The 65,171-nt window shown below is 32.4% G+C and overlaps 2 protein-coding genes across 5 annotated transcripts; one reads left to right on the plus strand and one right to left on the minus strand.

The window, feature by feature from the left end:
- The first annotated feature begins 17,380 nt into the window (after positions 1–17,380).
- Positions 17,381–21,585, plus strand: LOC111369533 (probable 1-deoxy-D-xylulose-5-phosphate synthase 2, chloroplastic). Of its 2 annotated transcripts, none has more exons than XM_022991092.1 (10): positions 17,381–17,552; positions 17,822–17,986; positions 18,140–18,304; positions 18,761–18,911; positions 19,125–19,396; positions 19,474–19,750; positions 19,841–20,148; positions 20,302–20,583; positions 20,696–20,980; positions 21,288–21,585. In XM_022991092.1, exons 1-10 carry the CDS (start codon positions 17,463–17,465, stop codon positions 21,432–21,434), a joined length of 2,142 nt encoding a protein of 713 aa, XP_022846860.1. In that variant the 5' UTR covers positions 17,381–17,462; the 3' UTR covers positions 21,435–21,585. The 2 variants fall into 2 exon arrangements, with proteins under 2 accessions (XP_022846860.1, XP_022846861.1); XM_022991093.1 differs by having other exon boundaries at positions 17,382–17,552; positions 19,477–19,750.
- Positions 21,586–23,067: 1,482 nt separating this feature from the next.
- On the minus strand, positions 23,068–36,365 carry LOC111369534 (RNA-binding KH domain-containing protein RCF3-like). Of its 3 annotated transcripts, none has more exons than XR_002698169.1 (11): positions 35,547–36,365; positions 32,046–32,471; positions 31,670–31,945; positions 30,633–30,764; positions 30,292–30,374; positions 28,144–28,333; positions 27,770–28,045; positions 26,637–26,891; positions 26,447–26,529; positions 24,537–24,641; positions 23,068–23,427 (listed from the first exon to the last, which is right to left on the minus strand). XR_002698169.1 is itself a non-coding variant. In XM_022991094.1 (11 exons), the coding sequence occupies exons 1-11, from the start codon at positions 36,210–36,212 to the stop codon at positions 23,299–23,301; spliced, it is 2,625 nt and encodes an 874-aa protein (XP_022846862.1). In that variant the 5' UTR covers positions 36,213–36,364; the 3' UTR covers positions 23,068–23,298. The 3 variants fall into 3 exon arrangements, 2 of the variants coding, with proteins under 2 accessions (XP_022846862.1, XP_022846864.1); XM_022991094.1 differs by having other exon boundaries at positions 24,537–24,645; positions 35,547–36,364; XM_022991096.1 differs by having other exon boundaries at positions 24,537–24,645; positions 32,046–32,478; positions 35,547–35,679.
- Positions 36,366–65,171: the final 28,806 nt, after the last annotated feature.

A 65,171-nucleotide genomic window follows, 5' to 3' on the forward strand; every position in this document is an offset into this window, starting at 1 on the left:
AGAAAACTCTATTTTTGCTAAAATAAGAAGAAAACTTTCTATTAGATCCTTCAAGAATTTATGGGAAAAAGATTTAGAAATTTATATTGATATCAAAATATTGGAATTTTATTTCTATCAGGATTGATACAAGACTTCTATTTGGTACAAAGGGATTTCCAAAAAAACTGATTTTTCAAACTGAGAATGGGTTATTGCTTACAACTCAAGAATTCAAGATAAGATGAGATGATTTTCTTCTATGGTAATCTCTCTATCTATACAAGTTTATGAGACTCTATTATATCATTGATTACATCAGCAGAGGCACTCTTGCCTCTCTATTTTCCTCTTTGGGCCTACATCTTCACGTGTTAGTTCATCTTTTCTATCCAAAGAGCATTTTTTTTTCTATTATTGCTTTTTATCTTCAATGTCTTCACATGTAGTATTATTGTCCTTTATACACCTTTATCAAAAGGTGCTTTGTCTTATTCTTTCATTTCTTCACATGCAGTTGGGGCACTCCTTTAGTTGGCAGGATTCTTGTATAGTGGTAGGATATTCTGAAAATTGATGTATATCAAATCTTGTAATATAGTCTTTTAAAATTTTTGATTTTGCATATACTCCATTGGATACCAACATCCAATTTTCATATTGGCACAGGTACGAGAATTTTTTATCAAACAAATTTTTGACAATGTTGTAGATGGTTTTAATTTCAAGTGCTCTTTTATGTCTGATCCATGATTTTGTCACTATTGAGACTTTTCTATTATTCTTTGTAACATCAATTTGAAAATCGACTGCAATATATTCAATTGAGATTATGTGTTCAACTGGATAGTAAATAACTCCATCATATTCTGGACTGATTGAATAGAATTTTAAAAATATCTTCCTTCTCATGACAAATTTGGATACTTCCTTAATGAATATGTCATCAAACTTTGAAATTTCAATAAAATCTTTTCTGGATAAATCAAATCCATGATTCCATAGTTTGTCATGATTTTTATAAATGAAGGGCCGCCTCCTTCTATGGCTGTTATTCTAGGGTAAATATTATTTCTTGGAGAAATGAAATATGAATCACTTATTTTTATTTCATAAGCGATTTTGACTATTTCGACATATTTTTCTTCGTTTGGATCTAAAGAGATTTTATCTTCTTGGTCTATGATGCTGATTGTTTTGGTATCTCTTTTATTTCCATGTATCATAACTTTTTTGGTTGATGATACAGAAATGGAATCTCCTTTATTATCAGTTGATATGTTATCACGTCTGGGTCCACTGCTGCTTCCAGTTGTCTCTGTTTGGTATTGATTTGAAAAACTCATTTCTGAGCTCTTTGGTATATCTGTTTCAAACAGTATATTTTTTAGTTGTGCCGTAATAGCATCAACTTGATTTTTGAGTTCTATAACATATTTATGATGCTCAGTAGTGATATTTAACAATATTTTCATATTTGAGTTGAACATCTCTGAGATTTGGGTTGCTCCAAAACTTATATCTTCAGATTCTTTTTTAAGAAAATTTTTCCTTCTTGTATATGTATAATAGATTGGTATAACTCCATAGCCTTGACTTTATCTATCAGCAAATTCTATGTTTCTGCTGAGAAAATCTGCAAGAAAATTATTAATCCTTTAATATGGACTATCAAAATTATAAAATGCTAAATAAACTTACCATATATGAAACCTTTTGTATTGTGGTTCTGAGGGTAACTTATTCCTGACTAATCCTGCAACTTGAGAATTATCAGTTTTAACAATAAATTTCTTGAATAATAAAAACAATGAGAACTTTTTTATTCCTTTACTAATTGCTAGTAATTCTTTTTCATGAATAGTATAATTTATTTCTGCTTGGTTAAAGGTTCCACTTGAGTATCTACAAATTTCATTGAGATCTATTTTTAATATTGCTGCTCAATATTTATCTGAAGTATCAGTATTAACAATCAAATTATCTTTTTTATCTGGTAATCTTATTTTTGGTAAATTTTTGTATTCTTCTTTTAATGATTTAACTATTTCTGTATGTTCTTCATTCCATTCCTTAATATTTGTTTTTCTAATTAAAACTTGGATTTTATGTCTTTTTTTTAGAAAGATTTTCAATAAATCCTCTGTATAATTTAAATATCCTAAACAAAATTTTGAATTTGTTCCTTGAATTCTAATTTATCTGGAAAACTTTATATCTTTTTGGATATATGAATCTGTAATTTTATCCCTCTTTTATCTATTAATAATCCAAGAAAGTCTATCTCTTGTTTTTCAATTATAAATTTCTTTTTAGATAGTACAATTCCTTCCTTTTTGCATTCATTAATAAATTAGATTAAATGATTTCTATGCTCTTCTTTACTATTAGAACATATTAGTATATCATCAATATAAACTATTAGAAATTCATTAAACTTTTTAAATATATTATCCATCTTTCTTTAATATATTTGTGGTGTATTTTTCAAACCAAATGACATAACTAACAATTCATATTTTTCTTGATGTGTGCTAAATGCAGTATATTGTATACTATCTTCTTCCATTTTTACTTGCAAAAATCCTGATTTACAATCAAATTTAGAATAATATTATTTTCCTCTTACAAGATTTATTAGTACTTCTTTATTTGGTAGAAAGTAACCATCAAATTTAGTATATTTGTTTAATTCTTTATAATTTATAACCATTCTAGCTTTCCTCTAAATTGTTCAGAGTGTTTTATAACCATAAAGGTTGGACTACTATGGGGTGCATTACTAGGTCTAATAAGTTTTAGCTCTAATAATTCTTTTATCTGGTCTTTAAATTCTTGTGTATCTTCTATTGTATACATCATTGATCTTACTCTTATAATAACATTTTCTGTTAATTCTATTTTAGCTTTTAAATGATGTGGTTTCCAAAATAATAATGAATTTTCTCCATAAACCTTTTCTAATTATTTAATGATTTTTTCTCTATTTATTTCGATTCCTGTTTTTAGAACATTTTATATAATATTCTTTTATTTTTTTATTTCATTATTAAGAATTGATTTTTTCTCCCATTTATCACCACGCTGGGTTGGCTGAACTCTATAAGGTTTAAATTCTCTAGGAATTTTTAATAAGTGTCCACAAGGTGTTTGTAGCATTATCATATAATTATTTTGTTTATATTATTGAAATTGTTATATAAAATCATTTCCTAATAATATATCACATTCTAATTTATCATATTTATAAATTTTATTTATTTTTACTTGTTTACTTTCAAGAATTATATTAACTTTATCAGCACTATTAATTATTTGAGTACTTTCTCCTGTAACACCAGGTATTTTTATAGTACTATTATTATTCCATGATTTTATTAAAAAACTTTTCAATATTGTTATATCACTCTTGTATCTATTAAAGCATAAGTTGTTATATTTGTTTCTACAATAGTAATTTGTATATACACAGCTAATGAGAAACTTATCTGATTATTCATCTAATTCTTTTTACATAATCCTTCTCTTTTTATACTATAATCTTCTAATCCGTTTAGAAAACTCATTCTCAAAAGTATATGAGGGTTTATATCCATACTTCTATTTATGTAACATGGTACTAAAAGATTTATTTCTCTTATTTTTATTGGTATCTTAACTTCTAAATCTGTTATATGTACTTGTCCATCAAAATTTACATACTTATATGGTTCAATTTTATGAGTTATTAGTCCTTTGTTTCTAATCGAAGTTATATGACATTCACTAACTCATGTATTTATTAATATATTTGATCCATTTATATTTTCTCTTCCATTATAATATTCTCCTTCTATTTTTATGTTTCCAGCATTCCTATACAGTTTTACTTCTTTTATTTTGTTGATTTCTTCTAACTGATTTTTATTATGTATTTAAAATTTTTTTGATCTTTTAATTAATTTTCCATCCTTAAGTGTTATGTTATTAGAACATTCTTCTTCATTTAATTCTGTTATTTCAGGTTTATTTTTTGCTATACTAAATTTATATTCTTTTGGAATTAAACTTATTTGTTTATTTGATTCTATTATTTTACTAATATCTTTACATTCTTTATAAATTTCAATATATGGTTTATTAGAACAAATATTCTCATAATTAGAATTGGTAAATGTGTATAAAACTCTATATTCTATAGTTATAATTTGATTACCTGGTTGCATAATATCATCTCTATGAAATTTGAAATGTAGTCCTAAAACTTCATTAAAATTTCTATCTTTTAATGATATACAATATTTTGGATAATATGTAAACATAATTTTTTGATATTCTAAATTTCCTTTTATTGTTTCTAAATGACTATCTTTTAAATTTATTATTCTTCCATCATGTAAAGTTATAGTTAAGGGTGAATATATCCTTTCTGTAAATAGTGATTTAAACATTATTTGTATTCTTGCTAAATAAACATATTGAATTTTTTCACTTTATTTTTTACTAATCTTTGTTAGTTCATCAACTGTATTTTTTGTTAAAAGATTTAATTTATGTTGTCCATAAATTGTTCTTACATCTATGGTTTTTTCTATTTTGTAATATTCATTTATTGTTAATCTTTCTCTTTTCCAAATTCTATTAAAGACTTCCAATTTTCTTATTTTTAAGTCTAACAATAATTTTTGTAATTTTCTAAACTTGTTATTATCAAAAGTGACTTTTAACCCATATCCTTCTATTCCTTCATATTCTTGTATATTTATATTATTACTTTCTATTTCTTCAATCTCTTTATTCAAATCCTTATTCATCATTTTCTATTTTTCTTATATATACTTCTTGGTCATAGTATTCTTCAATATCTGATATTTCACTTAGGGTGTGTTTGATTACATTTATTTTCCATGGAAAATATCAATTTTCCACCCAAATTTCTACTTGAAGTGTTTGATTGCTATTTTTTTCCATGGAAAATATTTTCCAACTTTTGAAAATATGTATAATTTTCCTTGTTTTTAAGGAAAATATTTTCCTTGGGTAGAGGTGGTTTTTATTTTCCACAAAAGATGGAAAATATTTTCTTTTCTAGGTTATATTTTCCATACCAATCAAACACACTCTTAATTCATCTTTTATTTCTAAATATTCTTTTTATAATACTCTAACTTTCTTTTTATCACAATCAGGGCTTATATGGCATATTTCTCCATAATTCCAACATTTACATTGACTTTTATTTTTATTCTTTTGTTGATTATATGAGTTATTTTTTCTTTTGTAATACATTCTTCTAGGTTTTATATATTTTTTTATTAAAATTTCTAAATTTTTTAAACTTTTTATTCTTATATTTTCTTTTATTAATTCTTTTTTCAGGATTACATCCCCATTGCACAGGAGTTTCCATATTTTCACAACATATTTTAGTTAATTTTTCTGATTTTTTCATTAATTGTCTTTGTTGACATATATATGCAAGTCTTTCGAATAAAAATTTTATTCTTGAACCTAAAGTTTTAGGTATTCCAGTATTACCTCTAACATATTTTTCAAATCTCTATTTTAAAATATATTCCCCATGAACCTGGTAACTTATTACAATACATGTCTTGGTATACTTCTTGATTTTCATTACTATAAAATTGAACATAATAGTAATTTTTAAATTCACAAATATATTCTTTAATTTTACACATATACATATTGTTAAGTTTATTAATTTTATTCTAGCATTATCTTTTTCTCTTATTGATTCATCATCATCATTTCTTATCCAATTTTCTCCTAGAAATTCATCTTAAATAAATTTCACTAATTTTTCTATAACTTATCTATCTAATTTGATTATTTCTGTTTGTACATTTCTTTTTATTAATGTTTTTGTATCATTGCTTATTCCTTCCCACCAATTTCTAACATCTCCTTCAAAGGATGCTATTAAGAAATCTATTCTTCTTTTAGTATTTTTCCATGTGTCATCTTTGTTATATAAAAAGAATAATATCATCGAATCTGCCCAAGTTAATAAGGCTTTTTAGTATCTATTTTACAATTTAAATCTAGTTTTGTTCCTCCATGATTAATTGGTTTATCATAATTATCATTTAATTCAAACCTATCTTTATATTTATTTCCTTTAGGTGGTTGTCTATCTCTTACTTTATTATAGAATTGTCTCTATGGTTTATTATATATAGGTGCATAGTTTTCATCTGTGTCATGTAATTCTTGTTTAGAGGTTCCTACTGGATTATGTACTCCTCCAGTATTCATTAAAACTTGGTATTCACTTATATCAGTTAAGTTTAATTGATCAAAATTTTCTATTAGTAAATCTAATTCTTCACTCATCTTTTTTTTTCTACTTTTAATTTTCTTAATAATTTTTCTCTAGATTCTTCTTCACCTTCTAGTATTTTTGGTAATATATTCTTTCTAAATTCATCATCCATACTTCCTGTTTCTATTACTATATTTTCTTTTCTATATATTTCTTTCCTATTCGAGTCATTTCTTTCTCTATAAGTTTTTTATTTATTTTCTTATCTTTATTCTTATTATTTTCTTTTAATTCTCTAATCTCAATTTTTAATATATTTATATCATTTCTTGTTTCTTTTACTTCATTTCTAAAATCTTGTACATCATTTATTAACATTTTTATTAATAATTTAAATTCTTCAATATATTCACTTATTGACATCTTAATTTTTTCTTATTTCTAACTCATAAGTTAATTTGCATATTTTATCTTCTTTTTTATCTATTATTTTTCCAAATCTTCTTTCAGCTGTATCTGGATCTACTAATTCTTCTTTTACTATAGTAAAATATTTGCTCTCAAGTCTTAGTCTTTCACATTTTAATTTTGTTAATTGTCTATTAATTGGTATTCTCATTCCTTTTGATATTAACATTATATTTCTTATTTCTTCTTGTATTTTATCCATTTTTAAAAGTAATTTATTCAATTTTTGATGTGTATTATCAATTGTACTTATATTTTTCTTTATAATATAAATTATTTTCTTCATCTTCATATATATTAATACTTTTTTCATGTATATAAATATCTTTTATTTTTTCTATTATTAATTTTTCTAATATTTGTTCCTTTATTTCTTTAGGAAGTTCTTTAATTATTGTCAAATTCATTATTTTTAATTTATTATGAATATGTTTTAAAAATATATAACTACATTTTTCTTCTTCTAAACACCAATAATTATTTATTTTTCTTATTTTAATTTTCATGATCTCTATGGCTCTGATACCATTATAGGGGGCTACTTAGAGCTAACAAAAATCAATTAAATCAAATAAAAATATTAATCAAATAAATCAAATCAAATTTCAACCAATATTTAATTTTAAAAACTAAAATAGAAAATTTCTATATTATGATGCCTTGTTATGTAATATCCAAATGGAGGGTATTTTTGGTATATAAATTGCCTAAGGGTCATTTTGAAAAAGTAACCTTTTGAAAATGTTATTTCCTATATTTCCCTCTTCTGAGGGAATGTGTAACATTCTCAGTAAGGACAAAGTCAGGTTTGAAAACTCAGATATTTATGTAAGAAAATGACTCAATATGGTCCATATGTTCTAACATATGTAATAGAACATGAATCACAAAGTGATAAAGAGGTCATGTTTAGTCCAAATCATAAGAAAATTAACACTGAATTTAAGTAATTTTTAAACAATATATAACACATGGAAATTGACCTATCTATCAACCCGAGCAAAATTAAGTAGGTGCCAAATGTAATGCCCTATTCGATTTAGCTAAAGAAGTTGATAAAAATTAACATTTAATTTTAATAATACATTTTATGAAACTCATAACTTTTATCAACTTTCGAATCACACGTTTCAATATATATATATATATATATATATTTTTTTTTTTTTAAACAATATATAACACATGGAAATTGACCTATCTATCAACCCGAGCAAAATTAAGTAGGTGCCAAATGTAATGCCCTATTCGATTTAGCTAAAGAAGTTGATAAAAATTAACATTTAATTTTAATAATACATTTTATGAAACTCATAACTTTTATCAACTTTCGAATCACACGTTTCAATATATATATATATATATATATATATATATATATATATTTTTTTTAAATAGTACAAACTTCCAATAATTCATATTCTAGTTGGGGATTTTAACATTTGTATACAATTGATTATATATATGTTCTCGTGGGATTTTCATGCACTTGTAATATGCAAATGCATGTCCTATGCAGTGCTCAAATGTGCCTCACATTGCCCCCACACATAATTAAACATGCTGCGTGCACCACGCTTCACATTAAAATATGAAAAGAGTTCTTGCAACTTTTTGCTTGCCCAACCCTACTTTCTAATTTTTCAAAATATTATTGGGTCTTCGATAATTTTAGAATCACGTTAGGATATTATTTGATTTTTCGAGAAATTGTTATTTTGGGTAGGTAGGGGAAGTACTATAAAATTTGAGTAATACTATTTCTAAGTATTGTTGATGAAAAACAATCTATGTGACAGTGGAGACTATATAACATTCTCCAATATATTAAAATTGAAGAATGTGATAGCGAGCTTACGTCATATGGACTATTGTTCATCAATAATGCTTACAAATATTATTCATAAAGTTTTATCAACATATTTAAATCTTGATATATTTCTGTTAAATTTTAAATGGTTATTGAAGTAATATTCTCACAGTAGTGGTCGCTCAACTTTTTATCAATTACACTAACTGTCACTCGGTTAGAAATATTAAACTAAAATTCTACACGTCTTTGTTCAACTTCAACGTGTACACAAACATCATTAACTAGAACACAACGTGAAACAAAAGATAAAATATGTCGCACCTTCAAAAATTCGTCAGCAAAAACGTGAAGTTTACACTATTCTTTTGAACAAGAAGTCCAATTCTTTTGTCTTTTTGATTCGAGTTCATAATAACTGGCAGGTTTCATTAATGAAAAGAGAAGTGATTTTTTCCATTCTACTAGCATTGTTGTTTGGAATCGATTCTTTATCAGTTACACGCCCTTTCTTTAAACCTTGTCAATGATTGAATTTAAAGGTGAAGAAATTTCCTTGGATCATGATTACATGCATGGCGAGTGGAGTCATCGCCGATATAACAATTGATCGATCAGGAAAGCATTGGACAAGCATGAAACTATCTGTGAAGCCTAAACGTCGATCACGAGTAAGATACCTTTTTTAATCCAATCAATACTTCTTAAAATCAAACAAACGTGGAGAAACTGTTTAACGAGTACACTTTTACCAGTAATCAACATGATATTGTCTGATATGACGTACTAGTTATCGTTGTTTCTGTCCACGTTGGAATTTAACAATGATATGTAAGATTTGAGGATAAAAAATTTAGTTGAGTGACTATTGGTATAACGATTAAAAACTTTAGAGACTATGACAAGAATAATTACTTCAATAACCATTTTGAAATTTTTAGTAAACTTGATCGATCTTTGCTGAGCAGAACCTAACTTGTTGGAGCCTCGTAGGAAGGTTAATTTTAATTGTTTACATTTCCGTCCTTATCTTAGCTCTTGATTTAGGTAACATCCAGCAGAGGGGACATTTTCTTGATATTCAAACAATGAAAAGGAAAGGAAAAAAAATTATCAATGCCAAACTTTGTTCCAAAATTTGGGTAGGTTGAAGGTACAAGGTTCTTTTGTTCGCACCCTTTGGAGAAAAGATATTAATAGAGTGGTGCGTTCGTGTCCAACACGAGATTTTGGCCAAGCTTAAAATTAAAAGCATATTTTTGGTTTGCCATGCTATGGAGAAAAGATATTTTAAGAGTTGTGCATCCGTGTTCGACATGAGTCTTTAGCCAAGCTTAATTTTAAAAGTACAATTTTTTTTGGCCACCCTTCGGAGAAAATATATTACTAGAGTGGTACCATTATTTTGTATAAGATAGCAATAGATGCTAAGATGCACGAACATGGATATGCGACACAAATACGATACAATACTCACACTTCTTCAACACTCACAAACCACGTGTACGATACTTTCCATATCCTATTTTTATATATTTTTGAATTTTTCTATGTGGGATGGATACTTTTGGAACACTCAGATAATTGTTCGACATGCCATTTGCCATATTGTATATTAAAAGTATAAAATTAAATAAAAAATATAATAGATAAATGTAAATTTTGAAATAATACTCTTTTGAAAAATCACGTTTCGATATCAGCATTTCCGTATCATGTCGTATTTCAATAATGTATCCATGTCCGTGAATCTACACATCTATAGTCATCGTTTACAAGAGATGGAAAAATAAAAAAGTAAAAAAAATCCATTAATGACTTTTATTTTCAACTTTAGTTTACATAAAACTTATTTATTTAGTACATATTTACTTATAGATAAGCTTAATTAATATATATTTTAAACTTTGTCCAACATGCACCGAGTCCTTTGTCGCCTTATTAGCAGTTTCCTACATTTGACAGACTATTATATATATGGAGCGACTAATCATAGTATAAACAGTTAATTCTTTTAAATAAAGTATATACCTATCTAAAATTTATTGAGTGACTAATCATAATACAAACAATTAAATATTATTTTAAAATATTACATACATATGCTGCCAAAAAATTATATACAACTATAATGCAAACCTAATCGAAGGTATTTTTAATTTTGCTTAAAAGTAACATTTCTAATTTTTTATTTTTTATTTTTTATTTTTTTTAAATAAAGGTTAAACACGCACATTGAAAAGGTGAATGTATTAGTTGGCTAATAGGAATATCTATATCAAAGTTAGAAAAAATCACGTGTTTTAATTATTAGGCTCGTAATTGTGTGAGTGTGGTGATCTATTTTTTGCATTCGAGAGAAGAGAAATAAGTTCAATAAGGTATAAATCATCGTAGAGTCCGAGAGGGGATGTTGATATATCTTTATGCTCTGCGTGAATCGTTAAGTGCTCACAAAATTACATGCATTCTTGTTTATTTGTACCCGTCATAGAGATATGGGCTGATGGTAGGGTTGGCAATGGGCCGAGCCGAGCCAGCTGGGCCCTTAATGCCATGAGCTCGGCTCGTGCTCGTGGCAAGCCGAGCGCGGGCTCGGCTTGTTGAAATTGGGCGAGCTCAGCTCGGCCCACGAGCTCTTGGGTCGAGCCGAGCTTCGGCTCGTGGGTTCGTCTTTTATTTATTTATTAAAAGAATAGAGTTTTAAAAATAAAAAGTGTTAAAAAATACAAATAATTTAACGAAAACAAGTTTTTATTTTTCTTATTTATATCATATTGTAATTTGTAATACTTTTTATAAAGTATAAAATATTTATATAATGAAAATGAATTATTTTTTGAAATACATTTACAAAAAATATATTTTTTTGATTTCTTTTTAAAGTTAATAAAGAATAGAGTTTTAACAATAAAAAGTGTTAAAAAGAATAGAGTTTTAAAAATAAAAAGTGTTAAAAAATACAAATAATTTAACGAAAACAAGTTTTTATTTATATCATATTGTAATTTGTAATACTTTTTATAAACTATAAAATATTTATATAATGAAAACGAATTATTTTTTGAAATACATTTACAAAAACTATATTTTTTTGATTTCTTTTTAAAGTTAATAAAACGTAAACCCTCCTCCTTTATTCGGGTTTGGGACCGGCTACGTCAATTTTAAGTAGGCGGAGTTAAAAATTGTACACGAACAACTTGTTGTAACGTGTACAATTTTTTAAAGAAAATTAAATTTAACGATTAAAAAATAAAAAAAAACTTGATTAATATAATTAAATCAAATATCACTTACCTGACGACATGCAATTTCAGCGTATTTATCTTGTAGTCGAAAATGAGCGTCCTGCCAATCCTTCTCACACATTAACGCTTTCAAAACATCTTCTTTCAGTCAGCTCCTGACATTGGTCAAAACCCTTTTACCTGCACTAAAAGCAGACTCCGAAGCAATAGTGCAAACCGGAGGTGTCAATAGATCTTTCGCAATTGCAAAAACAATTAGCCAACGTCTTTCATACTTTCGCCAGAATTCAATTACTTCTTCTGAAGTTTTTTTAATTGTTCTGTCTGTTGGCATATTATGATTGAAATAATCAATTAATTCGGCAGGCATCGCATTTTGAGTTTCGGCCGATGTTTGATGAGATGCAGATGTAGACGACATGGCACTAGATGGACACATTGCAGTTGCATCATATCTAAATGTATTAATGCCCTGAAATAAATTCATTATTTCTGCAGCATCTTCTTCAATTTCAGCAAAAGGAGTAGGTGCAGCAGAGGGTACGCGACTAACATTCGCACCCATTCTTTCCTCATATAAATCATACATTCCACATAATATTTGCTCTAAATTCTTATAGGTGATAGGTGTATCAAGAATTAAAGCTTTATTGATTTGATCAATTACGTATTTAGTTCTCGAAATATTATATCGGGGTCCATTGCGCGTGTTAAAGGAAATAATATTGGCAGTTCTTCCCAATATTTTTTAAACTTTAATTCCATAGCAATTAAAATTTCACTAAAAGTAGGATCAATTTTATATTTATTGAATGTTCTTGCAATTATATAAAGGCGTTCAAACACCATATAGCTTGTGGGATAATAAACGTCGAATAAAATTTTTGTGGTCTCATAAAAAAATGTCAAAAATCGTTTAACTTTCAAAGCTAAAATCCAATCGAATTTATTTAACATACCATCGTCATCACTTCTAACATGTCTATTGTTACAAAAGTCAGTTATTAAATTTTCGAAACCTTCACATGATTTTAATAGCAAGTATGTAGAGTTACATCTATGACCTACGTCGCTAACAAATGTTTTAGCAGCCATCACCCCTAGTTCAACACAAAAATCTTCAAATGCTTGTTTTCTACTAAGAGATATCATAATATATATTAATGCATTCCTAATCCTTTGTAGTTTATCCTTTATATGTTTTAAACCATCTTACAAAATTAAATTCAAGATATATGACACACACAACAAATATAAAACAAATACCCCCCAAAATCAGGTTGAAGTGTCCTACACAATTTATCGACGACTACCTTATTAACACTAGCATTATCAAAAGTAAAAGATCGAATTTTACTCTTACAATGATATTCTCTAACAATACTGATAATAGCATTATATATATTATTAGCATTGTGAGGAAATTTAATAATTTTAAAAGCAATAATTTTCTTATGCATGCACCAAAGTGGGTCTATATAGTGTACAGTTGCAACTATATTTACTCTTTTATTAACCCTTTTCCATATATCAGAAGTTAAGGATATAACACCCCCATATTGTTGTAAATCCATAATTAATTGTTGTTTTTAATTATTGAAATAATTTATTGTATCGGCACGAAGAGTGTTTCGACTTACCCCATCGTACCTCGGTTGTAGATATTCTTTCACGAACGGGTCGAAGTATTGGTTGTCTGCAATAGCCAGAGGCAACTCAGTGGCGGCAACAAATTTCACCATTCCGGTTCGAGTCTCGTCCTCCGAATGTACTCACGTGGATAGGGGTGAAGTTGTAGAACCGACGTTTGGACTACCAAATTGTAATTGTGTTTGACCAGCTGGAAGAAGTCCATCTCTGGCTGCACATGATTTGTAGTGGCAGTTGAGATGAGTGGTACCAATTCCTTTTTGCCATGCCAATCTTTGTTGGCAATATTTACATACTGTTTTAAATTCTGCAAGGCCATCAACGACTTTTCCTGTTGAAATCAACTTAAAGTGATCCCAACATTTTGCTTGTTTTTTGACCTTTCGCTTTCTCCTCGCATCTGGGATATTTAATTGCTGATCTTCATCTTCATGTTCCGTTTCGGGAATGTTAATATCATCCAAATCAATTGGAGTGTGGCTTCCCTGACCGTGAATGTGAACATCTTCAGGTATCGATATGTCATTTAGATCGACAAATTCATTTGGAAATTGGTTTTGCGGCGTCCTAGGCGATTCTCCATAATGTAGCAATGGCTCACATCCTATATCGAATAAGCTCTCAACAAATGAACGTTGATCCATTTCTGTGATTATTTATGATGAAATCTTGACTAGATGAATATAAATGTAGTGAGATTGTGAGAATTGAGAATTTGATGAATTGAAATTGTAACTAATAAACTGTAAAAATTGAATTGATATTGTATATTTTGCAGCACAAGAGAGTAAAAACTCGATAATTGATATAATAAAAGAGAGTTGAGAGGGTTGTAATCTTGAAAGAACAATTGATATGAAAAAAATCTTTGGAGGAATGAGGTATTTATAGTAAAAAAAGGGGGGAATAAAAATAAATTAATTAAAATTCAGTGACCATTTGGTCACTGAATTCGGTTACCAAAACGGTCACTGAACTTTTATTCAGTGACCAAAATGCTCACTTTTGGTTCGTGGCTTGTCTAAATGGCGAGCCGAGCCCCGACGAGGCCCTCTCGGCTCGTGCTCGGGCTCGTGATTTCACGAGCCCGAGCCGCCCACGAGCCGAGCCGACTCGGCCCAATTGACATCCCTAGCTGATGGTATATGAGAGTAGGTTCAACTTTGCTCGAGAGAGACTGTTGAATAGATTTAGGAACATTGATTCTTCATAATTTCAACGTGTTGTCAAATTATAGAACTATGGTTGAATTGAGCATTGCCGAGGGATTCGTGATCCTAATGCGTTATACATTCATTGAATTCATCAATTTGCATTCCAAACATTCAATTTGCATTTTTAGTTCATCTAAAGCGTCAGATTGCATTTTAATTCATTCAAGTCGTACACATTTGTATACCTAGTATAGGTTAGGGTTTAGTTAAGTTAAAAAATCACTTTTGACAATCTTGTTTCGGTTAAGGCCAAGATAAATAAAATTAGGCTACTTAATTTCTGGGGGACGATATTCAAAACTCTAAATTCTATTTTATTACTTGTTACGAGCCATACACTTGCGATGATTTAAATCAAAATATTATTTTCGTGAACAATTATCCAGAAAAATTCAATTTAAATTCATCAATCTAAGAATATGTGTCCATTCATTCATTCATTTATTTTTATTATTTTTATTATTTTTACAAATGGTATACCGAACTTCTTAAATGTTGTAAAGACTACTACTTCAATCGAGTTTGATCTTGTATAAGTAGTAGAAAGCGCTCTATATTCGAGGTGTAATACTATAAACTCAACTCTAAATCTCTTGAATTCTTTACGTTTATCATGATATTATTAACTTCACGTCTTTTAAATTCTTTTAGTTTGTATTACCATTGTTTGAAAAAATGAAGTAACATTTTAAGATCAATTGAGCTACTTTGACAACAAATGCTAAATTCTGCATGTGAACCAATTCGAGAAACAACCTAGCTAAAAAAAGCCTTAGCTTGTGCAGTTGTGCCTCATCCTCACAAAAGATTGCTAACCTCAAGCGATCAAATTCTTGCCCGGAAGCGGAGGGATAAAGTCCATACCCTCTGTAAAAATTTATGAAATTTCTTTTCTATGTATCAGTCTAATGACTTCAATCCAGCATAAAATATATATTTTTTTTGTTCTCCGTGGTTCCGCCCCTACTCATGCTACGATGATGGTCAAGCTCATTCCGTCGAATGGCAAGGAACTCTAAACCACTCAATTTAGCCGAAGAAATAGAATGTCGACCTAGAGACTTGTGATTTTAAGACATGTTAATATCAGTTATTGTCAATTAAATCGTTGATAGTTCTAAACATTCTTGGTAAATATAAGGCAACTAGGAATCTTGGATAAGCAAATATGATTACATACAAGTTTAAACTTGGTTGAATTCTCTTCGAATACTATTTATCTTCGTATCAGAGTTTTTTCGATTGTCGCACCCTCCATTGTTAAAGGTTGAACCCCCACCTTGAAGGTCTCTACCGTCTCTGGATCATCATGAGGGAGGTAAATCGCGAGATGTGTTCCAGCAGGCCAAGAAACAAGAGCTTGTCCGTACACTGATACCCACAAATAGTCCAATTTCATATCTTAGGAATCGAACCCTTACACTGCAGCAACCAGTAAGACTGAGATTACCTCACTCATGTCTTTTGCACCACTGGGCTATACCCCGAGGGGCGTCGCACCCTCCATTGTTGGACGGTAACTAGGCAAACCAACCTTAAATTTTTGTGGATTTCCAGTTGTAAATCACGTGGAGTTGGCTTAGAAGTTAACACACAATTTTAAAACTCAACAATTATATCAACAAGTATTCGAATAACCTCTTAAAAACATCATTTTTTATTACCTTATTGACTTCAAAGAATACAACTAAAATCAGATTATGGAACTAACAGATAACATTATACTAAGATTAGAAATTAAAAACTACGAGAATTCCTCTATAATGGTGAATCTAGAGCATGGTTTACTCAATCTTAACTAAAATATCATTATTAATTAATACATTAAATGGGTACATCTTACTTAATTTCATTAAGCAACTTCGTACTCTACTTGGCGAATTGCAATAGTTGACGTGCAGCCAAAAATACATGGTTGTCCCTCATCCAGTTATTAGTATCACAAGCACATGGACATCTATAGTGCATGGACATTTCTATTAAGGAATTATGTCCGTGTTTGAGTCGACGCATATCATACCTTGTCGAACACTCCAACACGTCACATGTCGTGTTCTATTTTTTATACGGTTTTAAAATTTTTACCTTCATGGAGATCTTAGAGATATTCGAGCAATTGTACAAAATGACGTGTTTACATTTTAATGGTAGAATTCGAAGTTCAGTAAAACAAGCATTTGTATTCTAAAATATATTTAAACGAGCTACCATCTTGCCAGTGCATACTAATGTTGGAATGTCATATCAAATAAGAATGAAAATATTAACTAACATATAAGAGTTTAACTTATTCCTTTTAACAAGAGTGATCTTTCAAGATGGTTATTTTTAAATACACATCTTGGTGTCTTATTCTTTAGAAACAAAACATGCATTGTCGTGTCCTTGTTCGTGTATCTCGGAGACCCTGTCATCCACACAACATAAATTTATTCTACTTCGGAAAATTACTGAATATAAATATAAAACAATTTAAATAAATATATTTTCCTACTCCGTAACATTGAGATATTCAATCAAAATTGTCTCCGAGTTATAAAGGAAGAAAAAATTACTTGCACGTGATAAGACGTGTTGAAATCAATTATCCGCTCAGTTAAACTCGAGCTGACGATAGTTGACACGGTATAATAGAGCAAAATGGAGCAGCAACCCGATTTTGTCGGCTACAGAATACCGACAATCTCGTGGGAAATGTGTATTATTTTTTTTGTTATAAATCATAAGAACTGCTTCTCCATTGCTCAAATTATAATTTTTCTTCATATTGCCAACCACTTTCTACGAGAGCCATTCTCTCTGCACTCAGTTAATTCATCTGATAAAAAATGGCTGCTCCAGGGCTTGCCATTAGAGTGAATTATCCCACACTTCAATATTTGACAGCCCAAAAGTTCAACTATGGTGGAAGAAAACTGGTAATTGCTTTTCTTAATATTCTTGTGTTTGATTGTTTAGTTTAGTTCATAGCTGGTCTCAAACCCGAGTAAAGGACGAGGGTGGCGCATAGAATAAACTTTTGTCGAATTTTATGGCATGAAGTCGACCATAAATTTATTGTAGAGTGTTCCGTATATATGCTTTATGATGGTTCTGAGTACTAAGATTTGAAGCTTTTATATGTTGTATATTTATTTCATCATTATTCGATGTGAATTATCCTTTAACACCGTGGATATTGTTCCAGTTCTTTGTGAAAGCATCTGCTGGTAGTACAGAAGCTGAGGAAGCAAATATCATAGTAAGGAAAGAAAAATATGGTTGGCAGCCAGATTTCTCAGGCGGAATGCGGCCGACACCAATACTTGATACAATTAACTATCCAGTTCATATGAAGAATCTTTCTGTAAAGGTATTATCTAATGCATTATTAGAGATTTTCATTTGTGACACTTTTATCTCGTCTGAAGAAAGAGTCTTTCTCTTCACTTTATTTGACCTTGGTAACTTCGGACCTCAAGATTTGCCTTTGGACTAAAAGTTTTTTGGTTCCTTTCGCTGCCAGGAACTCGAAAAATTAGCTGCTGAACTTAGAGCAGAGATTGTACATACTGTATCGAAAACAGGAGGACATCTAAGTTCAAGCTTAGGAGTTGTGGAATTGACTGTGGCTCTGCACCAAGTTTTCAGTGCTCCTGAAGACAAAATTATCTGGGATGTTGGCCATCAGGTAAATATATTTCATTTTTACTGCTAAACACGACTAATATGATAGCTTTCAATCATCTTTTCTATAAGCTTGAGTTGTAAGAAACGGACAAACTTATTTAAATTATGTCTTCAATGCGTCTCTCACATGTATTTCATAAATTTAGGCTTGATAGTACACAATTTTCATAAATGAGTGACAGCAAGATCTGAATTCTCAACCTCTCCCTGCTCTAATACTATGTTGTGCAATCCAATCTAAAAGTTTGTTATTGAGAAGAGAAATTATTATTATTATTATTTATTTATTATTATTATTATTATTAATTATGTCTTCAAAAAGTAGAATCAGTGTGACAACATTCGGTTTTGCTATATGTTTAATTTTTTATTTTTTTTTTCATTTTTTTTTTTTTTACCAAGATGTCAATTTCTGGGGTAACTCAAAAAAAGTGACTGATATACAACAAAATTGCAGGCTTATGGGCATAAAATTCTCACTGGAAGGAGGTCTAAAATGCACACAATTAGGAAGACTTCTGGGCTTGCAGGCTTCCCCAAAAGAGAGGAGAGTGTCTATGATGCTTTTGGTGCAGGCCATAGTTCAACAAGCATCTCTGCTGGACTCGGTGAATTTTCATTGATACTTCACAATTCGAAATTCTGCTACTTTTGTTACTGGCATGTCTGGTAGAACTCGACAGTATTAAAGAAAAAAAGAAGTTAAAAGTATTTCCATTGTACTGTCCAGTACTATATCAAATGTGCGTTAAATGTAAATTCCATGGCTCAAATAAGGTGAATTGTGGAGAGAATTAATTATTTAAATTTTACATTGGTAGGCATGGCCGTGGCGAGAGATTTGTTGGGGAAGGACAACAGTGTCGTTTCTGTTATTGGAGACGGAGCGATGACTGCAGGACAAGCATACGAGGCGTTGAACAACGCAGGATTTCTTGACACTAACCTTATTGTTGTACTGAATGACAACAGGCAAGTTTCGTTGCCCACAGCTACACTTGATGGCCCGGCCACACCTGTTGGCGCCCTCAGTCGAGCTTTAAGCAAGCTCCAAGCGAGTCCTAAGTTTAGACAACTTCGAGAAGCTGCAAAAGTAAATCAATCTTCATTAATAGTTACTCTATCAAAACTGTTGAATTTGAGAGATATAACGGAAATTTCATGTCTTAGCAGGGCATTACAAAGCAAATCGGACCACAGGCACATGAAGTTGCAGCAAAATTCGATGAGTATGCAAGGGGGATGATAAGCTCTTCTGGTTCTACTTTCTTTGAGGAGCTCGGATTATATTACATCGGTCCAGTGGATGGGCATAACATCGATGATCTTGTTACCATATTCCAAAAAGTAAAGACAATGCCAGCACCAGGGCCAGTTCTAATTCATATTATAACCGAGAAAGGAAAAGGCTATCCCCCGGCCGAGGCAGCAGCTGATAGAATGCACGGTGAGATTATAATGAATCGTGAAACAAATAATACTACTAGGTTTGGTTTTGAAGAATACTAAATGCATTCTTGTGTCCACGTTTTTCCAGGAGTCGTTAAGTTTGATCCTAAGACAGGAAAGCAGATGAAGGCGAAAACCCCTACACTTATGTATACTCAATACTTCGCTGAGTCATTGATAAAAGAAGCTGAAGCAGATAATAGGATTGTGGCCATTCATGCAGCAATGGGTGGTGGAACTGGTCTAAATTATTTCCAGAAGAGGTTCCCCGAACGCTGTTTTGATGTAGGTATTGCTGAACAGCATGCTGTTACGTTTGCAGCCGGTTTAGCCACCGAGGGTCTTAAGCCATTCTGTGCCATTTATTCGTCCTTTCTACAACGAGGTTATGACCAGGTGAGAAATAGCTGTTGAACCACCTCATCTAAAGGCTTTGATTGTCAGTCCCCCTCATATGGAGGGCAGATTCATTAGGCCTGACACCTCCACAATTTTCATAAGTTGTTGATTTTCACAATGAAAATTTAAAAAATTACGATGTGCATGTAGGTGGTGCATGATGTCGATCTTCAAAAGTTACCTGTCCGGTTTGCAATGGATCGAGCTGGTTTAGTCGGTGCAGATGGACCTACCCATTGTGGGGCATTTGACGTGGCATACATGGCTTGTTTGCCCAACATGATAGTCATGGCTCCATCGGACGAAGCAGAACTTATGCACATGGTTGCAACAGCAGCAGCCATAGACGACAGGCCAAGCTGCTTCAGATTTCCACGTGGTAATGGCGTAGGAGCAGTGCTTCCTCCTGATTACAAAGGAACTCCACTTGAGGTGAGCACTAGGATTTCCTACCATGGAAATAATATTAGGCAATCAAGAAGATATCACAATCTCATTGAGAATGTGTAAATATTTCCATATCTTAAAATCGAGCATTCAACAGATTGGGAAGGGAAGGATACTAAGAGAAGGCAATAGAGTTGCAATTCTTGGATTTGGTTCTGTAGTCCAGCAATGTCTAGGAGCCGCGGAAATGCTAAAATCCCATAACATATTGCCAACAATAGCCGATGCAAGATTCTGCAAACCATTGGATGCTGATCTAATCAGAAGACTAGCCAAAGAGCACGAAATCTTAATCACTGTTGAAGAAGGTTCAATTGGAGGTTTTGGATCCCATATCTCACATTTCCTAACTCTACATGGCATTTTGGATGGACCCCTTAAGGTAAATAAAATTTCTTCTGCTTGTGCAATTTATTTTTGGGTTAACCATAATTTGCTGGAGAGGATTCACATGTTCATTTAATTAACTTCAACATGCTCTCATCTAAAAGTTTAAGCTATTATATATGGAGGATTCTAACATATTCATTTAAACACCGTCTTTAACATGTCCTTCACATGTAGATGAGGTCCTTCACCAGATCGTCTCATCTAAAAGTTTAAACTGTTAGAGAGGAGTCGAGTTTCACTTATTCATATAAACATAATCTTCAACAATGTTGTAATGGTTTATTTGTGAATAAGTGCAGTTGAGATCAATGGTACTTCCTGATAGATACATTGATCAGGGTGCACCTCAAGATCAGATTGAAGAAGCAGGTCTCTCTTCAAGACATATTTGTGCTACAGTTTTATCACTTCTGGGAACGCCCAAAGAGGTTGTAAATTTCGTATAAATATAGTAAACTTGTGTGTTAGTAGTATGGTAGCTAGAGAGACCTAAATAAGATGATGGGTTTTCTTTATTACGGTTTAGAAGTATAAGATACAAGTGTGTAGTCACTCTAAAAAGTATTCTCTGTTTCCATGAACTATTTATTTAACTTCTGAAAATCTAAATCTAACCAAAGAAATTACTTTTTAGAAATACGAAATATTAATAGTTATCTTTGCATTTTCATAAAAATGAAGTTCTACCTCTGCCTTTTCTAAGAGCTTCTTAAGGAAGCTACATTGAACTAGATTCCTCTAATATTTCTTTTAATCTAATAATGTACTTTCAAAAAATTATTTGAATAGACCCAAGAACAAGTCTCTATATGTAAAAAGGCACATAGCTTGAGATGGCAATCCCCTTTTTCCATACATCCACTAAAGCCCATTAGAGGACAAATTGCACTGTAGGTATAAGGTATCCTATCAATGGCAATTGTAGCAAATTGGTTAAAACATTTTCATTTTGGACAATTTTTTTCACTCTCTCCAATGAACGGTTTCCTGCATCGACATTTAAACGAGCCCAAGCAAGAGTAGTTGCGACCATCTTTTGAAGAAAACAACATGCATGTCCTATCTTGACATTTCAAGAGTCAGTTACAACCATCTTTCGAAGAAAACAACATGCATGTAAACAATAACTTTTAGTAGTAAGAGAGGATAGATAGCAAGAAGGTACCTCGCATGATCAACCTAGGTCTTAGTTCAACATGTACTGAATGATAATAGAAACTAAAAATATGAAAAATGATTAAATATGAGTAATGGTGTCTAATCGTAAAAATGTTTTATCACTATAGTTAAATATCTTAATTATCACTAGTTTTTTTCGAATATTTCTCAAATGTCACTAAACTTTCTTAAATATTTTTCGGTTGCCACTAAACTTTAAAAGTTCATTGAATTGCCACTGAACTTCCAAAATGTTACCTTGTTCGCTACTCTTATCATTCGCCGTTTAAAAGTGAAAGATTAAAAGATATAGTAGACGGAATGACAAATGGTAGAACTTTTAGTAAGTTCATCAAATCAACTAACTTTCAAAACGACAAGTAAAGAAGTGATGAATGAAATAAAATTTCTAGAGTTTAATCAATGACAAGTCAAAGAACTTTGAAAATCAATTTCAACCGAAAAACATTTGAGAAAGTTCAATGACAATTGAAATATTTAATTCCTTGCATATGATTTTGAAGCTATAATAAGTTGCAAGTCGAGAATTATGCCCCCCCCCCCCCCCCCCCAAAAAAAAAAATAATAATAATAATAATAATTTATTTTTTTATCAAATTCATTTTTTCACACATTCTCTTAATAAAATAATTTTACATATAAATTCAAAAAATTTATATTCTTTTTAACCAAATACATGTTTGACATCTCAACACGTCGTCTCGTGCTAATGGGTAAACCCCATTTCAAATGTCATGTTACTTGGGTTGTACTCTTGTCAGCTTATTCGCATTGATTAACAAGAACTTACATGCCAAAGCGTCAATTTTAGTGTAAAGACAGCTGTGGAGACAGCAAATCCGAACTCCTAGTTGCTCATGACTTCATTGAATAAAGTGGTGTTGAATAAATCGCACAGCATATTTGCAATCGAGAACCATTACCGATTGAATTTAACAAGCGTCACAAAGTATATACATCATTTTATACTAATCTAAAACCTCAAGATAGTAACTTCACTGTGTTCATAGAAGCTGCGTATACTTACAGGCGCAAAACATAACACTTGACACAGGAAAATGCCCTTTTAGCAGGGCTATTTACCACAAGGAAAATGGCATTTTCAAGGATGATTATAGAGCCAGTAACTAACTACAATGAAATAAAGGCTTGAAGCAGGCTCTGGGCAATCTGGATTTGCTCGGTTGATCCAGACATGATTACCTTCCCTATATCATCTCCAGCACGTGGATCTAGTAGTCTAATAGTTGCACCCGAGATCTGATAAGAGCACATCCAACAACAAAATGACATCAAAACAACAGTTGTCTGAATTATAGAATGCAAACTGTAAGTTTAACAATTCAATGGGTGTTGAAATTTATGGAGATGTCACAACGCCACTTAAGAAATAAACGAGACAGATGACTTGATACTAAAGTACAACAAAAGGAAAGGAAGGGTTGACAAATTTTCTGGCCAGGTCAAGAATAACTCATACTGAGAAGCATGTTTGCCTAAGCTTAAAAGTACTTACAAGTTACTTTTAAGCTTTTACTTTAATTCCAAACGTGTCTGGATAAGTTACTTATTACTTACTTCTAAGCAAAAAATGTTTAGTTTTAAAATCACTCTTACCTTATTGTTAAAACAAGTAACTTATTTTTGAATTTGACCAATAGAAGAATTTTTTATTTTAAAACTTATTTACAAATAAACCTTCTAACCTTAGTCAAGCATGCTCAAAGTCTGGTCTGAATCCCCCAATGCTTCCCAGTAACAAATGTATAGGGGAACTTGATTTTGCTTATTAGATCTTCTCTTCAAGACTCAACTCATGTGGCTATTTCTCTAATTCTTCCAATGGCTTGCTTTTGAACCATAGTTTACCAATTTCTGATCAGTTTTTATTATATACTTCGAGCTTTAATCCTCTGTACTCTTCCAATCATTAGAGAGTTCCCATTGAAAACAATCACCAAAGCAATTACGGAAATACTGAAACTAAGGCTAATTCTAGAGGTACAAAGCTTATACTATATGGATGCTCATTCCTATCTCACAAATATATGAGCCGGGTATAAAAATCAATACCATTTAAGCTGCATAAAACTATCAGAAACTTAATCACCCGAGTTTTGACTTGAACAAGCAGAATGTGTTACTTCAAAAGAAATTTAAAACTGTTCCCCATGTACATACATCTATCAATTGCCATTCCACATTTAAATCCCATTCTAAAACCATTTTTAGTTTCTTTTTACTTATTAAAAAAAAAAAAAAAAAAGAGCAAAACATAACACAAAGAGTCAGACTGGTGACTTCAAGGTTAATAAATCGGCAGGACCATATAATCAAGGAAATAGGTTTGAAGTTTTAAGAATGTATACCTCTTTTAGACGTATAAGATTGCTGCTATTGTCACCATAGACAAAGCGAAAAACATCATGTGGAATCAAAACCTCCACAGTTCTATATGGTATTGCATCTGCAACCTTACTGCATAAGCCATTGAATTTGTAAAAATATAGAAATAAACATCTTAAAATATCACTTTATTCAAGAAAGAGCCAAGACCAGTTTCACAGTATAATACAAGAAGTTGGTGAAAGATGAAAAAATTTCAACCTCTTTCAACAAATCTTCGCATTAACTAAAGAATAATTTACTCAATTTCGTCTACAATTCAAGTGATCATATTAAACATATAGCTAGATATTTGAGTACATCATCACCTATGTTGCTTGGACTTGAGTGCACGTGTCTAGTCATACGAGTACATATCTAGGAATTGGATTCATTTTCTTTCTTTCTTTTTTCTTCTTTTTTTTTTTTTTTTTTGGCTAAATTCTAGAATATGCCGCTATGACAAAAAAGGATCCAAAATTTACAATTGGATACATGGTTACACGAACATAAAGTTTATATACTAATAGTTTGAAATGCATTCAGTGGACCAAGTTTTCTTAAAATAGTAATTCATGCTTTAGAAATCACAATTTAAGCTTTGGAAACCACAATTGATTTTCTTAAAAGAGTAATGCTATGTAGCATGACTAGTGCAATCTAGGTGGCATTAATTGTTAGGTGCTAAATCCTTGTCCAGGTGGCATTAATTGATAGGTCATATGGAATCTAGAAGAGTAATTCATGCTTTAGAAATCACAATTATAAGCTTTGGAAACCACAATTGATTTTCTTAAAAGAGTAATGCTATGTAGCATGACTAGTGCAATCTAGGGGCATTAATTGTTAGATTCCATATGACCTATCAATTAATGCCACCTGGACAAGGATTTAGCACCTACATAGTATTAATCTTCGTAAAAATAGCCATTCAAGCTTTAAAAGTTGTGAAGCTTCAAAAACAGAAATTAAGGCTTTAGAAATTGCAACTGATGCTTTGAAAATTGCTATTTTTGCTTTAAATTAAAACTTGTGGGTTCAGGTTAAAGGGCTTCCTTTCCAGCAACCGCTATCTTCCTTCAACTCTAGCTTCTACTAATGGTACCTTTGTCATACCCTCTAAAAATTAGAAGAACCTGAGCTGAATACCATAGCTGTACTCGTGTCGACATAGTAATTCTTCCATTTTAGAGAGTTTGAGCATCACATATCCTAACTGAAAATAATATCCAGTTCAGTTGATCTCTAATGCTCAAACTCTCCAAAATGGATGAAGTATCACTACCGACATGAAAAGGAAATGGGTAACGGATCCAGACTGGATCCTTCGAATCTGAAGAGGCTATGGCAAAGGGCGGTTACCTTTGGTGGAAGTTGAAGTTGAAGTTGCACTAAGAGAAAAGGTTATTTATTGGAAAAGAAACCCTAATTGCAAGATTGCAACTTTCAACTTAAAGCATTAGAAGTGATTTAAAGCCCCAACTTCTACTTTCAAGAAAATCTATTGCTATTTTCAAAACTTCAATTGTTGTTTTGAATGAAACACAATCCCACAATTTGTAAATCATTAGAAGTGATTTGAAGCATCAATTGCTTTTTTTTTTTAAAAAAAAACGTAGCTCATTAAATGCATTTAAAACTATTGTATACAAATTTCTGATAAATTTTATTTTTGAAAGACATATCCACCTACATGTGTCCAAATTTTGGAATCCTTCGTTGTCATACATATCCAAGAATCTAGAAGGAGAAAAAAAAAGAAACGAATCTAAGCCTTATATATGTACCCATATCCAATGCCCAGACCTGAGCCCCAAGCAACATAGTTGATTTCTCCCACTGAAAAAACAATCAAACTGGAAACCATTCGATATCCATCTGGCATTATAGTTACCTTTTATTCTTAAGCCCAGAAGAAAAAGTTTTCAAGTTTCCAGCGTCATCTTCAGGTCTTGTGACATTTCTTCTGGTTTTAACCTGTTATCATAGGACCACGTGAAAAATGATATTCTCAAATAGAGACTTTGATGTGTAAAGAATGAAGAAGATTGAGAATTATAAAACTAAAACAGAGAGATCTATACGTTTTTTTGTCGTGAACCTGTTGACAGAGGATGGCTTGACTTGTGTAGTTGATTAACAGAAGACAGTCTTGACAGTTGTTCCAGTTGAGAAGAGAAGTCCATTACCCTTCCATTAGAACTGCTGCATGCCATAGCTGGATCCGACGAGTGTGTGTGTTCAGATACATTGAAACCCATTCTGGGAAAGTAGTTCTCCCTAACTCTGCCAGTAACTTGAAACAGGGCGTTTTTAACATTTTCATACTCGCCGATAATCTGTAGAAGGAAAAAACCATTGTGAACTCAAAGTAGTAGTCAACCAAGGTCATAGTATTTAGAAATAGAAACAAAACCAAAAGAAGTCTATTGGACTCTTATTACCACCTAAAATCTAAATGACATCATATCATGCCAACTCTCAATCTGGCTTGCTACCACTTCCCTATGGATCAACAGTCAATGTTTTGTTATCGTATATTTTAAGAACAACAACTAAGATTTACAATCAATTAAAGGTAACTTCTTTTTCCTCTTAGAACAACTCATAGTAACTAATGTTGCAAAATGATTCGAAGGTCAAACAGGGTACACAAACTGGAACAGAGAAAACATCTAGTGCTTCAAGAATTATCAGACGAATAGAAACTTTTTCTAAAAAAAAATGGCCAGATATCAGTCAACCAATAACCCAAAGGAAGAACGCATGGATGGATTGATCTTTCCTCAAATGATCTTTCAGTGGGTAGAGATGGTCATGGTCAATAGTTCAAAGCTTTTAAATTTCATCTTATAAAATTTGGCTTACTAAAAGTCTAAAGAAGTGGGAGCTGCAGCCTGCAACAAGCTATGTTTGATACTCTGCTCTACTTAACCAAAATAGTTCCAAGAGGCAGACTACCATGATGGATTTCAAAAAGGCTTGGTCAATTATAAGAGCACAGAGGAAAACAGAATAAGAAAAAATTAGAGGCATATATGAAGTCAGTTACTTCTCTAGTTTTCACAAACTAACAACGCGCATGTCTATGAACAATATCCATCCATAGCTCTGTATAAAGCAAATGATTTCCTAATTTTTAAGTGTGCTACAAAAACACGACATACAATGATTTCAATAGTAAAAAGAAAAAAAGAAAAACCACTGATGCACAGACCTGAACCACTTTATCATCTTCAATAGTACAATTTGGGATAAGAGCTGATCCTAATATTTGTATTTCAACACCACAAGCAGTACTAATATCTGAAGCAACTCTTCCGCCTTCATCTACCAAGCATCCCGTTTGATTTCTTTCAACCAAAATTCTTGCAGTCACATTCTCACCCTTACCAATGCCAGGTATTAAGCCATGGACAAGGGCAACTTGTACAGATCTGGTAAAAACATGTATAACAGCATTCTGTGCAGGAGAGTATAACGGATTTGGGTCCTGCAAATATCACGAAAATAACTTTAGATGAAACAAGAAATTTTGAGAGATTGATCGCAGTACAAAATATATAGCAGAAATTCAGTATAATGGAAAACCTCCAGTGAAGAGATAGTGGCAACACGCTCACTCAATCCAGATGCAAGAGATGAAAACTTTATACAAGCCCCAGTTTCTTTTTCCAGAGATTTAACCAAATTTGCACCCTTGCCAATCACACCCCCAGCTGAAGTATTAGAACATAAGAATCTAAACACCACATTCTTTAGGGTACCGTCTTCATCCAGCCTGAGCTTCAGAATACAAGTTGGTGAAAAATTAAAAATGCAAAAATAAAAAATCAACCTCTTTCATCAAATCTTCGCATTTAACTAAATAATAATTTACTCAAATTTGTCTACCACTCCAGCTATCACATTAAACATATAGCAAGGATGAACATATTTGAGTACATCATCACCTATGTTGCTTGGACTTGAGTGCACGTGTCTAGTCACACAAATACATATCTAGGGGTCAGAATTTTTTTATTTTATTTTTTTGGGCTAAGTTCTAGGATATGCCAATGTGACAAAAAAGGATCCAAAATTTAGAATCAGATAAGTAGTTTTACAAACATAAAATTTATAGACTAAACCCCCGTTTGAGCCACATTATTGTAAAAATGAGAATGAAAAATATAGTCGTTATGGGCCCCACGCAAGAGATAAAAAGTCAAATATGGTGACTTGATGTGATGATAACAATCATATTTTTCATTTTAATGAATAAATAATGAGGCTCAAACAGGCCTAATATTTTAAATGCATTCAATGGACCATGTTTTCTTAAAATAGCAATGCTTCACAAATCACAATTTAAGCTTTGGAAATCACAATTGATTTTCTTAAAAGAGTTACGCTATGTAGCATTACCGGTGAAACCTAGGTGGCATTAATCGTTAGGTTCCATATAGGAATATGGGTCCCATTTAAGATGACCTATCAATTAATGCCACCTTGATGGGTATTTTGCACCTACATAGTATTAATCTTCTTAAAAATAGCCATTCACACTTTAAAAGTTGTGGAGCTTCAAAAACAAAAATTAAAGCTTCAGAAGTCGCAATTTATCTTTGAAAAATGCTATTTTTGCTTTAAGTTAGAAGTTGTGGGGTCAAGTATTAGGGCTTCCTTTCCAATAACCGTCATCTTCTTTCAACTTTAGCTTCCACCAATGGTGCTTTGTCATACCCTCTTCATATTTGAAGAATTTGAGCTGAATACCATAGTTGTACTCTATGTCGACATAGTAATTCTTCCATATTGGAGAGTTCGAGCATCGCAGATCGTCACTAAAAAAATATCAAGTTTAGCTGATCTATAATGCTAGATATCTCCAAAATTGATGAAGTGCCAGTATCGACATGAAAAGGAAATGGTAGTGGATCTAGTTTAGATCCTTGAATTTGAAGAGGATACTACAAAAGGTAGTCACCATTGGTGGAGGTGGAAGTTGAAGTTGCACGAAGAGAAAGGTCACTGAAAAGGAAACCCTAATTGCAATACCTAGCCTACAACTTTCAACTTAGAAGAATTAAAGTGATTTAAAGCATCAATTTCTACTGTTCAGAAAATCTGTTGCGATTTTCAAAGCTTCAATTGTTGTTTTGAATGAAACTTGACCCCACAATTTGTAAAGCATTAAAAGTGATTTAAAAATTGCCATTTTTAAGAAAACCAATTTCAATTTCCAAAGCAAAAAATTGAGATTTTTGAAGCATCAATTATTGTTTTTAACGAAAACCTAACTCATTAAATGCATTTAAAACTATTGTATATAAATTTCTAATATATTTTGTGTTCATAAGACGTATCTATCTACTCGTGTCCAAATTTTGGATCCCTTATTGCCACACATATCCTAGAATTTAGAATGAAAAACAAAAGGTTTTGCATCTTTTATATGTACCCGTATCAGATGCCTACATTTGAGCCCAAGCAATATAGTAGTTGATTTCTTCGACTGAATAAACAATCACACTGGAAATCATTTAGGGTCTGTTTGTGCCCCTTTAATTTCAAAAAATGTATTATGAAATAGTGATTGATGTTGAAATACGTAGTTAAAAAAGAAGAAAAAGTTTTTTGATTTATATGTAATATTATTTTAATGAAAAATGTATGGTTGAAAATGAGTACTGTAAAAAAAAAATGTGGTAGAATGGTTGACAAATAAAGGCTTAATACTCAACAGGCATTATTTACCTTTCATTCTTAAGCCCAGAAGAAAAAGTTTTCAAGCTTTTAGCATCATCTTCAGATCTTGTGAAATTTCTCCTGGTTTTAGCCTGTTATCATAGGACCACATGAAAAATGAAATTATCAAATAGAAAATTTGATGTGCGAAGAATGAGAAGATTGAAAATTATAAGGCTAAAACTGAAAGATCTTTGCATTATTTGTTGTAAACCTGTTAACAGAGGATGACTTGACTCGTGTACCAATCTAAGGTAATCTACTAGACTTGTGTACAATCTAAGGTAATCTAATTGATTAACAGAAGAGAGTCTTGTTAATTGTTTCGGATGAGAAGAGGAGTGTATTACCCTTCCATTAGAACTGCTGCATGCTGTAGCTGAATCTGACGAGTGAAAACCCATTCTCGGAAAGTAGTTCTCCCTAAGTCTGCCAGTAACTTGAAGCAGGGCACTTTTAACATTTTCATACTCGCCGATAATCTGTAGAAGGAGCCATTGAGAACTCAAAGTAGGGGTCAACCAAGGTTTATTGGGGTCCTATTACCACCTAAAAATCTAAATGACATCATATCATGCCACTCGCAATATGGATTGCTACCACTTCCCCCTATGAAGCAACAGCCGATGTTTTGTTATCGTATATTTAAAGAACAATAATGAATGAAGAAAACTTAATACAAACACTAAGATATATAATTCAATTAAAAGTACCTTCTTTTTTTGTTAGAACAATTTATAGTAACTAATGTTGAAAAATGATGCGAAGGTCAAAAAGGGTACACAAACTGGAACAGAGGAAACATTTACTGCTTCTAGAATTATAAGACAAATAGAAACTTTTTGTAAACAAAAATGGCCAGATATCAGTCAATCAATAACCTAGAGGAAGAACGCATGGATGGATTGATGTTTGCTTAAATGAGATTCAGTAAGCAGAGATGGTCATGGTCAATATTTCAAAGCTTTTTTTTTATCTTATAAAATTTGGCTTACTGAAAGTCTAAAACAGAAGTGGGAGTTACAGCTGGCGAGAAGCTATATTTGATGCTCTGCTATACTTTGATCAAATTAGTTCCAAGAAGCAGATTATCATGATGGATTTCAAAATGGCCGGGTGAATTGTATGAGCACAAAGGAAAACAAAATGATCAAGAAAAATGAACAATAATACGACCCAGAAATAGCAGCATTAGAGGGATATATGAAGTCAATTCCTTCTCTAGTTTTTACAAACTAACATTGTGCATGTCTATGAACAATGTCCATCGGCAGCTCTGTCTAGAACAAATTATTTCCTAATTTTTAAGTTTGCTACCAAAACTCAGGAGATATAATGATTTGTATCATGAAAAAAAAAAAAATGAAAAAAGCAACTGATGCCCAACCTGAACCACTTTATCATCTTCAACAGTACAATTTGGGATAAGACCTGCTCCCAATAATTGTATTTCAACACCAGATGCAGTACTAATATCTGAAGCAACTCTTCCACTTTCATCTGCCAAGCATCCCATTTGATTTCTTGCAACCAAAATTCTTGCAGTCACATTTTCACCTTTACCCATGCCAGGTGTTAAGCCATAGTCAAGGGCAACCTGTACAGATCTGGTAAAAACACGTATAATAGCAATCTGTGCAGGAGAGTGTAACGGATTTGGGTTCTGCAAATATCACAAAAATTAACTTAGAAGAAACGAGAAATTTTGAGAGACATTGATGACAGTAGAAAATATATAGCAGAAATTCAGTATAATGGAAAACCTCCAGTGAAGAGATAGTGGCAACACGCTCACTCAATCCAGATGCAAGAGATGAAAACTTTATACAAGCCCCAGTTTCTTTTTCCAGAGATTTAACCAAATTTGCACCCTTGCCAATCACACCCCCAGCTGAAGCATTGGAACATAAAAGTCTAAACACCACATTCTTTAGGGTACTGTCTTCATCCATGCTAAGCTTTCTGTCAATATCTTCCGACAAAGAATGGACAACGGGATGATAATCAACAGCATTTCCAGAAAATGTCGGTGAGTTTGAATTACTGTTAAGAATACTATATTTGAGTATGTCATGTGAAACTCCACGGGAAGACATCTGCCCAGGAGTTCGTTCCCCTAGTTTGCAATCTTGAAGACAACAGGAGATAGCAAGTAATGCTTTCTTTACAGAAGCAACCCCACCCCTTATCTGCATGCTATTAACCAATCCTTAGTAGCCAAAGAAACAGAAAACCAAATGTTGAGTGTGCACAAATATGCATGTCCATATATATATATATATATGAAAACGAAGTAAAAATACTCCACATATTTCTATGGAAGTTAGAACATATAAGCGCCAGTGTAGACAAGCTTTTGAGCTCCATCTTGCCACTTCGGAAGCCTTGCCCTTTTATACAATGTTTGATTATGGTCCAATAATTTTGAATCATTAGTTGGCAGCTTTATCGATCATAATGGTCAAGGTCCATTTACAAACCAAGTACTTAATGGATCTAAAGCTGTCCTATTCTGTTACGAGCTCTCTAGATTTAGAAGCTCTGTTACTGTCACTTTCTTTTGAAAAGAGCAATTTACAGAAATCACAAAGGCTATTATAAAGACACCCTTGCTTATTACAACAGAAACATCCCTAGACGTTTATTTTTCATAACTGATTCCCCCTATTCTTAAATATAAATATATACTTCCTCTTTTTCCTTGTGCCTTAAACTAAATTTAAACATTTTAGTATATACTTATACTATATATTTCTTTCTTTCTTTTTTTTTCCTTATTTTACCTATTTTAATTGTATAAGATATTGCTTCTAATTAACTAAATTGTATTTATACATTTCTATAACAATGTTTTTAAAAAGGATAATTATTATAATTTATTTATCAAAAATTTAAATAATTTTGAAACTACGATTATTAATAACTTGTTTGTTTGATTGGAATCATATTTTTAGATACTAGCAGTTAAATGCTATGAAGTATTGAACCTTATTCTATTGTTCAGTTACAGTTTAAAAATTTTATTGCTTTATACTCATAATACTTATACAAGGTTAGGTTTAGAAAATAAAATATTATTATCCAATTCATTAAATTTTTTATAATAAAAGTGTCATATTTGACTGGGGGGACACTTCAAACTATTTTTTTTTTACTATATTAAAAATCATTAAAAGGAAAGTCATCAATTTCATATAGAGACGAGCGCAAAATGTGAAAAGTGTATTTATTTTATTTATAAAGGAAGTTTTCTAGTAGGGTTGCCTAATTCCATGTTATTCCTTTCTTGTATAAATTGATAATACACTCTCAGTGTATTATCTTTGATTAATAAAATTATTGATTACTTATCAAAAAAATAAATAAATTTAATTTATAAAGGAAGTTTCCATAATTTTTATAAGGTAGGGGAAGTCTCTATAACACTCAATAACTTCAAAGGAAGTTTTTGTTATTTGCTCTTTGAAAATTTACAGCATAAATTTAAATTCATATTCCAAATCACTGGAGTTGGTATTTGGAAAATACTAACCGGAAGTATAATAAACATTTATCATGTAATTCATGAATTAATGTTACATTTGTCTCTAATCTTCTCCAAAACCAAAATCAAAACAAAAACCAAATTCCAAAAGTTGAAAAATATGAGAAACTTGCATCTCTACACCCTCTGAATGGATTTAAAATTTCTGCAAGGAAAAAGATGGAAAAAAAACAATTTCATCTGCTCTATTTTCTTCCTGTTTTTCACATACAGACATTACTCATGATCATGTGATTCTCTACTTACAGTTAATAGGAGCTATCAATATGAGTAGACATTGTTTTGGATGTCACTAAATAAATGGCATACTACTTGGAGAGCATCTGGGTAGTTCAAAGCAGCAAGGCGCCAAAAACTTCGGTAATGTTTCACAGGCATGGATATCTTAACATAACATGGCCACTAGAGCATTGGAGAAGCCTTAGTATTAGAAGTTCAACTTATGGCATCACAAATTTCAATACACTCCATCCGTTTGTCCAGTGTTTTATTCTTCAATATCTCTAGCACTCAAACACTGTTATTTTATTTTGCAATTTTTTATACTTGTACTTCTAGAAATTTTTGCTTTACCTTGATTTTTCTGATATAGAGTTTGTATCTTTTTGTGATATGAGTTTTGATTATCATATTTAGTTGTTCAGTAAAGATTAAAGCTAGATAAGTTCTACTGTGCACACAGACAATGAAACTTATGTTGGTGTATTTCTAGGATATCTGTGCATGTGGTCCTATCCTTGTATGTATACTGATACCATCTTAGTTCCAAAAATCAACATCTTCTTGAATATGCCATCTTAGTTCAAAAAATCAACATCTTGGCATATAATATTACGCTTTGTTGTCACATCAGCTACTCAGTTCTTTTATATATCTCACTATAATTCTATTTGTATAAAAATTTACCACCTTCATGGACATTTTATATGAAACTAAACTTAATATTAATTTTAGGCATCACTTCCGATAAACATATTATCCCAAAATAGATGCTTAAATTATCTAATATTATAGAATAATTGCAGAAGAATTATCCATCCTTCATTCTTTTTCTAGTTCTACATTCAACTAAGTAACATGGTTTCATACTAGTCTTCAGTCTTTTAGAAGGCATCATGCCCGTGAGCATGCCTCATCATATGACACACAATTCCAGGAAAATATAGGTTACAACAAGGCCACTAAATGTTGGTAGGAGATGCATAGAACACCTGATGCTAAGACCATATTCCCAATAAACTTGGGAGTCAACTTTAGAACATAGAATTAACTTCGCAATGACAAATATTTACAATGCTCTATACCATATATTAAGAAAACGTGTACTACAATGCATAATGTTTCCATATTCAACAAAAAGACAACCCTGACAAGTCAAATCAACAATGCCGACAACAAAAATTGTTCAATAATTAAATTTTCAATGTTAGGATAATATAATGTTGTAAATGGCGCATGATTTATCTACAATGTATTTGTCATGTATGATATATTTATCGGACTTGTCACATGAGCATCTCACAGTTTTTCCCTTGTACAAGTTAGAGAGGCGGCCGAATTGAGTGTGATTTTCCACTTTCCATTTCTTTCAAAATGCAGAACTAGTCATTTCCCTTTCTTCTTGCGAAAAATAAACCCATAATACAAGTTTATTTATTGCATTATATAACATACTAAATCGGTAAATAATAAAATTAATAAAACTACAAAAAAAAAACACCTGAATCACTGCCTCTTGGGGTTCTGCACAAGCTGGAATGTGCTCTTTCAAAACCGCTATCTTCGCCCCTGAGTTATTCTGGATCCCATTCACAATCTTCCCTCCCTTCCCCAAAACTGCCCCTATTTGACCCGCGGCAGCCAATAATCGACACCCTATCAACCCTTTACTGTTACTATTAATGTCATCATTTTCATTTTCATTTTCAACATCCCCTTGAACCTCCAAAACCCTCTCAAAAACCCTTATCAAACCCTCCTGTGCTTTTGACCCCTCCACCATTTCCTTGTCTTCATTTCCACCGTTCTTTAAACTACCTATAATCGATATCTTCTTCTTGACTGTGGCATCACCCAAAATGTTAATCACGCGCTCGTGGCAGTTGGGGAGGCCCTTCTCGATCCGGATTTTCACCCCACAAAGTGCCTCGAGTCGCTTAATGACAGTGCCAGAACTCCCAATGACACCTCCAGCGGTGTGGAAGCGGCAGAGCAGGCGGAATGACACCTGCCCCGGCGGGAGAGGAACCGGTGAATCCGAATCCTGCTTCGCGCCACCGCGCCTCGAGGTGCTGCAGTGATGAAAATCCTGGTTGTTTAACTGGTGGGATGTTTCAGGTTTGATGATTTTGTGAGGAAGCAAAGACAAAAGAGGGCTTTCCTCCATTTCTATGGAAGTTCAAAACTCTCTTCCAAGCGCAGCTTTTTCTCTGTATTATGAGCTTCTACACAGCGGCCGAGGTGAGAGAAACCACTAGGGAGATGAATGATGAATGGATTGGTGAGGTGTCATACTAGATGCGCTTTTATGGATTGATTCAATTTTCTAGGATGGCACTTTACTTTGTAGTTAAGTTAGTACGATGTTTGTGTCGGCTTATTAATAAGTTACATATATATATATATATATATATATATATATATATATATATATATATATGTTAGAAAAATTGAGCTTCTACACAGCGGCCGAGGTGAGAGAAACCACTAGGGAGATGAATGATGAATGGATTGGTGAGGTGTCATACTAGATGCGCTTTTATGGATTGATTCAATTTTCTAGGATGGCACTTTACTTTGTAGTTAAGTTAGTACGATGTTTGTGTCGGCTTATTAATAAGTTATATATATATATATATATGATCGCTATCACATACGTTGCACGAATTTTGTATTTATCGTATTTTTATTAGTGTATAAATTTTAATTTTTTGAAAAGTTTTTGAAGGAATATCTAAAAATATTTCCATGATATAAGAAAATAATTATAAATTATTTTTACAATTACATAACAGTATATTATCTAGAAAAAATATGCTTGTATATTTCATATTTGAATAAAAAATATACAAACTATTTTACTTGTATTCTTTGATAGTGTGTGATATGATTGAATTGAATTTGAATATTATATTTCTAAATTTTGTATAATTCAATATTGTAAAATTGAAAAAAACTCTTTACACAGTGCGGAGAGAGTTGAATCAAGTGCGAAATAAAAATAAAAACTAAAAAAAGGTGCGGAGAGAAAAAAAAAAACTTTCCACACAGTGCGGAGAGAGTTGAACCATTGCGAAGTAAAAAAAACTCTCCGCACAGTACGGAGAGTAAAAAAAATCTCTGCATTGTGCGGAGAGAATTAATCTCTTCGCACAGTGCGGAGAGTTGGTCCACACCATGGCAAAACTCTCCGCACAGTGCATAGAGAGTTGAACTATGTGCGAAGTAAAAAAAAAGTGTAGAGAGAAAAAAATCTCCGCACGGTGCGGAGAGAGTTGAACTATATTTGGAGAGTTGGCAAACTCTTCGCACAGTGTGGAGTAAAAAAAAATCTTTGCACAGTGTGGAGAGATGACAAGCCAGCTCTCCACACAGTACAGAGAGAAAAAAAATCTCCGCATAATGTGGAGAGTTGTTTTCAAATTCCTTAATTACAAGTCAAATTTCAAGATTATAAATTTTTCGTATATACAACGAAACAGAGTCGAAAAACATGGCTCAAAATCAAGTATGTCTTCTTTAAATTCCAGTCATAGCTCAATTTTCGAGCATGCAAATCATATTTATGGTATTGGAAAGGAGTTTTCTCGTAATTCATACAATAAAACAATATGTGAGTTGTGCAAAGAAGGGGATATTAATAGTACCATGGCATTGTTTTCACAAATGAAGGCTCTAGGTTACCATCCAAATTCAATATTTTATACTTACTTGATAATAGCTCTTGGACATTAGAAATAGATACAATTTTCAATCAAATTATACTTTCGATTTGTAGCACAAGAATTAAAGTGTTCAATGCATTGCACAAAAGTTATTTGAGAAAATGCCTCTTGAAATTTGCAGATAAAGTCCCGAAAGTTTTTATTTTTCTCTTCACACTGTGCGAGAAATAGTTTGTCATCTCTTCGCACTTTGCGGAGTCTTTTTTTTGTTCATGTGCAGACATTTTTTTGTCTCATGAAATTTATATATACTAAAATTATTATTATTATTTTAATGTTGTTGACATGATGCGTGAATGGAAGAATATTTATCAATCATCATGAACGAAATTCTTCACAAGATGCAAAAAATAAAAATGCATAATAAATCTTCTTATTAGCTAATAAAATTACAATAATTTTTTTTTATAAATAACATAAAAAATCATTTTTTATTTTCAACAAAAAAAAACACATTTAAAAATTAGTAAATTCATAACCACTTTTTTTTTTTTTAATTCCCGGAGATACAATTATAAAAAAGGAAACAATATTGAATTACAACATTTAATGCTTAAGAAATTTAATATTAAATAAATTTTATATATTTATAACAAATTATAAATTCATATATGCAGCTTACCGTATTTGCAGGCAGCTTACCGTATATGCTGTCTACCGTATTTGCAGCTATCGTATTTGCAACCTATTTACTGTATTTGCACCTTACCGTATATACTGCCTACCATATTTGCAACTTACCGTATTGCAGCCTATCGTATTTGCAACTTACCATATACGTTGTCTACCGTATTTGCAACTTACCGTATATGCTGCTTACCGTATTTGTAGTTTACTATATTTTTATATACCGATTTTCGCACTTACAAATACCGAGAATGCAGAACACTGTATATTCACTTACTAAATCGAATTTCAAAAAAAAAATTCCAAATTTTTATTTTTTCAACATAAGAATAAAATAAATATTAAATATATATAAAGCACGAAATATAAATACATATGAATATAATGCTCAATCTACACAAATTTTGGAAGTATAATTTTCACATTCAACACAATCAACATTATCAAATAATACGAGCAAAATAATTTGTATAATATCGTATATTTCTTATTTAAGTATGAAATATATAAGTATATTTTTTTCTAGATGACACAATACTGTTATACAATTGTAAAAATAATTTGCAATTATTTTCTTATATTATGGAAATATTTCTAGATATTGTTTCAAAAACTTTCCAAAAAACGAAAATTCATACACTAATAAAAATACGATAAATACAAAATTTGTGCAACACGCGTGATAGTCACTATGCAGAGTTTTTTTTTTAATTTCGCACTGTACGGAGAGTTTGCCAACTCTCCGCACTGTGCGAATTTTATTTTATTGTTTTTTACTTTTTTTACTCCACACCGTACAGAGAGTCCGCACTTTGTGATGACAGTGTCAGCACAGATTGTGCGGACTATCGCACAGAATGTCATTTCTCCGCACTCTGCGGAGAGTTTTGCCATGGTGTTTGCAATCTCTTTGTATTGTGCAGAGATATTTTTTTTTACTTCGCACCGTATGGAAAGTTTGTCAACTCTCCGCACATGGTTTGCCATCTATCAGCACTATGCAGAGCGTTTTTTTCTTCATTTTTTACTCCGCATATAGTTTGTCATCTCTTTGCACTATGCGGAGAGTTTATTTTTATTATTTTTAAAGCTCATGAGCGAAGAGTTTTTTTTTTTTTTTTTTTTTTTTTTTTTTTTTTTTTTTTTTTTTTTTTTTTTTTTTTTTTTTTAATTTTTTTTTTTTTTGTCCATGGCAATTTATATTTACTAAAATTATTAGTGACATGATGTGCGGAAGATTATTTGTTTGATATAATTATTTTTTTAATGCTAGTGAGATGATGTGTGGAAGAACATTTATTTGACATAAACAAAATGGAAAATAAAAAATGACATCATACATAGTAAAATTAGATTCATTTACTATTGCATGAATAGTAGACATAGTACTTCAAGTATAAGCAGAAATATAATAGAAAGAGTTTTAAATAGACCAGTACAATATAATCAAAATATAGAAGATATATATATATATATATATATCTGTGTGTGTGTAAGCATGTGTTGGGAAGCATTTTTATGAAAACATATAATAAATTCATTTTATAAATTCACCAATACAAGAGAATCATATCATACATATTCTCAATTGCCACTACATTCACCAATTCGAGTCGCGCCTTTGTTTCTGCTAGTCGGTCCTTCATATTTTCAATTGCCACTACATTCTCTTTGTCGATGGGTCAGGTCCAAGCTTAGGTTTCAGATATTTCATCTCCATCACCGTCGTAGCAAATGATTACTGGCCTCTAAACCTCGTGCACTGCACCTTCACAGAAAAATGACGTGATTATTCCTATGTAGCATGTTTGGCTAAGTACCTAAGTCTAAAAAATTTGTGAAGTTGATTTTAAGTAAATTTGATTGAGATCAAGTATGTTTGGACAAATTACTTTTTTTTTTTTTCCTTATTTTCAAGTGACAAAAAGTTTGTATTTTTCTTTTTTTTTTTAACAATTCTAATTATTTAACTGGATGCATCCAATTTATACTTCTTGTTGAATAGAAGCGCCACGCCAACAGTGCATCTCGATGTATGATTAAAAATATTGTTGTTCGTGTGACTTGTAATGTTGCATCACTTTTGAACATCAAAATTTCTTTTGTTAAAGTGAGACATGAAAATTTCATTTTTATATTGGTTTGGGTACTTTGTCATGTTGAATTAGAGGAAATTTTATCATGGCCCAATTAATAACTTGGCATGGAATTTTGTTCTTACTATAAAACTTTTGTTGGTATACTAGGAGTATCTAAGATTTCCTTAACCCCCTCCCATACAAGGCCGAGCATTCGAGACTTCAATAAATATGTGGCGAAGATACATGATTCAAAGACCATAAATTTTGAACTTTGCATTCGGTATTCGAAAATTGATTGTTATCTAGCTAATGGCATATTATGTAGTTGTCGTATTATCTTTTTCAAGTTAAATTATTCAAGTATTTGTACATTTACAAATGGTCATTATCTCTATCGCACCTTTATCATAGTAAAAATAAAAAAATAAAAAAAAATATAAGGTTCTACCTTTTCTTTGACTATTGGTATGGAAAGTAATAAAGTTCTAAAGTTGGATTCTCAACACATAGATTATTAAGAGTGTGTTTGATTGACATGGAAAATATCACCTAGAAAAGAAAATATTTTCCATCTTTTGTAAAAAATAAAAACCACCTCTACCCAAGGAAAATATTTTCCTCAAAAACAAGGAAAATTAAGCATATTTTTAAAAGTTGGAAAATATTTTCCATGGAAAAAAATAACAATCAAACACTCCAAGTAGGAATTTAGATGGAAAACTGATATTTTCCATGGAAAATAAATGTAACTTTTCCAATAATTTTAGCTTTTATTCATGAACAGGCTATGTCATAAGCAAATGTACTTAATGCGGCTGATGATTGCGTTAAAGTCTTGTGATTAATGTGCGTTTGATTGCATTTATTTTTTATGTAAAATATCAATTTTTCATCTAAGTCCTATTTTGAGTGTTTGATTACTATTTTTTTATTAAAAATATTTTCCAACTTTTGAAAACATACTTAATTTTCCTTGTTTTTAAGGAAAATATTTTTCTTGAATGGAGTAAGTTTTTGTTTTCCTCAAAACAAAAATAATATTTTCATTTTTAGATGATATTTTTCATGTCGATCAAACACACTCTTAGAGATGTATAAGTTGTCTATAATTCAGTTTCAAATGAAAATTCCATATAAAGAGGCATGCGCCTTTTTTAAAAATAATTACACTACGCGGCATGCTTTATTAACGACAATAATAATAATAATAATAATAATAATAATAATAATAATAATAATAATGTAAAAGCGTACCCTACTGGGGACAATGAGCATTGAGTACAATGAACAATAGAGGCCTATGTGAACACATTCACCTTCATTAGTCTCTCTTATTGCTTCCTGTCTCTGATCTGTAAAGCTACCATTCACACTTTGCGTTTACCAAAAGAAAATTTTGTGGTGTTTTGTCTATCCAAATATTAAAGAAGGATAGAAAAGGTTCCCTCTATGGAAAACCTGTCACGTCTAGTTACAAGACCAGATATCCATTTGACGTATGAGGGATTTGATTCTTGATGATTTTTTTTTTTTTTTTTTGTCTCGAAATCATTATAATGTATACTTAATTATATGTATCAAAATCTATTAAAAATCTGATTTTTATATGTGTATAAAATATAAACAGAGATATGTACAAGTGGAGAAGGACTGCTTCATCTTCTTCGTCGGTGATGATGGGCCGACGGCGACTTCTTGTACTTAAACTATGGAGGATACCTGGGACCCAGTAACCTCATCTACTGCTATTGGATTTGAGTCTTCTTTTTCTTCTTCCTCTCTCTATTTTTTATTTTATTTTATTTATTATTTTTTGGATTATGGGTTCTATTGAACTAGTGATTGCTGTGGTAACAGAAAACGTAGAGAGTGAAGGAGAGCGTGTCGAACTTATAGCGCGACTCTCTAAATCAATGAAACAGAAAATGGATTCATTGAAAATGTTTTGGGTCATTTTAAATTGGAAAAATCTCCAAAACATTATAATATTCCCAATTTACTGCTTTTTTAAATCAGTCTTCACCAATACATACGAACGTGCACAAAAGCACTTCCCAATTAATTTATTTTTTATTTTTATTTTTTCTGATTTTTACTTTAAAAAATTACTTATTGACTTAGGGCCTGTTTGATAGGCACCCAATTCCATGGAAAATAAAATTCATTTTTTAACTTCCACTTTTTGTTATGTTTGATGGCAAATTTTTTCCATGAAATTCCCTTTCTTGATTTTCTTGATTTGCTATATTTTCTTCGTTTTCTAGGCTGATTTGCCTTTTTTTGTTTATTTTTTATTTTTTTTGAGAATGGAAATAAATTTTAAGAATTATTGTAAAAAATATTTTATTTTTATTGGCAATTTTCATGTAAAACAAGTCAAATGAACACTAAAAGATAGATGATTTTCTTGATTTTTTTTTTGGGCAATGAAAACAAATTTCATTCTCAATACCAGTAAAATATATCATTTTAATTGACAATTTTCATGTAAAACAAAGTCAAACGAATATCAAAAAACACTTTTATCTCAACATTTTTCACGTGGAAAATTATACCAATCAAACACGATAATTTACAATTCCTAAGAAAATAATTTCTAGGCAATTCAAATCCGTAGAATTCGTTTTCTTTATCACTGCAATAATACCTCGTAATCTTATCATATTTTTATTTTTTATAGAGTTATACGGCAAAATGAATCCAATTGACATCAAATAGAATTAAAACTTAATTTGACGTCTGAAGATGGAAATGTAATCTGATTGTTAACTTCAGTTTTAGCAATCTCCTTTACTTTCTTATTTTGAACTCGCCGATTAGCGATTTTTTTTTTTTTTTTTAATATGAATGATGTTTTAGAAGTTTTCCAAGTACAAATAAATCTTCAATTCTGCAATTCCGGTTGGTGGTTGGAGCCTACCAATATGGTTTTTACAAGATTTTAAAGGTAGAAATGAATTTAGAGTATGGTTGTATAGATTGAATTAAATCTATTTTAAAAGTTCGATAATTTTTAGGTTTATCAGAAGTTCATTTGATTTTACACACAGTCATTTTCCATGAATTGATTATCATATATGTTCTCATAGTGTTGACGTTTGGTTGAATCTGTAAAATATTTCTCACTCAAAGAAGTTTTCACTAATTGAGAAATAGAGACGGCAGGCATCAAATCGAGCAGGCTAGATCATGGTCTGGGGACTTTAGAGCCCGCGGTTGAAACTTGAAAGAATTTTGAAAGAGATACGATTCAAGGTAGAAATTAATTTGTGTCATATTTAAATTTGAAATACTTTATACTTCATTAATCGAGGGGCGATTTTGTTAATTCAATTATAAAGATCTAAGAAATTGGTTCAACCCAAATCGGACTAAGATAGCCTGTCGTTATCCAGTCCAAAATTGTGCAAAATACCTCCGTCGGGGACTAAAGCTGAAATTTACGTCCTAATCAAGTGTTAATGAAATTTACTTAATAACGGCACAACGCTTTCCTCACAACAATAATTTTATTTTTACATTATTATGTGCAAATCGACGATGTGGAAGAGAAATAAAGAGAGAGAGAGAGAGAGAGAGAAAAAAAAAAGCCAATTAATACAATTCGTATCGTCAATATGTATAAAATGATGTATAAGTAGCATTAGGCGATGGGATCGTGGGTTCTCATTTCACTTTGCAAGTTTCACTTTGCAAGTTTCTCTCTTTTGTCAAATTCTTATATTATTGTTTTCTATTTATGATAATTATTTTGCGTCTTCGTGTATTTGTTCATGTTGGGCATTGCTTGTTGAAATTATTCTAAAAAAAGATTACAAAATTTGATGAAATTTGGATCATAGAATTACAAGTGACACCAGATGCATTTATTTTCATGTTGGACATTGTTTAATACAAGTTAGTTCAATATGACTTCCTTTAAAAGTACTTTTAAAATAAAAAGCTATTTTAAAGATAATTTTTTAAACAATAATTAAGGTAACTTTATTCAAAAGTTTTTCTATAGAAAGTAGAAGCAAAAGTCACGACAAATGGGCCCTAAAACTCGGTAGATGTTTTCCTATGTTGTTGCTATGTGGCTGGTATGTAATATAGCTGAACTTAACATTATTTATTTTCCCATATAAGCATAACACAAACATACATCTAGCTACTAGACAATCTGAAGACAAGTAATTAGAAGAGTATCTTATTATTTTAAGAAGTATTATATTATGATACTTTTTTCATATATTCCATGACAAACGTGCAATATTTTTTAATAATACTTCAACGGTTGTAATTAAGCAAGTGTTGGATTCTTTTTAATCAGATATTCAATTATTTTTGTTGCTTGTGATTGTGTATATGAGGTTGTATCATTTGAAATATTTTGTCGTCTCGGTTGTAGATGTAATTGTGTTTGCATTGAACTTTGATAAGTGAAGTTTTCAGCAAGATTTAAGAAGTATCGTAATTTTTATGAAAGCGTATTACAGAACTCATATGTCTAATGATGACAAATCCAATCAATACCATTATTTGCATTTATATCTGTTTGAGAAATATTAAACAACTCTAAACCTTAATTGAAATAATTGAATGCATTTTTGGTAGAAAATGGCATCTCACATTTTCCTTCATAGTGGATGAGTTATCTTATCAGAAAAAAGTCAATGGGGACTTATCTTACATCTTATATAGCTCTCTATTAGCGTGCTATATAGGGATGACAATTTGAACCGTCAAAATTGGAAACTGTGGTTAACCAAATGGAATGGGGCGAAAAAAATCGAATCGATGGTACAATGGGGCGGATATGGTATTTGATTTTATAACCCGGTTTGGAGCGGGCGCGGATATGGTATTTAAGTTGTCGCCCGTCCCAAAACTATTACTCGTTAAAAATAATAATAATAATTGGATTTATTGTTTAATATTTGTTATTCATGCACTTTCTTTTATTGCTAATTTATTTATTTATTTGTTTGTAGAAAATTATGCTCCTTCATCATACTCTGGAGCTTGTGCAAGGTTTGGTGACGAAGATGTTGACGAAGAGATACTTTTTTTGTTTAAATCTTCAGTTAAGACCATTATGGATTATTACTTTACTTACATTTCTTATATACTATATAGGAATCAGGTTTGAGTTTTAATGCATGCTAGTAAGAGTTGTGGGGAAGAATGAAGTTTGAATATGAATTGAAGTTGAAGCTTTTGAGTTATTGAGTAGGAATCAAGTTCGATGCACAAGGGTCAAGAAACAAAGATATTGTTTAGTATTGTTATGTTGATAATATTGTTTGTTAAATTCAGATTTTGCATTTGAGAATTGAGATATTGTTTACATTTTCATTTGAGATGTTGTTTTGCTACATTGGCTTAGTATTATGTTTTTATTTTCATTGACTTTTTATTTTCATAAATTGTTTTTTTTTTTAATTTGATGGATGGATCCATAAAAATAATTTATTTTTGCAGTTATTAACGACCCAAACCGAGATACAAACTGAACCGACTTACGTGATTATAGTATGACAAAAAAATTGGTGGTTTGGTAATGGTTTTGACCGAACTGACCCTGAACCGAACCATTGCCATCTCTAATGCTATATATGACTTTTGTAGTACAACATAGTTTTTTATAAAGCGTGCCCTCACGTGAATTTTTATTTTTTTATTTTTTGTGAGTAATAAATTAGAATTGAAAGGTATCATATAATTTATGTTTTTCACATATTGCAGAACATATATATGATTTATTTATTATTATTATTATTATTATTTTTTTTTGCATTTCTATCCATTCTTTTATTAGCAAAACCAGACCTTACGTGCAAATGGAATTTTACATTTTCATTCTAATGGAATAAGTTGATCTTATGTCATAAATGGTCGACAACGACTTATCTTGCACATCATATAGCTCTCTGTTTAAGTTCTATCTTTGCTGCGATTAATTATATTAGTTTTGAAAAGTATCATATATTGTAACATTTGTCATATATTACAAAACAGACGGGGACGGACGTAGATATTTTACATTAGAGGGTCACAATCAAATTTTTAAAAAAAGTGATGAAATTTTTTTTATTATCTTATATGAATTATAAACTGTTATACTATTTTTTCATTTTGATTATTTTTACATCTAAAAATTATATATATATATATATATATATATATATATATATATAATTTGATCTTTTTAGGATTTATATTATTATTGTTACTTTTTCCTCTCAATCAATTAATTTTTTTAAAAAAATAATCTAATAAATTTCCTAATAAATTTTTTGACGTCATTTGAAAAAAAATTAATTGATCGAGAGGAAAATGTAACAACAATAAAAAAAATCCTAAAAATGATTGATTTTTTTATATATAATTTTTTTCAGATATAAAAATAATCAAGATAAAAATGTAGTATAACAATTTATAACCCTATGAAGTAATAAAAATTTTATTAAGAATTTTTACGTCCAAAAAAAAAAAAAAATTGATGTCATACTACATATAAAATTTCCTAATAAAATGATGTAAATTATATTGAGAAATTTTTTGCACAAAAATAATAAATATTAATAAAATAATTAATTTTTTTTTTTCAAAAAAGACGAGTTATACGTCTCTTTTTAGCATACACATTTGACGTACGTTTAACTATTTTCGATATTCATTTATATTATTCGATATGTTTATGATATAGTTCTCGAAATGAGTTTTGAGAGGATATAGAATATTTATGGATATGGCTAGCGTATAATCTCGAAAAATTTTTAAAGTTAGCTTGTTATCGAAATTCTCGAAATATTAGTTTAGAACTGCCTATTTTGACGCGTCATAACATTTGTTACGATTGGTCATTTCGCACAATATTAATGACGTGAAAATATTAGGCCGTAAGTACTTCAAAATGATATTAAGAATGTAATATTTCAATTTCGTTTGATATTTCATAGTGAGCCCGAAAACTAAGACGATGACGATGGAAAAAAAAAAAAAACCTTGAAAAAATTGGAGGGTCAAGTAACCCTAGGGAACCTCCCTTGGGTCCGCCCTTGAGAACAGATATGTCTTATAATGATTAATTTGGTCCGCATGATTATTTGCATTTCTATTGGAGCCTACAAATATTTAGCAAAACTGGATATTTAGTATTATAGGAATCTACGGTAGAAAACAAAATTTTACATTTTCATCCTTATTCAATGAGTTGATCTTACGATAAAAAGGTGTACAATAATTATCTTGCATTACATGTAGCTCTTTGTGCTATATGTATAAAAAAGGTCAATAAGGACTTATCATGTATCGATATAGCTCTCTATTATGACACGGTTTTGCTTTGCTAACATAGGGGTTGATATAGGGGATGACCGAACACACACATGGGGGGTCAGCATTTTTTAATTCAGACAGGACCCACACAAAAAATGTGAGGATCGGTCAGCCGTTATGTCAACCAATTCGGTCACTTTGGCTTAATTCAGTATGACATGATATATTGTACTTTTGTAATACATTACATTTTTCATTAAGTCTTTCTTCATGTGTATACTCTTGTAATTGATAACTCGTATTCTATATTAGGCTCGTCTTCAATTTTGCATTTGCTTTACAACTATAAGAAATGTGTGGTTAAAAATTAAAGAAAATTTTTGATGATTTCTCACCACTATATATGTCTTCATCTGTCTCATTTCCCTCGTCAGATTTATTCCTAGTCCTAGCAGTAAAGGCAACGTATTTCCTACTTTCCTCACGAGTGAACTTCTTACTCTGATTATTTGAGCTAGACCCGTCATTAATGAGAGTAGCATTCATAGCCTTATCCTGTTTTCTATTGTTAGTAGGGCACTCATTCCTTATATGCCCAAAATCGTGGCACTTGTGACACCTCGTAGATTTAGATTTATTCCTAGATCCACTGGGAGCACCTCTATAATTCTCTGGAGGCTTCTTTTTCCTAAACATTTTACGAAATTTTTCAGCAAGGTGGGCTAACTCCTCCTCATTAGGTGAATATGAGTAAGAAAATCCATCACGGTTACCCTTAGCAGTTTTTAAGGCCAGAGACTTCTCTTTTACAAGTTTAGCTAAGGTTGGCTCATAAGTCTGAATTGATCTTACCAACTCTTCAATCTTAATGGAATCTTTATCCTTACTATCCTCTATCATCGTAATTTTAGGCCTAAATCGCTCAGTTCATCTAAGAATTTTTCTGACTATCTTAGACTCCGGGATTCTCTTACCTAGGTTGAAGCTATAATTTATAATGTCATTTAGGCTCTTATAAAAGACATCAAAGGTATCATCATCTCTCATTCTAATCTCTTCAAATCTAGTGGTCAACATCTACAACTTAGAATTTTTAATGGCCCATGTTTCCTCATGTGTGGTCTGTAAGATATTCCAAACTCTTTAACTACCTCACACATGGACACACGCCTAAACTCTTTCGAGAAAATGGCCATAAACAAGGCATGTAAAGCTTTACTAATCCAATTACATTCATCTAAGTTCATTTTAGACCAATTCGTGATGGGAGTGGGGATCACTATATTGTCTACAGTTGTACTAGGGGAACTCCAACCATTCACTACACTCAACCAAATTCGTTAATCCATAGATTTTAAGAATGCTGATTAATTAAGGTTAGTCAATGAACTACTCATCTAGACAAATTAAAGCAGGGACACGAATTTAGGCTCCAATACCACTTGAAAGTCTCTTAATTTGCTAATTTAGTTTGACCTTACATATAAAATTATTTTATTAAAAGCAACAAGTTACTTTTTAATAGTATCTAGATGATTAATCATACAAGCCCAATTCCCTAATTTGAATACTGTTGTTTGTAATATGGAAATAATAAATAATACCAATATGATGATGGAGAAACCCTAATTGGGTAAAAACTCCGGAATCAAGCCAGTTACCTCCACTGTAGACAATGAATATTATAGTTAGATGTTGTCTAGCCAACTCCACTAGACTTTCCGATCTATTTCCTTTAATCTCTTAGATATTGTTGTCTCCTCCAACTTCCCATTCTTGTACAATTACCTCTTCTAAGTGGATACCCAAGAATCACATATTCTTGTTCTTATTTTTGCGCTTGTAGTCCAACATTTTTCAATATTCAGCAACCTCTGAAGTTCCAATTGAGAAAGTTCCTTCCTTGTTGCATAAAGGAAGTAAGGGGTTTTGGATTCAAGGACTTGATATTTTCACAAATATGTGGTTGTAGGATTTCAAGAATCAAAGGAATGAATCAAGGTTTGAACAAGCTCTTAAATCACCAAAGAATTGATACGAATATGATATGTATATGAGGCACAATGAACAACCACCACAAAAAATTGTACAAGGCTTAGGTAATTATAGTTAGAGATGTCTAGGTATTATAGGTCATGTAAAACTTTCCAAAATCACGAATTAGGGTTGGTCAAATAATACTATCGCTTGAGCGAGACTCTAGCGACAAGCAAGCAATAGTGTTTTGCTCGAGTAAAGAGGCAGCAACAAGCAAGCGATGACCATTCTGTTTTTGTCGCTCAAGCAGTGTCTTGACGAGATGCGAGCGAAAATGCGGCGTTTCTTCTTCCTTGTTCCAAACTCGATTTCTAACTCTAAGCTACATTATCTAACTGTACAATATTGCTCCTAACTCTTTGACTTTTACACATATTCAATTTAGTCATTTTTGTTCACAGAATCATCAATTATAACATAAAACCTAACAATTTGATATTCATCAAATTCTCTCAATAAATTGGCAACAAATATTATTTTTACAGCATTTATAAAGCATTTTAGAGTAACGTAAAATTCACGTTTAACTCTGACTAGTTATACTAAAAATCTTGAAAGGCTCTCATGTTTTTTTGTTGATAGTTATCTGCTAATTTTCCATTTTATCCGGCAATCTGAAGCCAATGAATGAAAATTAAAGAGTAAATTATTTCAAAGACCAATAATACTTTAATATGACGCGTAAGTAAGTTTATTTTCTAAAAATGTAAATAAATAAGCTTTTATTGCAAACAATTAACATATTAGTTACTTTCAAGATGAATGACAACTTTTTCACTGATAAAGAAAAAATGAAAAAGAAAACTTATCTAAACATATTCAATAATGAAAAGTTGTTCATTCATTAGATAAATAAAACGGTTGGAGAAAGGAAAACATACAAATCTTCCCTAAAATGAAGATAAATAAAAATTAGACAATCAATTTAAAATATATTATATTATACACATAGATGTCAGAAACATTTCCACTGCTCTCATTATATTAGTTGCTCCGCCAGGATGAACCTCCGCAAGTTGCCAGTGAAGATGGCGGAAGTGTCTGTCGCGCCTGCGGTAACCTCATCCTTTTACGTATGGAAGATCTGAAGATTCGACTTCTCTTTTTTCCTTTTCTTTTTCTTTTTATCCTGACGTGCGACAAATGGTGTGTAAATGAAGAATTATTAAAAGTGCAAGACTACTTTGAAGAACTCACAAAATAGTTCTTATATACGTTCCATTCCATCACTAAGACGTGAAGTCAATCAAAATTTGACCCAAATAAATGTCAAGAAATGGCTACAAATTCACATTCCAATGAGTAGTATAAAATCACTCACTAATACTTCTTTGTAGAATTTAATTTGGTATCTCCAAGAATTCATCATTGAAATTTTTGTAGCTGTTGGACAAAATCTTTTGTTACTGTGTTAGAGAGATTCCATCTTTGATAGATGATTTATTGTTGGTGTACCAAGATTTTATGTTCTTGATATTATTGACTAAAGAAAACATTGTATTCCGATGGTTGACTTTTTTCCTTTGGTCGACAAAGGATTTTCCACGTAAAATAAATCTTTTGATGATTGCGTTTATTATCACTATGCAATAACATGTTTAGAGAGAGTTTATTAGGTGCTTTAAACAACAAGAGAGACAAATTTTCACTCTCATAGGTATCAAATAAGACCCACTCAAACTTGACTAGCCCGATGATCACTTGTAAACCAAGACCATATCAATATCTAGCCGACTTGGAATTTTTACTCGTACTTTCCAAGCAGATACAATTAATAGTATAGGCTCAAAACAACATCATGTCACTGCACACTAACATCTCATCATCTAATGGAGAAATAAAACAAGACCTTTTCCAAGTGTAAAATTAGAAACATACAACTATGACTACCTCCAGATTTTTACTCTTGAAAATACATCTCACGCCCAACAACGAAGAGGAAAAATTCACTAAATTACGTCACTATTTTGATGGCAATGTCACATAAATGAACGGTTGTAACCGTACAAATTTGAAGCCTACTGTGTTGTGCAAATGTATCAAAATTTCAAGTAGATTGGACCACGATTCACTGAGTGCTGAGGTTTGATGAAATTGTGCAAATGTGGTTTTGGTCTCTAATTTTGCTTATGCTTTATTTATGGCTTATTTTGAACTCCAAACCAAATCACTCTGACCAAATGGAACACAAAGAAAGTTAAGTTATGGTTCTTAAATCATGTTAGCCTAAATTACCAAAGTAACCCTTCACGTCTTGCAAAATATCAAAACTACCATTCATTATGAATTATTATTTCCCACTATTACTTTGTATCCCAACAAATAAACAATTTTCATAAAACTCCATTGCCAACCAAACAAAAGTTGTATTGAATGCAGAGAATAAACTAATCTGTCCCTCCCTGCTATGACTCAACATTTCAACTTATTCCAGTCCCCCATCCAACTTATCTAGCTGCAGAAAAGAAAAAGTCTCAAGTATCAATTTCTCCAGTTTTCCAACAAAAATGAGTAAAAATAAGGGGGGATATCAAAACTGTGGAAGTCAAAGAAGAAGAGTAGAAGCGAGCCAGGTGATCAAGCTGTTCTGTGTACCGGCTTCTCTCGCCATGGCTTGTTCAACCCGCACCCTTCTCGAATAGCCTATCCTCCATATTCTCATTTGTCACTGCATTCTCATTGTCGACGGGTCGGGTATGAGCTTGGATTTTGGATGTTTCATTTCTCAAGGGAAACTAATTGTGGCCGTAGCACATGGTTTCGGGCATTTTAGTGGCAACTGGTTGGCCAAAAAAGCCTATAAACTCCTGCACCTTCATAGAAAATGATGTGAACATGTGTTGAGCATCTTTAAGAGGCTTTCTATTTTTAAAGAGCATATTTTATAATTTATAAAGCATCTATAAATTTAAAAAACAAAATTTTTAAGTACTCCAACAGGCTTTTTATCTTTAACTTTTAATTTTACTACTCAAAAAATATATGAGCTTTGACTTATACTGTGTTTATCAGTAGAACACAGACTCTCTCGGAAAAAATCAAGTGAACAGAAAGATTTTTGACAGATTCTTTACAGGTGCTGTGTTGGCAGTACCTGATTGGCAAAAAAAAATTTCTCTCTTTTTCAACTGCAAATGAAAACTTCACAAGCATAAATTTGTAAAGATTCTGTAAAAAATCTGTATGTATAGACTCTCTTTATTCCCTAAATGTATAAATGGTCACTTCAAACTCTTCATTGCCATAATCCCATCGTTCTTCACGAACTGGCAAAGCTGAACTTTTGAAATTTTTGCACAATAATATACCTCAATCTCGTGTAGTGTTTAAATATTGCTAAATTAATAAGGAATCTTCTCTATCTTGTTGCAAAATCTCAACAAAAGACTTTCAAGTACATGGAAACGATCATTTAAGGAATCTCATTGTCCAAGATGTGACACAATAATTTAAGGAATTTGAGCTTTTGGAGCTCATTATCCTTTGTGTTCCTGATCTTTCCCTCAAAGGCTTCCCAACTCTAATTTCAGAATGTTAAGTTTGGGTAATGTCACAATTGAAAGAGTGAGCTTTTTAATACGGATGAAGGCACTTGTGTGGTGTTCAGGGAAGATTGGTGGCAGGCTGTTTGGTGCCTTAAAATATATCCAACCACTTGTCAAATTACTCACAGTCAACCAAATAATTTGTGACCAACACCAATACTTATGATTCACAGACACAATTTTCAAGTCACGTATCCAATGATGAGTCACAATTGTGAGTCACAGTCACAATTTTCAGGTCACGTATCCAAATGTAAGTCAAGTTACGGTCACAATCACAATTTTCATTGTCACCACAATAGTCACCACACACCAACACCACAGTTGGGAATCATAGTCACAGTCCACAACCGCCCTAAATCATCGCTACCACTGTTGCCGCCACACACCAACACCACATTCCTCCATAGATAGCCAACATCATAACACCACACACACAGATCAATACCACACATTACAACACTCCGCCACACACCAACACCACAACACCACACAATTCTATTGATTGCCACTGTCGTCGCTACACAACTCCACAGATCTACAGATCGGTTGGCGACGAGAGAGGTGAGAGAGATTTTCACAGATCGCCACACACCTTCAAATCACCGTCATCGTTGTCGCACACACGAAAACAACAGATCGCCACCGCACACCACACACCTCCACTAGATTCTACCAGCTCTGCAAAGCCATTCCTACCTCAACTAGATCTGCAGATTTGCAGAATTGACAATTTTCGACTACGAAGACGAGGTCACTATTTACCGACGATGCAGACGGCAATCAGAGAGGGGAGTGGACTGCCATGCGTGAGAGAGAGAGAATTGAGAAAGAGAGCGAGAGAGTCAACTAGAGAGAGAGATGGGAGAATTGAGATTGATATTGATTACCCAATTTGTTTTACTTAATTAATTTTTAAATATATTAATTAATTAGAAAATTTTTGATTTGTGAAATATTAGACATGGTATCTTATTTATGAAATGAGATTTTTTAATCTATTAGAATCTGTAATTTCCACTTTGTCTTATTGCCGGGGAAAGGCCCATTAGTGTTTTTTTTTCTTTTTAATAAAAATCAATGTCTTATAACTGCTTATCTTAACTGGAATTGAGATATAAAATTTTTATACATTTTTGGGAAAAATAACATAATTAGAACGAGATACAATAATTTAATACTTTCTTTAGGATAAAATTACTCAACACCAAGTACTATTATCATATACAATCAAAATGCCACGTAAAATAGTATTACTACCACATCAATTAATTTTAAAAGGTAGATTTCATATTTTCGCCTCCGACACAAAAAATATATTTTAAAATTTTTCGCATTAAGCATCCAACGTATTAAAATTTCTTTCTCCTTCCAAAAATTATAACTAGCATAAAAATAAAAATTATAACTAGCTAGCCATTGCGATTTCAATGTACACTGGTCCTGGAGGTGTCTATTATTGGTCTGATGATTATGGGTGGGCGCGGGTCGGTTCGGTTCTGTTCTAAAAAGAACCTAACCGAACCAAAATTGTCGGGTATCTAGTAAATGGAATCGTCGGGTCCAAATATAATTATGGAACCGTTTGGTTCAGTTCGGTTCGGTTCCGTTCGGTTCGGTTCTGTACTATAATTAAATTTTTTAACATTTATAACAACATTATATAAATTAGACTAATGATACATTCAATTATTTTGGAATGTCAGAGACTAGTAGACTACCTTATTCAAATGATCGCTACGGTCAAAGTTTCGGTCGACGGAGGTCACAGTTTCGATCGGAGATCACAGCGTCGACCGACGATTGTATAGGTTTTGGAATGTTAGCAAGGCTGTGAGAGTGAGTGCTAGAGTCGAGACAACTTTATGCACCTTAGTGTAGGTGTTTATAGTTATTTAGTGGATTGGATCTTGTTGGGTTAAGAAATGAAACAATAAAATGAGTAATTGGGCCAAAAATTAAAAAATTAGAAATGAAACAAATTATTGGGCAAAAAATTTGGATTTAGAAATTGTTAATTTGTTTAGAAAAAATTAAAATTAAAATAATTTGATTTATTCAATATAAAAAAAAAAATTAGAAAGATTCGATTCTTCGGTTCTTGGTCTAGAACCGAGAACCGAACCGTACTCATCGACCAAGAACCGAAGAATCGAACCGTACTCATCAATTCTCAATTCAAATACCCGTTTGGGCATTTAATTTGACAAGAACCGTCGGGTTCGGTTCGGTCGATTCAGTTCGGGAGATTTGCCCAGCCCTACTGATGATGGTCCTTGTCACGGCCCATTGCCTAAGCTGAGTTTCTCTGGAACAAATTATTTATTTAGCCCTTGTTTGAGCCGCATTATTTTACTTAAAATGTATTTTGAATAGTATATTGATGAAAAATGTGTGGTTAAAAAATAAAGAAAAGTTTTGGATTTGCATGTAATATTATTCTATTGAAAAATATGTGGTCGAAATGATGTTAAATCACTATTTAAGAATGTATTTTTTTGAAAAAATGTAGCTCAAACATGTCCTTATTTAATTCCAAAGTTATTTTTTTCTTACTGTGCTAACAATATACATATATAACGAGAAAGTATTTACTGCTAATTAGAAAGGAGTCTCCTTTTTAGTGTGTTATTATCTGACGGTTCAAATTTAGTGAGCACCAATATTGATTATTCTGTTTCATTGATTTGAGTTTTCATATTTAATGGGTTTGACGTAAGATAAATAAGTTAGCCTATTGGTAAATGCTACTTCAATAATCTTCCAAACAGAAGATCGAGTCGGGCAGTAGGGACTTACCTAAGAAGACTGTTTAGATCTACTCAAAATGGAGAAATGTCATTATAGATATGAGATGGATATTCAATGAGAATAGTAGTTTGATAGATAAGACGTACCTTTGTAAGCATGGGTAGATGTAGGGGGACTGGATTGGGCTATAGCTCGGTCCAATCCCCGGCCCACTTAGCTTTTTAGGTGTAAAAATAATAATAAATAAATAAATTACGTACGGCCAATTTATTATTATTATTATTATTATTTTGTAATTTTATTTTATTTTATTTACATTCAGCCTGGTCTTAGTTCTAGCCCTTGATCTGTCCCTGTTAGTAAGTATGGTTGTGAAGATACAAACAGAGAATAATCCAAGGCGAGATGTTATCTCTTTCCTTAAGACAAATTGCCTCTCTACGGCGCTCACAGTGAACGACACTTGTCTCCCAAAATACAATGGATTCACAACTTGTGGTAGCAGTACTTCAAATCACAAGAAACTGACGAACTTTTGACAGAATTTCCCCTCTACAAAGGAAATATACGAAATGCTATAGAATTAGAAAGAAGAGAATTGCAAGAGGAGAATGATTGTTCAATGCAATTAGTGTGTCCAAAACCATGTCCATAGGATTCTATTTATAAATGTAGAAAGGGTGCAAATGAAGTAGTATGGGCCAAAACATGCATCCTTTCAGAAAAGTTGCAACATTTGGCCAAAACCTGCACCTTTCGAAAAGTTGCAACACTTCATTTCTTCCAACTTTGATCCGCAATTTTTCATTCATTCGAAATTGGTTCCGAGATTCCAAATATACCACGACAATCTACTCGACGAGTAGAATAAGTTGGTCTATTTACTTTTGTAATTTGACCAACGGATCAAATCCGAATATTTGGTCGAAGTTGACACGTAGTCACATCTTTTCATTTTCCATTTTTATACACATTTTCATTTAATATTTGAACCAATTCCTACAATCCCCCACATGAATGGAAATTCGGGTACGTATATGCAAATGTGATAATATGATGCAATGTAGAGAGGGTGCTAAAAAATATTGCATCAGGGATGGTGGCTTCTGGCCTTGAACCTCCCTTAGTGAAATACTATCGGACTTACTCGGCTAAATGGTGAACCATAGGTCTTGAACCACTCAGACTTTGGTGTAAGTCAAGAAAACAATACTCACACAGATATCTTCTATATTCTGTACTTAGTTCTCATGACTTGGTTCATTTTGGCCCTGAACCCTTCTGGGTTTCATAAGTGTTTAAAGAATTCGAACCTTAAACAATTCTTATCGAAGCGACCCCACTTCACACTTACATAGGTGACCTCCTATTAAGAGTATTCTGCCCTACTCCACTTGACTTAATCAAGATATAGGAATCATTAAAAGATAATCTTAGCCTTTATTTACTCTGCAAAAAGTACTTCGGTATCATAGGAATGAGTTAGGAATTCTAATTTCCTAAGTGCTTCATGGAATTTTCACAACTTAGTTGTCCCTTTGAGCCAAGATCTTGGGATCTCCAGTCAACAAGGTAGGGTTACCATTGCAAAAACTCTTACGTAGTAGGCTTTAATCTCATTTATCTCGATAGGCAACGCATTTGATCTCTAGGCAAACTTTTCGTCAGTGGATCCGCAATATTCTCCTTTGATTTCACATAATCTATGGAGATAACGCCATTTGAGATCAGTTGCTTAATGGTGTTGTGTCTACGATGAATATGTCTAGACTTACCATTATACATGCTGTTTCAAGCCCTTCCAATTGCTGATTGACTATCACAATGTATACTTATCGCAGGTACTAGCTTGGGCCAACATGGAACATCTTCTAAGAAATTTCGAAGCCATTCTGCTTCTTCTCCAACTTTGTCCAAAGCAATAAACTCAGATTCCATCGTTGATCGAGCTATGCACGTTTGCTTTGTTGATTTTCATGATACAGCAGCTCCACCAATGGTGAATACATAACCACTAGTGGACTTGGAATCCTTCATATCGGATATCCAATTCACATCACAATATCATTTTAGTACCGCAGGATATTTTGTGAAGTGTAATCCATAGGTTAAGGTATACTTCAAATACCTTAAAACCCTCGTCAAAGCCTTCCAATGAGCACGGTTTGGATTACTTCTAAATCTACTAAGTTTATTCACCGCAAAAGCAATATCAGGTCGAGTGCAGTTTGTAATATACATAAGACTGCCAATTATTTGTGAATACCTTAGTTGTGTTATGCTTTCTCCCGTATTCTTAACTAAGCGCATACTCGGATCAAAAGGCGTTCTCGCAAGACTTTCCTCAAACACGTCAAACTTCTTAAGTACTTTTTCTATATAGTGAGATTGTGAAAGTACAATTTCATCCTGCGTTTTAGAGATTTTAATCCCTAGGATTACATCTACCACACCCATATCTTTCATATCGAAATGCTTTGTTAGCATCTTTTTGGTGTTAAGCAACATTTCGTGACTATTGTCCATTATTAACATGTCGTCTACATATAGACAAACAATTACTTAGGCATACGGTGTATGTTTAATATATACACATTTGTCACATTCGTTGATCTTGAATCCATTTGACACTATTGTTTTGTCAAACTTTTGGTGCCATTGTTTAGGAGCATATTTTAATCTATACATGGACTTAACAAGTTTACACACTTTGTGTTTTTGGTTAGGAGAAATGAACCCTTCAAGTTGCTCTATGTAAATCTCCTCTTCTAACTCACCGTTTAGGAATGCTATTTTTATATCCATTTGATAAATCTCAAGATTGTGTATTGCCGCAATTGCAATTAACAACCTTATCGACGTGATTCTAGTCACGGGTGAGTAGGTATCAAAGAAATCAAGTCCTTCCTTTTGCCTATATCCTTTAGCAACCAATCTAGCCTTATATTTATCAATGGATCCGTCAGTTTTCAATTTCTTTTCGAATATCCATTTGCATTCTAAAGGCATGTTACCGGGAGGTAAATCAACCAACTTTCATGTATGGTTTTGCATTATAGAATCTATCTCATTATTAATAGCTTCTTTCCAATGCGGTGCTTCTAGTGTAGACATTGCTTCATCGAAAGTCTTTGGATCATCCTCTACCATATAGGTTAGAAAATTTGGGCCAAATGTCTTGGAAGTCCTAACCCTTTTACTACGCCTTGGTTCTTCCTCATTTGAAGTTCCATTGGTAGTTTCATATGTTCTCTTGTTAGAACTCGTATTTTCCTTATCTTTGCAAGGAAAAATATTTTCAAAGAATGTTGCATTCATTAATTCAATTATGGTCCCTTCGTGTACGTCTTGTATTTCGAATTTGTGTACAAGAAATTGATATGCACTACTATTATTGACGTATCTAATAAATATGCAATCTATCGTTTTAGGATCGATTTTCACTTGTTTAGGCTTATGTACCTCAACTTTAGCTAAACACCCCCACACTTTCAAGTATTAGTAGGATGGAGGATAGCCTTTCCATAGTTCATATGGTGTCTCTTCCATTTTCTTAAGAGGTATTTTATTAAGAAGACTATTTACCGTTAAAATAGCCTTCCCCCACATGTTCTGTGGTAAACCCGAACTTATTAACATGGCATTCATCATTTCTTTAAGTCTTCGATTTTTGCATTTTGCAACACCATTTGATTGAGGAGAGTAAGGTGTCGTTGTTTGATGAACAATTTCATGTTCAGAGCAAAGGTCTTCAAACGGTGCCCCATATTCACCTCCTCTATCACTATGAATATTTTTTATTCATTTTTCAAGTTGTGTTTCAACTTTAGCCTTATAGGTTTTGAATGCATCTAAGGCTTCGTCTTTACTTCTCAAAAGAAAGGTATAGCAAAACTTTGTACAATCATCAATAAATGTCACAAAGTATTTCTTACCACCTCGAGTTTATACAAATTTTAGATCGTATATATCGCTATGGATCAATTCAAGAGGGGTTGTGTTCCTTTGTATTGAATGGAACGGTGTTTTAGCCAATTTCGCTTCAACACATATTTCACATTTATGATTAGGATTGATTTTATGCGCCGAAATTAAACTTTGATTCATTAGTTTGCGCAACGATTTGTAATTCACATGTCCTAATTGACTATGCCACAAACATAAAGGCTCAAGCAAGTAAATGAAATTTATAGTTTTATTCATAACGACTTATTTCAATACAATTGTAAGAAAATTCAACTTGAACATTCCATCACACATGTATCTTTTCCCTACATACATCTCATTTTTAGACAACACAAATTTATCGGATACAAATATAAGTTTAAAACCATTCTTGCTAAGTAGAGACCCGAACACTAAATTCTTTCTTGTATTCGGCACATGTAGGACATTGTTGAGGACGAGTTCTTTCCCGGATGTCATCTTCAAAGTGACTTTTCCTTGTCCTTCAACTTTGAAACTTGTAGAATTTCCCATGTATAGTTGTTCCCCATTCAATTCTTGATAGTTGGAGAACATCCCCTTGTCCGCACACACATGGCGGGTAGTGCCGGTGTCAATCCACCATTCTCTAGTATTTCCAATCATATTGCATTCGGACACTACTGTAGATAAACTCATTTCTTGCAGTCCATCGGATAGAGTGTTATTTGCAACCATGTGGGCTTAAGCATTCTTCTTTGGCTTTCGACATTTACTTGAACGATGTCTAGCCTTGCCACAGTCGTAACAATTCCCTTTGAACTTTTTAGCCTTCTTGGGACTGTCTCTTCGCGGTGCATAATTAGGAGCCTTTCGTTTCTTGTTTGTTGTCTTTGGTTCCATTTCAACAAAATTTGCACCATCTTGATCAACCGGCCTCCGTTCGATTTTTCGATTGTCCTCTTCAATCCTCAAGCGCACAATCAATTCTTCCAAGTTCATTTCATTGCATTTGTGCTTGAGGTAATTTTTAAAATCTCTCCACATAGGAGAGAGTTTCTCAATAATGGCAACCACTTGGAATGATTCACTCAATTCCATTTTCTCGGCGTGGATGTCATGTAACAAGACTTGAATCTCTTACACTTTACTAATTATTGTTTTGGAATCCACCATCTTGTAGTCCAAAAATTTGCCAACAATGAACTTCTTTGTTCCAGCATCCTCGATTTTGTACTTTGTTTCCAAAGAATCCCATAATTCATTGGTTGATTCCTTTGAACTGTACACCCCATATAGTGTATAATCCAATGCGTTTAGGATATAGTTCTTGCATAGGAAGTCCGAGTGTTTCCATGCATCCAAAGCAATAATCGATTCACAATTATTTTCTCCTTGTTGTACAGCCGGTGCAATTTCCTTTAGAAATTTAACCAAATTAAGAGTGGTGAGATAAAACAACATCTTTTGTTGCCACCTCTTGAAGTCTACTCCTGCAAATTTTTTCGACTTTTCCCCATGTGGGATAGTAGTATTATGCAACGGTATGACCACGGGTGGTACCACATTGTTAGGAAAATATGTAATTGGCAAATCTGTGACCAAGGACCAAATTGTCAAAATTGTAAAGTCAAGGACCAAATTGTCAATGTCCAATAGTTCAGGGACTAGAGTTACAATTAAATAAAGTTTATAGGCTAGGTCTAGGGTTGTGTGGGATGCCTCGAAGGTGCAAGCGGCGCTTTGATTTCGCTAGAGTCTCGCCCTGACCTCGCTCGAGCCACAATTGCAGACCAACTTCGCTGGACTCACGCTGAGCCGTCGCTCGAGCGAAAGGTACGTCGCTCGAGGCTCGCCAGTACCTCGCTCGAGCGACCGTGTTACCTAGCCAATTCTAATTTTAAACGCTCGCGAATGTTTGACGCTCCACATTACCATATATCAACCTCTATATATACCAAACGTCCCATTCGTGTTCAAAAACTCGAAAATTCACATTGAAAACACTTTGAATATTCTTTCAATTCCTTGGCAACCAAAAATCCAAATCATTCTCTCCAAGGATCAAAAGCCAAAGAAATCCTTCATTGTTCTCATACCAATCCTTGGCTTGTTGAGTAAAAACATCAAATCCATAAACACCAAAACACCTGTCTCACAACTCCAATTAAACTTCCAGAAGATCATCAGTTTGAAGATCCGGGAAGGATTTGCTTGAAGAGCTGGAGTGCGTGGCGATTCACGGGAGGTAGAAATTATTCAAGGCTGGGATTTAGCACGGATCTGCAAAATCCAGGAGGGTCTTGAGTTCATACAGCAAGGAGGTCAGAAAATTGAAAGTGTCAATGATGTCTGGCGTGCTGTAAGTAGGTTTCTACAATAGTGAATCTCTACTGGCTTGTGCCCGGAGTTTTTACCCAGTTGGGTTTCTCCGTCAACATGTTTATTGTGTTTTTACCGCTTTAATTTATTTATTTGTCAATGGTAATCCAACATAGGTAGATAAAGCACATGAATTAATATGGACAAATTATAATTTGTGTGACTTATTGCATGAATTATTCAGAAAGTTTTTAATTCCGCAAGAACACCTATTCACCCCTCCTCTAGGTGTTAGTTGGGTCGAACGATAGGTTTTTCAAGTGGTATCAGAGCTTAATCTCGAGTCCTGACCCATAGTTGTCTAGATGAGTCAATCACTGTCCGTACCTCCGTTTTTCGACGGAAGTAATTATGCATATTGGAAGGTTAGAATGCGTGCGTTCCTTAAGTCCTTAGATGAGCATGTTTGGATTAGCATTCAAAATGGTTGGAAACCTCCATCTACTACCGTATCATGAACAATTAACCTTACTGACATATCACTGTGGACTAAAGATAAATTAGCTGCATGTAATTGGAATAGAAAGGGAATTCATGCATTATTCATGGCTCTATCTCCAGAAGAGTTTAGGAGAGTGTCTATGTACGAAACTGCTAAAGAGGTTTGGGACATTCTCGAAACTACACATGAGGGAACTAAGATAGTAAAGAACTCAAAATTGCAAATGCTAGCCTCTAGGTTTGAAGAAGTGAGGATGAAAGATGATGAAACCTTTGATGAGTTTTACGCTAAACTAAATGATATAGTTAACTCTAGTTTCAACCTAGGTGAGAGGATTCCCGAGACTAAGATTGTGAGAAAAGTACTTAGATCTCTGCCTGAGAGATTTAGGCCTAAAGTCACTGCCATTGAGGAAAGTAAGGACCTAGATGAAGTTAAGATCGAAGAATTGGTAAGATCCTTGCAAACCTATGAACTCACTATCTCACAACATAAGAAAGAAAAGTCCATAGCCCTAAAATCCATTAAAGAAGATGAATCTTCTGATACTGAGTCACTTAGGGATGAGGAAATCGCATACTTTGTTAAGAAATTTCAAAAAGTCCTCAAGAATAGGAGAAAGCCTCAGGATAGAAAGAGTGGAGCCCCTAGCAGATTCACAAAAGATAAAATTGAGAAAGTTAACAATAAAGGGTCAAGTGAGAAGCCACGTTTGGTTAGATGTCATGAGTGTCAAGGAATAGGTCACTATAGGAATGAGTGTCCTAGCTATAAGAAAAATCAAAGAAAAGGGAAAGATAGGGCCTTAGTTGTCTCACTTAGTGATAATGAATCTGAGACCAGTGATAGGCAGGAATCCTCTAGTAGTGATGATGAAGGAAATTATATGGCATTTGTGGCTACTGTTAAGAGTGAATCTGATAAGGAAAGTGACAAGGTTGAGGAAGAACATTCAAAAGATAATTCTGGTAATGAGGATGAGGATGAGGATGACATAGACTTACAAGAAGCTTATCAAATGTTGTTTAAGGAGAGTCTTAAAATAAAGAAGGTCAATAAAGCCCTACTTAAAAAGGTTGACAAACTTGAAAGGGAAAAAGAGAAACTGGGTAGTAAGCTTTAGGATTCACTTAAGAGTGGTAGTGAGTTAAAGTGTGTCAATGAGAAATTGGAAGACAAGGTTAAGAGTTTGACTAGTGAATTGGAGAAATCTAATGCTCATCTTCAGACATTCATTAGTGGAATTAATAAATTGGATAACCTGTTGGGAATGAATAAGCCAGTGGGAGATAAAAGAGGTCTAGGATATGTTGAGGGTAATACACATGTTGCTGGACCGTCTAAGACTGTCTTTGTGTCTGCCTCTAAGTCTAATGCTGTTAGGAGTCCAAGTAAGGGTAAGAGTGTTCCTAGGGAACAGAGTCATCAATCACGTAGGAACATCAGGACTAGGTACCCACAGACATGTACCTTTGAGCCTAGGTTCATTCCCACCTGTCACCACTGTGGAGCTCTAGGACACACTAGGCCTAGATGTTATAAGTTAGGTAATGAGCGTAGAAATCAAAACATTCCTAGTCAGGTTAGCTTTCTGTCTAATCAGGTTAGTCATTTGACTGAGATGCTTACTAAGCTAACTAAGAGTACTTTGTCATCTAAAAAGGTTTGGGTCAAAAAGGGTGATCTAGGTAGACTTTCAGGTCAAGAAAACTGTTTTGTAGCTCATGTTGCTTTAAAAGCTCAAAATTCTAATATGTGGTACCTGGATAGTGCATGTTCTAGGCATATGTGTCGTAATAAAGCTCTATTCACTACTCTTGATGAATGTAATGGTGGTATGGTTACCTTTGGAGATGGGGGCTCTGCACCTATTCTTGGCAAAGGTACTGTACAAATGCATGGTTTACCTGTGATCTCTAATGTGCTTTATGTGGAAGGTTGAAAGTCAAATTTGTTAAGCATTAGTCAGATTTGTGATGACGACTTTGAGGTTAGTTTTGTGCAGAAGAGATGTACCGTGTATGATTCATCCGGTGGGGTAGTCCTTGAAGGGGTTAGAACATCTAACAATTGTTATGGGGTATTACCTAATTCTAACTGTGTGTAGGAGTGCTAAAATTGATGTGAGTGAGCTCTGGCACAAAAGATTAGGTCATTTGAACTATAAGAGTCTAGAGCAGTTGGCTAAGAAAGAATTGATAGATGGGTTGCCTAAGATAGTTCCTAGTGAAAATGTTGTGTGTGGACCATGTCAACTATGTAAACAACTTAAGGGGAGCCATAAGAAGACTACTAAAATTCTGACCAAAAGACCCCTGGAGTTGGTACACATGGATTTGATGGGACCTT

Source organism: Olea europaea, chromosome 20 (genome assembly GCF_002742605.1).
Source record: "Olea europaea var. sylvestris chromosome 20, O_europaea_v1, whole genome shotgun sequence".
Classification (NCBI taxonomy): domain Eukaryota; kingdom Viridiplantae; phylum Streptophyta; class Magnoliopsida; order Lamiales; family Oleaceae; genus Olea; species Olea europaea.

Bases quoted from the DNA above. Each gene is read 5' to 3' on its own strand.
- LOC111369533 (XM_022991092.1), top strand. From the start codon at position 17,463: ATGGCTGCTCCAGGGCTTGCCATTAGAGTGAATTATCCCACACTTCAA. The intron at 18,912-19,124 runs GTGAATTTTCAT...TTACATTGGTAG, and splicing joins AAGCATCTCTGCTGGACTCG to GCATGGCCGTGGCGAGAGAT. The intron at 20,981-21,287 runs GTAAATAAAATT...GAATAAGTGCAG, and splicing joins TTTTGGATGGACCCCTTAAG to TTGAGATCAATGGTACTTCC.
- LOC111369534 (XM_022991094.1), bottom strand. From the start codon at position 36,212: ATGGAGGAAAGCCCTCTTTTGTCTTTGCTTCCTCACAAAATCATCAAA. The intron at 28,046-28,143 runs GTTTTCCATTAT...TGATATTTGCAG, and splicing joins CCACTATCTCTTCACTGGAG to GACCCAAATCCGTTATACTC. The intron at 23,428-24,536 runs GTATACATTCTT...TGCTCTTATCAG, and splicing joins ATCTTATACGTCTAAAAGAG to ATCTCGGGTGCAACTATTAG.